This window comes from Leopardus geoffroyi, chromosome B2 (genome assembly GCF_018350155.1).
Source record: "Leopardus geoffroyi isolate Oge1 chromosome B2, O.geoffroyi_Oge1_pat1.0, whole genome shotgun sequence".
In the NCBI taxonomy this organism is placed as follows: domain Eukaryota; kingdom Metazoa; phylum Chordata; class Mammalia; order Carnivora; family Felidae; genus Leopardus; species Leopardus geoffroyi.
The window spans coordinates 17,266,569-17,338,657 of NC_059332.1; the positions used below are offsets into that span (position 1 = coordinate 17,266,569).

General features: G+C 43.1%; 2 long non-coding RNA genes across 2 annotated transcripts in view; one reads left to right on the forward strand and one right to left on the reverse strand.

Moving 5' to 3' along the window:
• Window positions 1-875, forward strand: part of LOC123608036 — a 5,452-nt gene extending 4,577 nt beyond the window's left edge. The window contains exon 2 of the long non-coding RNA XR_006717058.1: window positions 791-875. This is a non-coding gene — a long non-coding RNA (uncharacterized LOC123608036). The remainder of the gene's footprint in view (window positions 1-790) is intronic.
• Window positions 876-24,796: 23,921 nt separating this feature from the next.
• Window positions 24,797-48,835, reverse strand: LOC123608037. The gene is made up of 4 exons (XR_006717059.1): window positions 48,789-48,835; window positions 45,868-45,944; window positions 36,939-37,011; window positions 24,797-26,813 (listed from the first exon to the last, which is right to left on the reverse strand). It is a non-coding gene; the product is annotated as an uncharacterized LOC123608037 (long non-coding RNA).
• Between the last annotated feature and the right edge of the window lie 23,254 nt (window positions 48,836-72,089).

Consider the following 72,089-nt stretch of genomic DNA (forward strand, 5'->3'; position numbering starts at 1 on the left):
CTGTTCACTGGATTTTTTTGTTGTTGCAATTTTGCCCTCATCTTGGGGGACACCTAACTGCGTAAGGTGGGCCCCTGATATTATCACTTGAGATGCCCTTGGACACAGGAGAGAGCGGTCTCCTAGTGTTGCTGGTTCTCCTCCGGGAATCTCTGCTATCAGCTCCCGGGCTAGTCCCTCACCCCTGTTTTCTCTCATGTTTCTCAGAAATCACAGCTGCGCCTTGCGTTTCCAAAGATCTGGCCCTGGGCATCAGTTGCCCTGGAAGCCACGTTTCCATTAAAATGGAAAGAAGTAAGTGGACACAATTAATTAATTGCAGTGGACAGAACTGGTGGGAGTTAACCCTGCAATAAATAGAGAGGGAGACTGAAAGTTCACTTTTGCTCTTTAAATGTTTCACGTGCAGAAATGGGTGACGACAGCAGGAAGGTCAGGGCCGTATGCCAGGTTTGCTTGAGGGCATTACACTGGCTATTAACGGTGTGTTAAAGGGAGTCTCCGTGAGCACTGCTGACCTAGAAGCTCCGAACGCCACGTGGTTTCTTGTTGGTGAGGGTCAGGAGCAAAGTCATCTACGGGTGGGAGGGGGCCTGTGCCGGAGCCGCCCCACTGTGGGCTCAGCGCGGTGCAGGGGGTGGGACTGCCCTCAGCCAGGCACAGGGACGCCCCGTATGCCAGCAATGATCGTGAGTACACGTACGCATGCACACACACACACACACACACACGCTTTCCTCCTAGATTCCCAACTTTTATGCTTCTCCTTTATCTCTCCTGACCAACACAGAAGATGGACCCTGCCCAGTCACTGATGCAATGAAGTCTAGTCCCTCTGACAGATGAGATGTAGCAAAGCATTATCAGGGTCAAAGGTAAGTGCTGCAGCTGTTCACTGAGGATTCCTCTCTGGATACAGCCTCCTTTACCCAGGGAAGCTTCTGAAGCAATCCCAGAGCTCCTTTACGGTTTACCTGAGCAAATTCCCACACTTTTACAATCTTTGGTTCATAAGTACCAATGTGAAAGCCAACAAAAAAACCCTCAAGTATCAGTCTGTTCAGAGATTATCTGGGTTACCCAAACCATCAGATTCCACTAAGAATTCTTCTCTAGTGTCCAGTATCTTTGGGATAATGTGTGGAATTGTTCATTCACTGAACAATTATTTACTGATTGCCTACGTTAGGTGACTAAGGAAGGCACACGTAACTGACCCAGATGGCCTCAGCCCTCGAGGACGTACCTTCCAGTTTGCAGACGTACCTGGTGCTCTGCCACAGCTCTCTGCCTGAGGGATTTTCTTTTCTGGTCAAGTGTGTTTGGCCTGTATGTAGGACAAGCTGGAAATGCCCAGGAATTATTTTCCCTGGAAACAGACCTCAAATAAAACATGGAAAATGCATTGGTGAATAAATACCCCAATGTCTTTGGCCTAGGGTGGGATAACTGTGTTTGACAATGTCCCCCAATGGGACTGAGCTCAGGTTGCCCACAGTAGGATCTGAATGGCTAATGTATCCTTTATTGACTTGCTTCTCCCCCTACTGGAGATTTCTGGGATCTCCTCTCAACTAAACTACTTACATCTGAATCCCTGTCTTAGAATCAGCTTCTGGGGGAAGCCCTACCAACTCAAGAACTAAAACATATGCGCAGATAGTTATAATTCTAGAAGAATTGGTGAAAGATGACAGTAGAGTGCCTCATTTAAAATCCCATGAGAGTTCGCAGGAAGAGATTGCTTTGGGTTGGGGAACTTATAAAAGGACTTCATGGAGGAGAGTCCCTAAATGGGGAGAAGGATTTGAGCATACAGTGATTGGGTGAAGGGAACCTAAGTGGAGCTGGGTAAGCTGGACCATGAAGACAGGAAGTGAGCATATATGTTTGGTAATAGTTCAGTCTAATAAGGGAATTGCATCAAGGAAAACAGCAGCAGATGGGCTTGGAAAGGATAGATATAAGTGCCAAGCCAAGGTCAGAAGTGTTTAAATAGTGATCTAGGCCATTCTGTCCAACAGAAATATCTGCAATAATGGAAATGTTCCAAGTATGAGCTGGGCAGTATGGCGGCCACTAGGTGTGTGTGGCTATGGAGCATGAAATATGGCTAGTACAACTGAGGAACTCCATTTTTCATTTACTTTAAGTTAATTTAAATAGTCATTTATGGAGAATGGCTACCATGTCTAATATTGCATTTCCAGGCAATAGAAAATGACATGAGCAAAAGTGTGCTTTGCTTGAAATAATCTGAAAGCTGACTATAAACTAGATTATAGGAGAAGTACTATAAAGATAGGCCAATTATGAGACAAAATCAATATGTGGGCCAATGGTTTTTTTTTTTTAAGTTAAATAGAAAATATTTCCTTCAGATATAAAAAAGCACATTAAACAGATAAAAGTGGAACTGACTTTCTTAAAATTCAGGAGGCAGGAATGAACATCGTAAAGAGACATACCGTTTTCTTGCTTTCCCACCTACGAAGGCTCTGAGGGTCTCCCTGGGATTTCCGAGAGCTGCTCAGGACTCTGCCTGCCAACCACTAAGTTAGCTCAATGGTACGGGAGGGGGGGTAAGGGCGGTGTTCTACCAGGGTAATAGAGGTAGAGAGGAATAAATGTGGGAGATATTATCGAGGCGGAATCAACAGATCTTGGCATCTGAGTATGAGCAGTAAAGTTTGATTCTCTTCACATCTATTTCCCTGCTCATCTAAATCCAATCCCTGGTGTTATCTGCAATTCTTCCCCATTACAGAGCCATCACAAATATAATAGGTACACAAAAATAAAGTTATTGAACTGAATGGAATTAGCATACACAATGCTACATAGATGTTAAGCAGCGGGGATAATCTGGATTCATATCCAGGTCCGTTGGCTCCAAGATTTGCCCTACAGCTTGCTGTCCATCCCCCAGCATAATAATGATCCCGCCTGAATATATCTCCCCTGAATAATGCAGTCACAGAAGCCAAGGTAAGGGGCTTCATTAGTGGAGGCGCTCAACGAATGGTTTTAAGTGCAGCCGCAGGTTTGAGAAGAAAATGATAAATGGATATTGAAACTGGAAGATAATTTCAGTTACAGTGGAAAGAAGATGAGCTCTGAAGTCAGAAGATTTCATGTATTAGGATAATAGGGAATGAAGGTAAATAAAAAGTGAAGGCAACGAATGTAAACTACTACGTAGCTTCTTGGTAAATGGAAAGAAAGAGGTGAGAGGTACTGGGAATACTTAGTAAGGTGCCTGCTGGATCCATTGTCTACTTTTATGAAATCTTAACGTACCCAGAACACCCAATGTCCTTTTAAAAGAAGTCCCCAGCTATCAGTCACCTTACTTAGAGCCTTGTGGTCTCATCATCAGGTGGAGAAGACCCGAGATAGACAGCGGACAGGAAGCAGCCATCACTAGGCTAACCAATGGCCCATGGGGTGACCTCACAGCAGACCCCCAACAGAGGCAGGGTGTTCGGACTGCTGGCTGGCCATTCTACTCACCCTCTGTGTCAAGGAGGTAGAACCCAAAGACACCAGAGATACTCAAGTAACACTGGAGCAGTAGAGGTAGGGACAGAAGGGGCAGATCACTCTGTCATCTGAAGTCACTTGGAGCAGAGAACGATGGCTATCTCCCCTGAAGAAACGAAATGACCAGAACCTTGGAAATGTTTCATTCTCCACAGAGCCTTGCTAGAGATGGCTGAGATCTTCCTCACTTTCTCTTGTATCCTTATGAAAAAATACAACAATTCGACAAATGATTTAAAAGAAGCCTTGCACAATTCTGTTTCTTGCTCAGAATGGGAGTGTATTTGGAGATAGTACATTTAAAGAGATCATTAGGTAAAATGAGATCATGAGGGTAGGGCCCCAATCCAATATGACAGGTGTCCTCAAAAGAAGAGAGGATTAGGGTGTGCCTGGGTGGCTCAGTCGGTTGAGTGTCCAACTCTTGATTTTGGCTCAGGTCATGATCTCGCAGTTCGTGAGTTCAAGCTCCACATCAGGCTCTGTGCTGATAGTGTAGAGCCTGCTTGGGATTCCCTCTCTCTCTCTCTCTCTCTCTCTCTGTGTCTCTCTCGCTGCCCCTCCCCTGCTCATACTCTCTGTCTCTCTCTCTAAAAAAAAATAAACATTTGAAAACAAAGAAGAAGAAGAAGAGATTGGGACAAAGACACATACAGAGGAAGGATGATGTAAGGACACCAGGAGATAGTTATCTACAAGCCAAGGAGAGAGGCCTCAGGAGAAACCAGACCTGCTGACACCCTGATCTTGGACTTCCAGCCTCCAGAGCTGTCAGAGTATAAGTCAGAGCTGTCTGTTGTTTAAGTCTGTGGTACTTTGCGATGGCCCCTCTTGTGAACCATCCAGTGTAATCTTACCCCTGAAGAATCTGAGATGTGGCATCACCCAGCTTGTATGGGTGTTAGGTCCAGGCTATAGGGGGTACCCATTCTCAGCCCAGAGGTCTTCATACCTACCACACCCTGAATTTGACTTGCATGGGTTTCTAGAAAGGACAGAGAAGGATGATGGGAAGATCAAGGGCACAGAGTTGGAATCCAGTCCATCATCTGAAAGGAAAGGATGACTTAATGGCTGCTTGTAAAATCCAACAATTCTTGGGCCACCTTAGTAGTGACTTTTTTATTATTTTCCATTTCTCCCCCATTCTTCCCTTGGTTTCTAACTGGGGGGAAACGATTGGTTGTAGACACTTCAAAGCGACTTCAGCGTGATTTTTACATACGGGACACCATGTTGGACCAGTAGGCCCAAATTTAACCAGGGAGACCTCTTCATTGGTGTTTACAGCTCTGATTTGTTGACTGTCTCCCAGAAGCTCCTTTGATGAGAGAATCTGGGACAGCTGGGGGATTTGTGGTGGCAGAGTTTAAGTGATTTGTAATTACATTTTATTTTAGTTTTAGTTTCTGTTGTTTTTTTCTGAGCGTGTGTACCTTTTAGGCCTTTTTTCTTTTTTTTTCTCGTAACATTACGGGCCTCTGAATGCCAAACTAATTTTCCCTCTCAATCCCCTGTAGGTTTCAAGTGACAAGCTTTTAAAAGCACAGCCCTTGTTAGTTTTAGAGCCTTAAGACTCATTGTCTTGTAGCCTTCCTGTCCCCCCTCCCCACTCTTATTGTCATCTCCCAGGGTGTTCTAAATCTCTGATTTCCCTCTCCAAGTGGTGTCTCCCATTTATTTTATTTAGAGATAATGCAGAGCTTTTGAATCTGAAGGAGGCTTGGCTAACTGAGCTTAGTGGGTTGGGAGGTTGGGCGATATCTCAGCATAATCCCAATGTCAAAAAAAAAAAAAAAAAAAAAAAGGTTGAAATGCTCAGAGGCTATTTCTCAGAAACCCCATTGTTTTAGGCACAATTCTATCGGTGAAATTCAAGCTTCTGGACTTATTTCCACTGATTGGCATGATTGACACAGTGCCAGGCATTGTGTGGTGAACCAGGTGGCTTTGTGGCCTAGACTGGCCGTCACAAACACCAGCAAATGTAGCAGGATTATGTAGCAGGATATGTAGCAGTCAAGTCTGGACAGACTGTGATTATTCGGCTGTGGATGCTGAAGGTCAGGGCGCGGGTGGCCTTGAAAACCGTGCTTTACGTTGCCTTCCAGCACATAGAGAAGAAATGAAGCCAGGCCTCTTTCATGAGGACCACTAACACAACGGGTAGTGCTTACTTAAAAACAGGATCCATGACAAAGCATTCTAATCAAGGCTTTCACGTTGGCACCGTAAAATAGTTTAACTGCCAAAAAAGATGCATTAGAGAGCAAAATACTGGTTTTAATTGGTGGGTTTTTTTTTTCTTTTCTTAAAAAAAGGGAAACTTTAGAGCACATTTTAATTTAAGTTCTGGCCCTTGAGACTTTTCTTACTTGTGTGGTTACCAGCAAACGATATGTGAATTAATGGATATTAAGCCTCTCAAATTAGCTTTTTAACAATGATAAACATACGCACCTTGTAGCAATTAAAAATAGGAACTCCTCATGCTGAATTTCTTTTATATTAACCATATCCAGATGCACAACCCCCTCCGCTTAATTCCTTATTAATCTACTGTTTTCCCCCCCAATACAGTGAAGTTGTAAATTAAAGGAAGAAACTGCGTCCCCTGGATTTTATTAATCGCAGTCGTTTGGGGGAAGACAGGCAGCGCTCCTGGTGTTTCTATTTGCAATCGCTTAAACCCCTTTGGAGAGGTTTCTTCAGTGCGTGGCGCAACTTTTTGGAACTCTGGAGAACATTCAGGAAAAGAGAGCACAAGTGATAAATAGTTTGGAAATGAAGATCAAAAAAAAAGAACATTAGGAGCACTGGTAATGTTTAGTCTAGAGGAATGAAGAAGAAGCAGAGACAGATTTTTCCCCCAACTGTCATAAACAGGATGAGGGCAATTCTTTTTTACCAAAGTGTAAATAAAGAACAAGTGAATATCGGCAGAAGAAAGGATTGGACTTTAAGTAACATCATTTCTTTTAGGATTTTTTTTTTTTTTTCATAATAATGGAACTCCTAGGAACTTACTAAATTATCCTAGAGTAGTTTCAGAATGCTATCCGCAGGACAATCTGGGGATTAAGAATTTAGCAATACCCATCAAGGGGAGTGACGGATTATTATTGGGGCACTTAGGTGGCTCAGTCCGTTAAGTGGTGGACTTGGGCTTGGGTTCTCACGGTTGCAGCCCTGCATCGGGCTCTCTGCTGTCAGCACAGTCTGCTTCAGATCGTCCGTCTCCCTCTCTCTCTCTGCCCCTCTCCCACTTAAGCACCCGAGCTCTCTTTCTCTCTCAAAAGTCAATAAATGGGGGCGCCTGGGTGGCTCAGTCGGTAAGTGTCCGACTTCGGCTCAGGTCATGATCTCACAGTTCGTGGGTTCCAGACCCACATCAGGCTCTGTGCTGACAGCTCGGAGCCTGGAACCTGCTTCGGATTCTCTGTCTCCCTTGCTCTCTGCCCCTCCCCCACTCGTGTTCGGTCTCCGTCTCTCTCTCAAAAATAAATAAACATTAAAAAAAATTCTTTTAAAGTAAATAAATGAACGTTAAAAAAAGAATTAACGCTATTCACATAACACGGAGCCTGAAATACTTTCCACTGATAATTGAGATAATAATGGCGTTTACTTCTCATGGGGCTCTCACGTTGATCACACGTTGATCAAACAATCTGTTCAGCATCAGGCGCTGAAGAATTCGAGGCAGCGAACACAGAGTGCTTGCTGTACGGGCACTGTCCTCAGTGCTTTACACACAGGAATGGGTAACCTGTTATCCATTTGTGTCCTCTGGGGAGTAAAGGCCAAGGTGACATGAGATGGGCGTGAGGTTCATTGGGAGAAACGCCTATGAAGGATGAAGGGAGCGGACACAGGAGGAGGGGGCAAGGGCAGGCTTCAGACCAAGATGCAGGTGTGATATCTATGCCAGAAGGTAAAGAAGGAAGCACTGGGTAGGAAAAGCCTCCGACCACTGACAAAAGTCTCAGACAGGCTGATGGATGAGGAATCTTGGATCAAGGTTGGAAGAATTCCTCGTGCAGCATGAATGGCTTAGTGTAGTGGTCCCAGCAGACGCTGGTCGGGGAAGGGAGGGGGCTCTACCTCCTATAGTGGGCTCTTGGGAGAGAGATCTGAGTGGGATACTAGAGAACCCAGCCTGTCTGGCACCAAAGTCCATGCTCTTAGCCGTGTGATTCCACCCACCTCATGCTTTCAGGGTGGGCAGTGAAAGATGTAACCCTGTTGTAATGAAAGGGCTGAGTAGGAAAAGAGGATGCCTCGTCACAGAGATCTAGGGGTTGCACTCAGCACTCACATGGAGACTGGTCTCAGTGGTGTCCGAGGCCTTGAAAAGCAATGAGTCTGGGGGAAAAGGGGCTGCACCGTAATCTCCTAATCCTAACATACTTGCAAGTTTTGCCCTGGGACAGACACCTTCATCTGTTCCGATCTCATAAAACTTTTCAGTCAGTATTTAAATATTTACGCAACCCTCACTAACGACGGGGCGCTGTGCTCAGTGCAATGGGAAATGCTAAGATCCAAACCTTAACTCTTCTGTCCGCTGGTTTACCCCATAAGGAAGACGTCATTCACGTAAATAACCATAGGCACACGAGGACAAGTGAAAATGCCACATAAGGCACAGACAGGGCACCTTGGAAGTTTAGGGAAGAGAGGGACCACTGCCTGTTGGAAAGATTGAGAAAGATTTCATGAAGGACAAAGAATTGGTATCGGTGCCTCAAATGCAAAGATGGTGGCCAAGAAGATCTAGACATTCATTCTCCGTTGGGAGAAAGTGACAAAAACCTGTCACAGAAGCTGGAAGCCAAACCTGAAATGACAATACCATGATTCTCCTAAGAGAAATGTCTACAGTCCAGACCCCAACGGAGCTAGAAATATATTAATCTTTTTTTATTAGAGGAAGAAATAAGATTTATTTAGTTGACTAGAGTTGTTGTAACAAAATACACAAACTGGGTGCCTTCGTACAATAGAAATTTATTGTCACACAGCTCTGGAGGCTAGAAATCCAAGATCAAGGTGTCAGTGTCATGCTTCCCCCAAAGCCTCTGAGGAAGGATCCTTTCTTGCCTCTCCCAGGTTCTGGTACTTCTAGGAATTCTCTGGCTTCTAGATGGATCACTTCAATCTCTGCCTCCACTGTGACATTCCCCCGGTGTGTCTGCTCTTCACATGGCCATGTTCCTCTAGTGTCTCTTTTTCTAAGGACACCAGTCATATCGGGCCCACCCTACTCGACTATTGCCTCATTTGAACTAATTATAACGGCAACGCCCCTCTTTCTAAATAAGGTTACATTCTGAGGTCCTAAGGGGAAAGACTTCAACATAGCTTTTGGTGGGGGGACACTATTCAACCCATTAACATTATCCTATTACTTGAATCATGATGGTATTCTTTGCCGCCTTCTGAAATATAATTTTACGTGAGCAAAAATCTCCTCAGATTTCCTAAGAACAATGAAAGAAAACAAGCCATAATTATTTGGAACGTTAAATCAGTAGGTATATATTTATACATCAACATAAAGTATTGAGATCTCTGAATAAAGTCCTAAAAATATTCTTAAACATTTGACAAAAGCATTGATTTTCATCACTCTTTCTTGGTTTTCCTAGCTGGTGTAGCCTCATGTTTAAGCAATCTGTTGAAGGTTTCCATAATTTCAGGGCAGACTTTTCCATAGAAAATTCCAAGGTAAGAGGTGAAGCACTAACTCCAGACTCGGGCTCTTTTGATTGCAAGAATCTGTCCCTTTGTCCCTGAGAAACAGGAACAATAAAACATCTCTCACTACACTAGGCAGAGAGGAGCAAAGCTCTCTAGATGCGGTGAGAACAAGCCCATTAACTAGTTTGAACCCGGATCACCCATCCTCACAGATTGTATCTTTTCAAGATGGCCACAAAAATATATCCCCTCCCATCTGCTCTACTTGTAATGCGACATTGACACTGTTCCACTGGGAAGTGGAGAATATGGACAGGGTTTAGGGACTGGCTGCTAATGAACACAACACCCGGGAAGCAGAGTTGAGTGACTTCCAAGATAAGATCATAAAAGACATACAGCCTCTGCTTGGCTTTCTCTGTCCTTCCCATCTCGTGCTCCCTTCCTGCCTTTCTGCCTCTCTGTCTTTCCCTCCATTTCTCTTTCTGTCCCTGTCTGTCTCTGTCTGTCTCTCTTTCTCTCTTTCTCTTTCTCCCTCTCCCTTCCCACCCCCCTCACTTTCTCCCAGGACCCTCACCTGTGGAACCCAGCTGCCGTGTTGTAGACCATGTTTTGGAGCCCAGGCCAAAAGGAGAGGCCACACGTGGGTGTTTGAGTCGGCAACTCCAGCTACACTCATGGCCATCAGCCAGCATCAACCTCCAGACAAGCTGCAGGAACAAGTCTTCAGATTATGTGAGCTGAGGCCCAGACATCATGGAGCGGAGGCAAGCTGTCCCCACTGTTCTCTGGACACATTCCTGCCCAACGGAATTCATGAGCATAATAAATGGTGGCTTCATGCCTCTACATTTTCTGCATAGCCATGGTTACTGGAATGCCATATATCCAGCAAAATAACAAGTTGTAAAGCTAGATTCTTAAGTGACATATTTGTTGATGTTGCTGGAACTTTACCCTGGCCCTCTGAGAGAGGCAATCTTTTAGAAGCAAAGAGAAAGATATACTAAGGCTGAAAGGTTCTCGGAATCTAAAGAGTTCTAGGCTGCCAATAGGTAAAGCATTGAATACAGACGTCTCTCATTTCAGGGGCACGTAGCTTGGCTACTGCTTGTGCCTCTGTGGTTGACCAAGCAAACGTTTAGTGTCCTTGAAGCTAAGGTGACAATCAATATTAGTTGCATCTCAGGTAAACTCCTGCTGAATATTGACTGATAAATTTTATAAAGAGCAGCTATTTTGTTGGGATAACTACTATATTCTTATATAACTGATAAGAAAAACCTTCCTCCTTCCCTCCGTCCTTCCTTACTTCCTTTATTTCTTTTCCAGGGATGTCTGTGAATGAATGTATGAATGGCAGAAACAAACAAACAAAAGGCTGAGGGTGAAGAAATAAACTCATTTTAAAAATTCAAGGTACTATTAGCACGTTATCTAGGTTAAAAATCAATTATATGTGACTCTTAGAATTTGTCTTCTTTCCTACCTGGGCATTCTCAGTGAACTTCTCAATTGAAACAACACATTCATCTAAAGCTCCTATTTAAAATGTACAAAGGGGCACCTGGGTGGCTCAGTCGGTTAAGTGTCCGACTTTGGCTCAGGTCATGATCTCACAATTCAGGAGTTTGAGCCCTGCTTTGGACTCTGTGCTGACAGCTCTGAGCCTGGAACCTACTTTGAATTCTGTGTCTCCCTCTCTCTCTCTCTGCCTCTCCCCTGCTTGTGTGTGTGCTTTCTCTCTCTCTCAAAAATACATAAACATTAAAAATTTTTTTAAATGTATAAAACCTCCTAATTAAAGACAATGATGCATTAAAATGGGATCCAACTGTTTATTTTATTTTTATTTTTTTAATGTTTATTTATCTTTGAGAGAGAGAGAGAGAGCGCGCGGGGGTGGGTGGAGAGAGAGGGAGACACAGAATCTGAAGCAGACTCCAGGCTCTGAGCCATCAGCACAGAGCTCGAACTCACGGACCGTGAGATCATGACCTCAACCGAAGTCGGATGCTTAACCAACTGACCCACCCAGGCGCCCCTTATTTTCTGTTTTAAAGTTGTTATTTAAATTCCAGTTAGTTAGCATACAGTGTAATATTAGCTTCAGGTGAACAATATAGTGATTCAACCCTTCCAGACATCGCCCAGAGTTCATCACAGTGAGTGCACTCCTTAATCCCCAACACCTACTTCACCTATTCAATTGTTCACGTTCAATCAATGATTGTGACAGCTACAACAAGGTCACTGCTGAACAACCAGAGAGTGATAAATCTTTAAAAATGGGAGAGGTTATTTACTTAACCAGAGTGGAGAAGTTACTTGCCCATGATTAGAAATTTGAAGCTATCTTTAAAATCCACCTCTAACCCACCACTCTCACCCCACTCACTGGTCTTTGGCAACTTGCTGAGGACAAACGCCTTGGGTTAGAAAATGCAGTTCGGATCATAAGATTGAGAACAGGGATATTCTTGTGGTGGTGGCAGGTTGGAGAGAGACCAGAGACGGACGTGGAAACAAGAGGGTCCCTATTGATCCGTTTTTCACCTATTTAAGTCTTTATTTAAATGCCTTAGTTAACATGCAGTGTAATATTAGCTACAGGTGTACAATGTAGGAAACCCATTTTTTTTTCAGGGCAGCATCTTATTTTTAAATCCACTTCAACCTACTTATGTTTAAAGAAAGTGCCAAGTTTCGTATTCCCTATATCTCAAGTGCAGCAAAATGTACAATTCTCTGCGTAGCCATTGGTCCCCATACAACATGTTTCCTTTTATATACGGTTCTAATGGCTCAATGGGACCTTCCTTGATCTAAGCCTTCCTCTTACTTGTGTGGTGGAATCATGATATTTTTTTAAAGTTTATTTATTTATTTTGAGAGAGAGAAAGGGAAAGATAGCATGCGCGAACAGGGGAGGGGCAGAGAGAGACAGAGAGAATCCCAAACAGGCTCCACACTGTCAGTGCAGAGCCTGACCTGGGGCTCGATCCCACAAACCGTGAGATCATGACCTGAGCCTAAATCAAAAGTCAGATGCTTAACCAACTGAGCCACCTGGGTGCCCCGGAATCATGATTTTTAAGGTACATCTTTAATGTGTCAGGAGTTTTCAATAATTGAATAATCGTTCTAAAAACTTATCCCTTCTTCCTTTCATTTTATTGACGTTTTCTTTCTAGGCTGTCTTTCTAGGTGTTTCCTCAGCGATGTAAGTTCATCTTGAATCATTCTCTGCACTTAGACCTGTTTCATTTGTGCAGATAAAGCTGTTTTAGACATTTCCCAAGGCAGAAGAGGGTCTGGGGTCTGGGGAATGTGCTTTCACCTTTAAGCTGGGTTAAGCTTTGAAAATGCTTTAACGAGTTTTAGATTCCTGTCTGATTAAGAGCTGCTCCAAGTAATAAGTAGGAGAGAGGCAGAAACTGAAGCCACACATTCGTGGATATGCGTGTTAAAGACCCTTTATATCCCTGCTCTGTGATTCTAGGAATTCTAAAAATCAAATTGTAGCCCTTTTATTCAGATTATATATATATGTATATATGTATATATTTATTTATTTATATTTATTATATTTTATTTAATATACATATTTATTTATTATATAAATATATGTATTTATTTATTAATAAATATACATATTTATTTATTATATAAATATATATATTTATTTATTAATAAATATATATTTATTTATTATATAAATATATATATTTATTTATTAATAAATATATATTTATTTATTATATAAATATATATATTTATTTATTATATAAATATATATATTTATTTATTATATAAATATATATATTTATTTATTATATAAATATATATATATTTATTTATACATATATACATATATACACCCCAAGCAGGCTCCAGGCTGTCAGTGCAGAGCCCGATGGAGACTCGATCTCACAACCTGAGCCAAAATCAAGAGTCGGACACTTAAACTGACTGAGCCCCCTGGGCACTCCTCACTCAGTATCTTTTAACGAAGCTGTTCCACTTTATTGGAAGCTCTTACTTCTCTGAGTCTCTAGTCACCTGGTTTCCCTCATATGTCTCTGGCGTTCTTTACGTTTTCTCTGGTGCATTCTCCTTTCAGCTTGATCTCGGACCTAAGGGAGGGCCCTCAGAGGATAGTTCTAGGTCCTCTTCTCTACCTACATCACCTCTCTAAGGAAATAACCTTGTCCTATGGCTTGGGATTGCTAGGTATGCCATCCCAGGTTCTCCATCACACCAGATATCGACTTTGTATTCATTATCTCCATTTGGCTCTCCAAAAACGCATCTCAGAGATAACGTTAATTTTCTCCTACCCTCCAGATTGTTTCATCCCCCAGGCCTCTCAGTCTTAGGTAACGACGTCTCTCCCCAGGCAAGGGCTCAAGCCTTGATTTTTCTTTTCTACTCTATCTGTGAGTCTGGGGGCTTTACCTTCCACATTTATCTCAAATCTGTCTACCACGTTCCACCTTCATTGCTAGCATGGTAACCCAAGCCACCATCATCACTTACTTGGGTGATTGCAATTGCCTCTGAATGTCTCCCTACCTCCACTCTCCCCGCTACAATCCGTTACCACCCAGCAACCGGAGAGATGTTTTTAAAATATAAATCAGATCTTGTCATCGCCATGCTTAAAACCATCCAGGTATCTCCTTTCCAAAAGCACTGAGAATAAAATGTACCTCTTTCCCCCAATTTACAAGACTCCAGTTGACTTGGCCCCTACCTAGCTCCTTGTCACCTTACATCATTTCTCCCTCACTTCTATCCGAGTCACGTTGGCTGCCTTTTTGCCAATATGCCACTATGCTTTCCACCTCAGGATCCTCGTATATACTTTCTCTTTTATCCCTTTGCATAGCTCGTTCCTTCTTATTTGTCAGCTCTTAATTGATAGGTTACTGTTTCCCTTAGATCAAACCTCCCTGATGACTTTGTTCAAAGGGAGTCCTACCTCTCATCACCACACCCAGCTCTTGCCCAGCAAAGCCCTGGCTACAAGTTGTAATTACAGGCTTGTGCCTGTTCTCATTTGTCGTTATTCATCTCCCACAAGAACGTGAGTGCCCTGAGAGAAGGGACTTTCTCTGTCTTATTAATAGCTGCATCACTGTTGCCTAGAGCAATGCCTGCCTTCAATTGTGTTCAATATTTGTTGAATGAATGAATGAATGAATGAATGAATGAATGAGTTTTTAGTTTATTCAAACCATTTGTTTTTCCTTGATTGCCTGCCAGTCTACTCCTTGACAAAATATCTGGCTGTTAGACTAAGGAACATGTTTCGTTTTCAAGTTGTGTTCAAAGAGGATGTAGAAATTTAGCAGATTAGAGGGAGCTGATAGCTTTTGTGTTTTAGCTTTTAAGAAGTATATCCTTTAATGAGGGTGAATAACTGAAGCTTGAGTTATGAGAGCGATCAGACTTTCACTAAGCAAAATCTAATCTTTTCTGTTTTCTCTCCCTTTTGTGAATTTTATTTGGCCTGAATTCAGACTGTGGCCATAGCTATGGAAGCTATTGCTTGGATGCAATTTTCAGCTATTGAAATCCTAGAACTCCTAGAATTTGTTTATTTTCAAATACATGGGTCCCAAGACTATGCGTTGCTGACTCTTCCTATTCCAAGAATTACAAAATAAAGATGCTGACTTGGAATTCATTGCAATAATACCTTGAGATATGAGCTTGTATCTATAAAACACTGATGTAATGCTATAAGCTCATAATATAAATGGATACAAAACCATCTGTGTTTTGTGGCACATTACTTGTGTGTGTGTGTGTAATTCCAAAGTAAAGAGTGAAACAAAGTTGCAACTAGCAGGTGTGTTGTTTCAAGCATACAGCTCAGCAGCCCTAAATCCAGACTTGATGAAATGCCCACAAAAACCGAAGGTCCGGTTAAGACATTACACTCAACACGCCAGAAAATAGAAAAGAAGTACCTCTCCAATGTTTCAGGGGGCAAATGATAAACTGAATATAAAACTCTGCGGGTCAAGATAAAAGATCCTGTGTAAAATATTTTTATTAGAAGGAAAGAGAAACAGAAGAAGAGGGAGGGCGAGAGACAGAAAGGCAGGGTCTGATGAAGAGCTGGTGCGTCTGAGCTAGCTTAAGCAGTTGAACTCAGTCTCTTGGGCTGTGTGCAAGCGAGAAAATAATAGTCAATATTTATTTACCATTTACTCCGGTTTTCCACACTTTGCAGTGTGTATTCAGCTCTGAGAAGTGTGACACCACGGTTAGGATTGCAGGTGCAATCCGAGCTCAGAAAGGCTAACGGTGAGTGTGGACTGGAGAAGCTGGGAATCATGTTACGGAAGGGTTTGGACTTCTGCAAGGTATTCTGCTAAATCATAGGATTTCGATGCAGAAAGAAGAGCACAGAGGAGGGAGTATGAAGGGAGACACACCAAGAAGCAAACGTACAAAAAAGGTTGGAAAAAGATGTGAGACTTCCCTACTTCCAGGGAAAAGCCTAAAAGGGTACCTTGATTGAAACCAAGGAACATTTTACGTAGTTGTAAGAAATGAATAGAATGACGGGGCACCTGCGTGCCTCGGTCAGTTGAGAATCTGATTGTCGATTTCGGCTCAGGCCATGACCTCACGGCTGGGTTCGTGAGATCGAGCCCTGGGTCAAGTTCCACGCTGACAGCATAGAGCCCACTTGGGATTCTCTCTCTTTCCCCCCACCCCCTCTGCCCCTCACCTGCCCGTGGCCCCCACCTCTTAAAATAAATAAGTACATTAAAAAAAAAAAAAAAAGAAAGAAACGAAGCTTCAGGGCTTTGAACTCCAGGTGCATAACGAGTGGGCTGGCAGAAGCTCTTGGAAACTTCCAGCAAGGGTGTCATGAAGGAAGTGTGTTTTAAGAAGAGAACACTTGATGTTTATCAGGCAAGATGGGTTAGTTGCAAGGAGGTAAGCTTGGAGTCAAACTACGATTCTGTTTCTGTAGTAAGGATGTAAGATGTAATCAATCAAGGGTTTGTACTCTGACGGGGCTGATGTTAATAGAGTTTATCTCTATTAAATAACTTACTCAAGGTCAGATGGCGGAGCCAGCATGTGTTTGTTTTAGAGAACTGTGTTTCTACTTTTATTTGATTTTTTTCCTCCTCATCTGGAAACCTGACGTTGGTTTGTGTGTGTTCCTTATTTCAAAGACCAGGGCTGAGTAGTAACGGCCAAAGCAGAAAGTGATGGCCTGTTCTGTTGGAGTTCTCTTCCTTCATGCTTAAAAGTTGAGTATTGGTTTCAGATAAGTGAAAGATGAGGTCCTGATGACAAACAACAGCCTCATAAAGACTGATAGGGGCGCCTGGGTGGCTCAGTTGGTTGAGCTTCCGACTTCAGCTCAGGTCATGATCTCACGGTCTGTGAGTTCGAGCCCTGCGTCGCGCCCTGTGCTGACAGCTCGGAGCCTGCAGCCTGCTTCTGAGTTCGTGTCTCCCTCTCTCGCTAACCCTCCCCTGTTCATGCTCTGTCTCTCTCTGTCTCAAAAATAAACAAACATTAAAAAAAAAAAAAAAGACTGATAATGCGTGGTTACCAGCTGGTTAAGGCAAGCTTCAGTAAGTTGGCTCTCGGTGAGTTCCTTTGGGTCGTCGTGACCTTGGCTGGAGAGGAATCACAAACCAGAGGTCTCCAGAGCAAGGGAGGCCAGCCCAGGCATGTTCCAAACAATATCTTGGTGCTGCACAGAACCAGCGTTAAGCGACTCGAGCAATTTAGAGGCAGCCTAAAACAAATTTCCAACGGCAGAGTCAGAGAATAACATGGGCTTCGAGTCGAGGATACAGCTCGAGGTTTAGAGTCAGATTTGAAAGCCCGGAGAACTCTCTTTATAAAGAAAAACAGAAGCTCACAGTCCTGTTTCATTATCCACCCGTGCTTTTGAGCCATGAACTTTCCCCCACTTCGGAAACTTCTCTGGAAAATTCATTTCATGCTTGTCTACTCCAGTAAAACCCTTGACTGAACTGTTACAAAACAGGCGACTTGGCGAAGGGAGTATGAGAAATCACCCGACACGGTGAAGCCAGTTGGCATCCTCGACAGCCATGTGCCTGTGACCTTTGCTTTACCTGTAATCTTGGACTGTGACCTTCTGCCAGCAGAGGGGGCGTTTTGATTGTTCCTGTGCCAGGTGGCCAGGAGGCGGTCACGGGCTCATGCATCTGGGTCTTTGACAGGCTGAGGAGCACCAACCAGGCGGAGGGAGGATTATTTGTGCCCGGGTTTCAGGCTCAGAACTCACCAGCGCCTGAGAGGCGGTCTTAGGAAACTTGCTGGGTACCTCTCACATCTCCTCAAAAGCATCACATCTCAATCTCTTCTTGGATTGTTTTTCTTACAAGGGTGTGCCTGCATCAATTACCTTATTGCTACTAGTGCTGCTTTGAAACTAATGTGATAAAACATCCCCGGCTCCTCTATGCAGATTTTTACCCAGCAACCCTCATATGGATCCTTCGCCAGACACCTTCCTCTTCTCCAGCACAGTTGTTTCAGAACGGCGTCTGTTGTCTCAAGGTCTCACCCATTCTTACCCCCTCGCTCCCTGGAGATGGCCCAATTTCTTCTTCCCCCAAGAAAAGTCTGTATTCTCAGTAAGAATTTATTCAGCACCTGCCGTGATGTAGGACTTGTGCAGAATTTTTGGAAAACAAAGATGGATGAGGCATGATCTTGGCTCTGGATGGGCTTTGAGCTGTCTATAGGAGAATAGATATGAGATGAGTGTAGTCCAACCATGTAGGCAAACGGATGGATGGATGGATGGGTAGGGCAAAGGGAATGTCGAAGAGGGGTCATTATTTCCACTTGGAAAGGCAAGAAAAGCTCCACTACAACCATCTCAGGTGGGCTTCCTAAATTCCTTTGCCTCTGCTTTCAAAATTATCAATAGCTGTAGATAATTCTTACCATCTTGCTCCCTATCTTAGAAGAGGTATCTACTCATTTCTAAGGTTCATCCTTCCCGTGGCTCTTAAACACAAACTTCATCCTCCAGTACGTAAGTGAGGTAAAAGAATTACAAAAATATTGTAAAACAACAACTTGGAAATATGAAGAAAGAAAAAATACCTCCCATGACCCAGCCAACTTAACATTGCCGCCATCATTGGTGTGTGTGTATTTTACTCTCTTTTCTTCTCCTTTGTATGTTTCAAAAGTTATAACCACAACCCTTTGTGTTCACGTCCAACCTCTAGTCCCCCCACCCCCGGGACCTGACTCTTTCCAATTCTACATCTTGATCATCTTTCCCACTGGAAAGTCCCATTCACTTCCTTACTCATTTAAATCTCACCCACCCTACGACACAGGAAGTCAAACCATTTCCTTAACCAAACTAGACTGTTCTTAAAGATTCTTCAATGACGCACTAAGGAGGCCAACTCACTTTCCTTTTTTTTTTTTTTTTAATGTTTACTTACTTTTGAGAGAGAGAGAGAGACAGAGTGTAAGCTGGAAAAGGGGCAAGAGTGTGAGCTGGGGAAGGGGCAGAGAGAGGGAGACACAGAATCAGAAGCAGGCTCCAGGCTCTGAGCTGTCAGCATAGAGCCCGACGCGGGGCCCGAACTCATGAGCTGCGAGACCATGACCCTAGCTAAAGTCAGACGCTTAACCAGCTGAGCCACCCAGCGCCCCTCACTTTCCTTTTTGATCCCTTTCTTCTGTCTCTAACTTTTCTCCCTTGACTGTCTTGGTCATCTATTTCTGAAATTAATTTGTTTTGTTTCCCTGCACTCTGATAACGCTTTTCTCCATCTTTTTCTGACATTAGTCCCTCCCCTCTCTGCCCACCCTTTACAGACTGGTGGTTCACAGGGTCTCTCTAACTGCCAACTTCGCTCACTCAAAACTCTCCTTGGGCCCCTCCTAGAGACTGAGTACTTCCAGATCTGTATCTCTGCCTGGGCTTTTTGCCTGAACCTCAGCCCCGCTTGCTACTGGTCACCTTTATCCTAGACACCACCGACTCAACGTTTGCAAACTGGATTCCTCTCTTTCTTGCCGAGCTTCCTCAAAAGTTTTACCACCCACCTAGTCTCCCATGCTAGAAGAATGGGCATCATCTTCATTTCCTCTTTCTTTCTTAGTCAAGCAAATTCCTTCTGCAAAATGAATCTCAAATCCACGGCTTGTTCTCACTGCCACTTTTAAAACTCAGACTCTAGTTTTTATCTGGTCTACTAGATAGCCTGCTAGTAAAGCTAATGCTTTCTATTTCTTTTTTCAGTGCTTTCCCTCGTCCATGCTTTTGTCACAAATTATATTTCTGGAATCCAGATATCTTTTTTAAAACAAAATCGCTTCTTCAATTACAAAAATGTTCACGATTTTCCACTGCCTGCACCAAAATTCAGATTCCTTACACGGCACTCAAGGCAGTATGTAATTTGCTCCCAATCTATTTTTTCCACGCTCATTTCTTTCCTACCCCTTCCCCCACCCACCCTTCCATGTCGTTGACTGCATGCTGTTCTGTTGTTCCAAGCATGCCTTGAGTTCTTGTACCTCATAGGACCAAGTGTGGTTTTCCCTCTGCCTAGAAATACCTTGTGCATTGTCAAAATTATATTCATGCTTTTAAGCCCAGTTTCAACATCACCTTGTGCGTGAAGTCCTCCCAGACCTGGTTTTCTCTTGTCCCCTGGGAAATCAGTGACTCCCTGTCCTCTGTGTTCTTTTTTTTAATTTTTTTATTATGTTTATTTATTTTGAGAGAGAGAGAGAGAGAGCGAGAGCACAAGTGGGGGAGGGGCAGAGAGAGAGAGAGAGAGAATCCGAAGCAGGCTCCAGGCTCTGAGCTGCCAGCGCAGAGCCCAACACGGGTCTCAAACTCGTGAGTGTGAGATCGTGACCTGAGCCGAAGTCGGATGCTCAACCCACTGAGCCACTCAGGCACCCCCCTCTCCTCTGTGTTCTTACACCAGCGTGGCTCCCAAACCTGGCTGTGCGCTAGAATTAACTGGGAAGTTTTTACAAGATCCTGATGCCTGGGCCTCACCTCATACCATTTGTAACAGGTACCACCCATATATATTACTAAGTTTTATTTGTTTGTTTGTTTTATAAAAGACAGATAGCTCTCCAGGCACTGGCGTTTGTCCAAAGCTCTGGGTGATTCTCATCCACAGCCAGGGGAGAGCAGCTAGCTCTCAGAGCACTTTGTACGTAGCCTCTATTCCAGTCGTCTCCCTGGGTCACCTCTGTGAGCCGCTGACTAGTCTTTCTTTGGCTCTGACTTTGGGAGCCATGCCTCACTCTGGCTTTTCTGGAGGTAGTCCGTCAGTCCCTGGCCTCTGATCCGTTCACTTAGGGTGCCCTGTTCTCATCTTCCTCTACGTCTGAAATCATTCTGCTGGGCTCTTTCTCTGACGGCAATTTGTCAAAGAAGTCTGTCACCCTCCACCCTGTCTCTGTCCCCTTTTCTGTTTGCTCTTTTGTCCCCGCCCCACTCTCACAGCGTTTACTCTCAATATTAGCAAAGGAAAGCAAGTAAATTTGCAAAGACTTGTATATGAAAAATCATATATAGGAGAGGAATAAAACGAAAAATGTTCCCTGTATCTTTAGCTTCTAATGACTGGGAAGGCAGAACTGGGGTTTAATGAAACCACAATCGTACAGAAATGGGAAGTGGGTTGTTCTTGAACACGTGGACTAGTGGGGCATCTCAGTGAAAGAAACTGGCTTTTATCTCTGAGTACGTATCCTTAGCCCCCCTTCCTTTATTGCTTCACTTAATGATCACAAATAAACTGTGTGCGGCCAGGTAGATTACATGCCATTTATCAAAACAGGTCACAAACGGTCCACAGGGAAAGCAAGACTCACCTTATTCTGGGTTAACCTAGTTCTGGGACAAGGAATTCCATTCTGGTCTGTGTCCCCAAAATGTCGAGCTTTTCAAATAACCAACGAAGACAGTGCACGGTGTGACCTGCGGTGTTTGCGTCTGGAGAAAATTCACAAAGATACTTTGGAATAGAGTTGAGACTTCCTTCCTCACCAGATGGCATTGTTGACTGGCAGGACAGATGAACCAACAAGGTCTCTGGAGCGCCTGCACCTGATTCCTGAGATTTTCCTCATGCTACGGAAAAGGGAGTAAAGCAGGGACGAAGATTTTTTTTTTCTCAGCTAAGAGCCATTGATGGAAAAGGTGGAAAATCAGCTGAGTATCACATAAAGTTTTTTAAAAAGCCCACTTAGATTTTCCTTTTGTTCCTTTTAATAAGAAATATATTCAATTTCTCTTTCTGCTTCTTTTCTCTTCTTTCCTTTTCTTTCTGTCTTTCCTTCCTTCTTTCCTTCCTTCCTCCCTCCTTCCCTTCCTTCCTTCTTTCCTTCCTTTCTCCTTCTCTTTCTTCCTTCCTTCCATCCTTCCTTCCTCTCTTTCTTCCTTTCTTTTCTTTCTTTCCTTCTTCCCTCCTGCCCACCTTCCTTTTTTCTTTCTTTCTTTCTTTCTTTCTTTTCTTTCTCTTTCTTTTTCTTTCTTCTGTCAAATAGTTGTCCTTTAGTTGTAACGTTAAAAATCTGTTCTCTCCCAGGCAGGTGTATGTGTCAGGATCTTTTCAGTTCTATAAACTACCAACTTACACAGAGAGACTAAATACATTGAAATGAAGTGTTCTCTGCACTACTAAATTGGGATCTGAAGGTAAGTCTGCTGAGTAAATAAAATAGTATAGTATTCGTAAGTGAAATAGTCCCAGTACTCATACTGATTTTTTTTAATGGTTCAAATGCAAAGTATTGTAATAGCTTCCAGTTTGTCTCAGAAAACCAAAGAGGTTCTTATTTAGAAACCACTGCAATAAGCCTGCTATTACTGGGGTGCATTGGAAATCAACAAGTGAATGAAACTGTTGTCTTGGAGTTTGAGTTTATTAAATAACATTTGAACATAATTGGCAGGAATTCTTAAATCTAAAATTCTTTCCTGTGTCTCTAGCCCATCTGCCAAGCTGATCCTCAGGAATATATTTTTAAAATCTTTTTAAAATGTTTATTGGGGAGAGAGAAAGAGAGAGAGAGAGAGGCAGAGAGGAAGGGAGACACAGAATCCAAAGCAGGCTCCAGGCTCTGGGCTGTCAGAACAGAGCTCAATGCGGGGCTCCAACCCAGGAACGAGAGATTATGGCCTGAGCCCAAGTCGGAGGCTTAACCAACCGAGCCACCCAGGTGCCCTAACCCTCAGGGATCTTGAACAGTAATGTATTGGGATGCTTTGTGAGTTGGGTCGCACCAGAGGTCTCCAGTCCTGCTTGCACATGTGCTTGGCAGACGTGTGCACGCCATCCACGCGTGCACAGGGATGTACGTCCACGCCCCCAGTGGCTGGCCGGTCCTCAGCCTGGGTCTAAAAGAAACTCTGACTTTTAAAAGGGCCGTTCTCTTTTTGTTTTAAACCATGATCTTAACGTTGAATCCAAAGCCCAGACAAACATGACGTCAGGGGACAGCACAGCAGGGCAGTTTGAGAGGATTAGATTTCTTTAAATTACAAAAACAGTAAGAGCCGAAGGTCTTCAAAATCAACATTTTATAATCTGAGTCACGCTTGTGTTTTTGCTCCTTTGCTTAGAAAAACAATATTGTCAGAGTTGACCTCAAATCTGTGTAGCGGCACGTGACCCAGTTGGAGAGAAGTGTGCAAACGCTAAGCAGCATCTAAGCGGGGGTCCTCCTGCCCTTGGGACCCATACCAGGGATGGAAGTTCTGATGGTTGAGAATAATCATATTCTTCACTCATAGCGGAAGAACATTGAAATAAGAACAATGTATTACATAATACATTGATTTAAAGGTTTACTTTAACATCCATTCATGACAAAAACTCTCCACAAAGGAGGTTTAGAGGGAACATACCTCCACGTAATAAAGACCACATAATGAAAAATCCACAGCTAACATCATGCTCCACGGTGAAAATCTGAGAGTTCTTCCTCTAAGATCAGGAACAAGACAAGGCCCTTCTCACCACTGCTAGTCAACACAGTACTAGAATCCTCGCCATAGATATCAGACAAGAAAAAGAAAGCAGAGGCATCCAAATCGGTAAGGAAGGACAAAAGCTTTCACTATGTGCAGATGCCGTGATGCCACATCGAGAAAACCCTGAAGACTCCATCCAAAAACTAGAGGAAACTGATAAATAAACTCGGTGAAGTTGCAGGATAAAAAATTAACCTGCAGAAATCGATTGCATCTCTACACACTAATAACAAAGTCACAGAAAGAGAAATTAAGAAAACAATCCCATGTACAGTTGCCAAATTACCAAAAAGAATAAAGTATCTAGGAATAAGCCTGACCAAGAAAATAATAAGGTTCCCCGCTCAGAACCCGAACACTGAGAATGGGTGAATAGACCCGCCACCAACCCCCTACTGACTCACCTGTCTCGTAACCTTCTAAAATTCAACTCGGTGCAGTGGTCCTCAAGGTGGGGTCCCCAAGCCAGCAGTGGCAACACCACTTGAAACTGTTAGAAAAGCAGATTCTCAGGTTCCACCCCAGATTTGCTGAATCAGACACTCGGAGGGGGGTGAGCCAGGAATGTGTGCTTCAGCAACCCCTCCAGGTGATTCTGAGTAGGCTCAAGTTTGAGGACCTCTGGTTTATACACTTCACGATTGGAAAGACCATCGGGTGTCTGAATATAAGCCGACCGTATGGCATGGCTTAATGAGAGGACTTATAAATCAAGAGGGTCCCTGCAACACCTGGCCTTTATTCTTAAATCTTTCTTGTGCCAAAACAAAGGGAGTTATGCAGAGATGGAGAAACTGTTTCTTTCCAGCTAAGGCTCATTGATGTAAAAGGCAGAAAATCAATTGGGTACCATATAAAGGTAAAAAAAAAGAAAAAGAAAACATTTAAGTTATATTTTCTGTTCCTTATAATAAAAAATATATTCAATTGGCTCTTTTTCAGTTAATGAGGAGGGGAAAAATAACTTGGTTCTCTACTATAGTTATTTAAGGGAGACGTGCCAGATTTTATGAAGGAGCCAATTTTCTTGAAGGGCAAAGGCTTTCATTATATTCTTCAGGTACCTAGCTCGCTCTTCAGTCTGAACTAGTTGCATAACAGATAGTCACTAAAATTAAGGGAAAAGATAAAAATAAAATTAAAAAGAAAAAAAAAGGTGAAAAGAAAAAAATTGAAAAAATACCCCAGGGAGAAATATAAATACAAGATGCTGAGGAAAAAGAAAAATAGAAATGACATAAAGAGCAGGAAGGCAATCAAGTAGAAAATAGAAGAAAATGGCAGAAGGAAAAGGCAAAAGGGTGATATAAATGAAGAACTGAAATGATTTATAAACTATATCAGGGCACCTGGGTGGTTCAGTCGGTTAAGCATCCGTCTTCGGCTCAGCACATGATCTCGCGGTCCGTGAGTTCGAGCCCCGCGTCGGGCTCTGCGCTGACCGCTCAGAGCCTGGAGCCTGCTTCAGATTCTGTGTCTCCCTCTCTCTGCCCCTCTCCCATTCATGCTCTGTCTCTCTCTGTCTCAAAAATAAACGTTAAAAAATTGATAGGAGTAAGGCTCATGAACTTCAAGTTCAATGATCAAGCTACAAAGGTGTACAACATTTCCTCTTTTAAAAATTATTTCTAAAAATCCGTGTTCAAAATGGTGGCCAAATTTCAAGGACTACGAAGTTGGTTCTTAGGGACACAGGAGTGTCACAGAGTACTCAAGTCAAGGAGGAAAGGTAGCTGTGAGGAATGCCGCAGATTCTGTGTCAACAGAAGAGGGGGGAGGGAGAGTTGGATTTTTTTTTTTTTATCTTCAATTTTGCTGAGAAAACTTCTCAGAGTTTCAATTTATAACAGCTGTTTCACAGATATGTAAGCATGGGAAACATGGCTCACTGGACCAAGGCCTGTGAATTCTCACCTTGAACCAAAGCTCATTTCAGCTTCTTAACCAGTCACCACCCTGTTTCATGCCTGGTTTCATCTCAGCAAGGAGCATTTGCTCTAATGCCACTCAGTGTGGTAACCGAATAGTTCAAGGGCAGTTGTAAGCAGAGTCGGACTATGGGGGAAATGTAATCCGCCCTAAGTGTTGGCGGAAGACATTCCATCCACCCCCAAGAAGGAAACTACTTGTTCAAGAAAAGACATCAGAAAGCATAAACTACCACAACACACACAACACACACACACACACACACACACACACTCACACAGCAGAGCTGGCAGCCACATCTTAGAAGTAGGAAGAATTGACCCAACTCTACAAGACGGTAGTTTTCCCAGCTAACTCTTGCATCTCAGAAATCGCTAGCCCTCCATGCAGCTTAACTGGATGCTAGACCTGCGTTTTGTCACCTCAGGCAATAAACAAAAAGAGGGCACCAAGGAGAAACAACCCACACTGCCATCGTCACCACACATTATACATTCACGTGTCATCTGTTCAAACCCGTAGAATGTGCACCACCAAGAGTTAACTATGGACTTTGGGTAATGATGTATCAATACGGGTTCACCAACTGTAATAATGTACCACCGTGGTGCGGGACAGTGATAACGGGGGAGGCTGTGCCTGTCCCCACACACCTCTGTCTCCTCCTCTCGGTTTTGCAGTGAACCTTAAACTGCTCTAAAATAACACTGTTAAAACACACACACACACACGCACACACACACACTTCCATTCTTGCTTTTTGAATCCAATCAAATGTTTGTCTCTATCACTAGGCTGGAACCTCCGATAATGCCAATGACAAGATATTTAGTGGGCCGGTGGGAAAATGGAACCTACCTTACAGACAGTTCCCAAACTTCTTAAGCTTGTTTAAACTTGCTATTGATTTGGCAAATAAATAAATTGACCTGACAGCAGTCAATCTTTAATAATCATAGAATGAAAACAGACTGAGAAGTTAAACTTTTCTTAAGTTTATTTATTTCTTTTGAGAGAGACAGAGAGCTTGAGTGGAGGAGGGGCAGAGAGAGAGGGAGAGAGAGAACCCCAAGCATTGATTGTGTGGCCATTAAGATATGATCGCACAACAATGGCACTGAGTCAAGACGGATGCGAGGCTGGAACGCACAAACCGTGAGATCATGACCTGAGCCGAAATCAAGAGTCAGATGCTTAACTTCAGGTGCCCTTGAAGTTAAATTTTTTGCTCAAAGGAAAGCGTTACAAGGAAAAGACAGTGGGTAGGTGGGAAGCAGTGTGAAACTTATATTTGTTTTACATACACGTGTAAAGATGCAAGTATATCCACCCAGGGATGTACGCTATCTTTTAATCTCTACAAAGACACTCCTCTGCTGTCGGGAAAGTTTTCTTTTGAGAGTTGGTAGACTTGGATTTGCACGCATGTCCCACTGGTCCCCTCGGTGCCTTACTGTGCATATCTTTAAAGCAGAGTACTGGGACAATGTGAAGAAGTCTTTCTTGCACAGCGCAACTCTCCAGTGGGTGATCGTTCTCGAATCAACTGAGCTCAGAAGGCTTGTTCTTGAATTAATCCAACTTTCTAGACAAATAATACATAAGGTTCCATGTGAGTATTTTTTATCAGTAAAATAACGGATTTATGGTACTTTCTATTATTCAAATTGTTACACCATTTAAAACATTAAATCAAGAGAAGAGGCAAAAATGATTATGCAGCTGTCAAGGTACGATTGCACAACAATGGCCTTGAGTCAAGATTGGGAGGCGGTACATCCTGTGCTGGCATGGAAGGCTGATTTATGACAAATGTCCAACATAGTGGTATTTGGAGTTCTTTCCCCAGTTAAAGTGATGGGGTTGATTTTTTTCAGGACCTACCATTAGAGTTCCAACTTAGCACGTCTCTTGTATTTCTGATTTGACTCTAGTAGAGTGCAAAAGAGAGAGGAGGCAATGTAATTCCTAAGTGCCCTTGTACACAGGAAAATAGAGTGTGTTTATGATGAATGTGTTTATGCAGAGCATGTCCTTATGAAAACACATATTTTGAGATCACCTTCTTCTCCTGCTTCATAAGACTTAAGAGAACTAACCTATATTGAGTACCTTCCACGAGCCAAGTATATTATAGACAATCCCTTAAGTGTTCACAACTAAGTCAAGTAGATATGATTATTTCCATTTCCCCATCCCATTTCCAGATGAGAAAACTGAAGCCACGAGGATAAAATCAGTGGTCAATGTTACCAGACAACTGGCGGGAGAGCTGGGGTAACAAGCCTTGCTCAATTACAAAACCAGAGTACCTCCTATCATACATTCTTGCACCCTTTTCTAGCAATATCGGTTGAAGTTCTGTCTTCTCTCATTGCCTTTTGTCAAAAAGTAACAATTAGATACAACCCCCCCCCCCACACACACACATACATCTCTCCATAAATGTCCATATATGAGTTACAGGGTAGTATAGCGGTGAAGTGCATGAACTCTGGGACAAAAACTACCTGGGTTCACATAACAACGCTGACCACCTGTATGCCACTCAGCAAGATGCTTAGCCACCTTTGGAGTCATTTCCCCATTAGTAAAACAGCTATGCTGATTGCGCAATCACTAAGAATGGTGTCTGAAATATTTTAAGTGCTGCGCCAGTATTAGCCACGACTGATATCAGTAAGGGCAGAACTCTTGGATAATATTTCTCATTCGGTATATTTTGGCTAGAGTAGTCTGGACGATTAAAATTTAGTGCTACGGAGGCAGAGATTAAAATTGAGACAGACGCATAAACCCGTTAGCTTCCTTTCTGCTCTATGCCCATAGGTTCCCTAACCCCACTCAGCTATGTCAGTGAGTATCATGGGTCAAAAGGGCTCCCTGAATCAGAACAATTTGACACTCCCAACAAAATACATGAGTTGAGGATCAGAGAGTAGGTTAGTCATGAAATGGAAGATGAGCCCTCTACTGTGGTAATTTAAACTACTGACTTCAGGCACCTGTGTTTACAGCAGCATCGTTCACAATAGCCAAAAGACGGAAACAATTCAAGTGTTCATCGATAGATGAGTGAGGAGTCCCTGGGTGGCTCAGTCTGTTAAGCCTCCGACTCTTGATTTCAGCTCAGATCATGATGTCATGGTCTGTGCATGGAGCCCGATGCGGGCTCTGAGTCTAACAGCACTGAGCCTGCTTGGGATTCTCTCTCTCTCTCTCTCTCTCTCTCCCTCTCTCCCTGTCCCTTCTCCACTCTCTCTCTCTCAAAATAAATAAATAAACTTAAAAAAAACAGATGAATGAAGAAAATGTGGTCTAGCCATATGATGGGATATTATTCAGCCTTAAAAAGGAAGGAATTCTGGGGTGCCTGGGTGGCTCCGTCGGTTGAGCGTCCGGCTTTGGCTCAGGACATGATCTCACGGTTGACGAGATCGAGCCCCTCGTCGGGTTCTGTGCTGACAGCTCGGAGCCTGGAGCCTGCTTCGGATTCTGTGTCTCCCTCTCTCTCTCCGCCCCTCCCCCACTCATGCTCTGTCTCTCTCTGTCTCAGAAATAAATAAACATTAAAAAAATTAAAAAAAAAAAAAAGGAAAGAATTCTGACACAGGCAATAACATGGATGAGCTTTAAGGATGTTATGCTAAGTGAAATGAGCCGGTCACAAAAGGACAAATACCGTGTGATTCCAGTTATATGAGATAGCTAAATTAATCAAATGGACAGAGACAGAAAGTGCAATGGTAGTTTCCAGGGGCTGGGGGAGATTGGAAATGAGGAGTTATTGCTTAATGGGTACAGATCTTTGTTTTTACCAGAGAGAGGGATCTCTGGGGATGGGTTGCATAACCATATGAATGTCCTTAACACTACTGAACTGTAACTTAAAGATGGTTAAGATCATAAATTTCATGTCACGTGTATCTTACCACAATGAAAAAAAAAAAAAAAAAAAAAACCAATACTGATTTCAGTGAAACCAACTCTAGCTGCCGCGGTGGCCCCTGATTTAGTGGGACGGTGTTCTGTTACTGATCTATGAGGTTATCTGAAATCGTCAATGCGTTTTCTCATCAGCAGCCAATCTCACTGACACACTGCAGCTGTTGTCTACGCTCCACACTCCAAACAAGAGCCTGGGCCACCCACCCCTTGACCTTTGATTCTTTCCTAGGGGAGCTACAAATATGACTCTTGTATTCAAGGGTACCTGTGGAGAAAACGCAAGTGTGTGTTCCTAGGTGGCCACCCTGTTGAATCCCCTTACCTGTGGGAGGAAAGGCAGGAGTAGGAAAATCTACCTTATAGAGCAGTGGTGTTAGATCACATAATTGTCAGACGCGATGTTTCTATTTCTGATGGCATCGTTGGAAGTCTAGGCACCACCCCAGGGTCTCTGCATCTGCACCCATGTTTTTGCATGGTGTATGAATGTGAGGTTTGAGGTTTGGAACTTGGGTAATTAGCCCAAGAAAAGAATGGCGGAGTCTCTTAATTAATTAGGACCTATTTAGATTTCTATGGTCAGTGGCTTCAATAGGAATCCTTTAGCTTAGACTTACGGCCTATGGAGTTTTTTAAAATGTGTTTGAATTTCACAAGTACGTGTGAATGACGTATCTTTTAGTCTTCCCAGTTGGGAGGAAGGAGAAGGGAGGATAAACATTTTGTGTTTCAATACAAATGAGAGCGACCTTCAGGGCCAGCATATTAATTAACAAATGATTATTCTTCATAATAGTGGAATAGTGTAAACAGGAATCTATTTTAGTAACAACAATTCCTTCATTCAGACATTACCATAAATTCTTTACGCTTCCTGACTGCCTACATACTCCCGTGTGTGTGTGTGTGTGTGTGTGTGTGTGAGAGAGAGAGAGAGAGAGAGAGAGACAGTGTGTGTGTGTGTGTGTGCGCACGGCGGGGGGGGGGCACCTATCATGTGGCATACTGAAGTGTAATTTGAAACAGCAGCAATTCAGAAAGAATTCAGAAAGAATCTTCAGAAAGAAACTTCATTGTTTTTTTTTAAATATAATTTATTGTCAAATTGGCTAACATACAGTGTGTAAAGTGTGCTCTGGGTTTTCGGGGTAGATTCCCGTGGTTCATCGTTTACATACAACACCCAGTGCTCCTCCCAACAAGTGCCCTCCTGATGCCCATCACCCTCTCAATGCCATTTTTCCCTCTCTGTTTGTAACCATTTTCCCCTCCCCTTCCCCCATGGTCTTCTGTTAAGTTTCTCAAGATCCACATATGAGTGAAAGCATATGGTATCTGTCTTTCTCTGTATGACTTATTTCACTCAGCTTAATACCTTCCAGTTCCATCCACGTTGCTGCAAATGGCCAGATTTCATTCTTTCTCATTGCAAAGTAGTATTCCATTGTATATATAAGCCACATCTTCTTTATCCATTTGTCAGCTGATGGACATTTAGGCTCTCTCCATAATTTGGCTACTGTTGAAAGCGCTGCTATAAACCTATGTATCAGCACTCCTGTATCCTTTGGATAGATTCCTAGTAGTGCTATTGCTGGGTGGTAGGGTAGTTCTATTTTTAATTTTTTGAGGAACCTCCACTCTGTTTTCCAGAGCAGCATCCAGATGGCTAACAGACACATGAAAAGAAACTTTGTTTCTGATACCTATCACCCCCACCACTACAAGCTTACTTCAAAAGGGCAGCTGTCAAGAAGTCTCTAGTTGGCTTTACAGAAAATGAAATGCAAAGTGACTGGTGTTTGACTCTGAATGTCTCTTGATTCAAACCATCTTGAAAAGTAGAAGCCTCTCTGAAAACTGAGTGCCACCTGTTAACTGGAAAAGGGCCAAATGACCTCTGACCGGACTGCTGCCAGGGAGGTTTGGCCACGTCTGTGATTTCCATCAGCATCCGCCTTCTCTGGCCCTTCAAGAGGCTGGGGCAGGCCTTAGTTAAGGAGGGGAAGTAGCTTTCAAAACACTGAGATTAAAGAAGTACCAGAATCAAACAGCTTAGTACAATGACCGATTCTCTTTCGCACGATCCTCAGAGCTGACCTGTCCTTGGCCTTCCGAAAGGTTGCTTCCAGAATATTAAGCCGTCAGGGTACTGGGGAGAAGCCACAGCAAATGATGAGGCCACTGGGTGGGAAGACTGGATCTTAACAGCAAAATCAAAGTGATTCTGCCTGTCTTTAAGCCTCCAGAATCGCAGATAGGGCAGCACCGGTCAAGACCGAGCCATTGCCCTAAGAGATCTCGGATCACTGGTTCTCTTCTGAACTTGAGAAACTGGAAGTGGCCTTGCCAGGAACTATTTTAGCAGGGGTCGCAACGTTTTACGAGAAGAGGAAGCAAGAGCTTTAAACCAAGTTTCCCTTTTGCATTTCACCGAGAACAGGTGTTTGCTTTGCTCAAGGGAAGACTTCCCCAGGGCGGGGGATGTCATGCACAGCTAAGAGCCGCGGTGGGAATGCTCAGCTGTCATACCTGGGATTGGTTCACATCACCAGTGTGATATCACTCCAGTGGCTGTCCCTGAATGTGATAATAAACACACGTGTGTTTTATTTATTTAAACACACGTTTAATTAATGTTTATTAAACATCTCATTTAATTTTCATCGCAATGCTATGAAATAGGCATTATGGTCCTCACTACAGAGATGGGGAAATTGATGCTTAAAGGGCTTGAATAAAATGTTAAGGTGGCAAAACTAAGTGGAGGAGTTGGGATTTGAGCCCAGAAAGTCCAGAGCTTTGCTTTCAGTCACATTTCTACAAGATGCGTGGCACACATTGTATCAGTGGCACAAAGTCACTAAAGAATCCTGGGTGAACATCTGCCAAGCCCATCTGCTAATTTTCCTCTTCTTTCCGGAGCTGACCCATGAGCCTGGAGGTGTGGCACTGCCTTCCTGCCACCTGACCCGGAGTCTCTCTGCTTCGCTGCTTTCGTGTCCTTTCCAAGATTAACATTTTACCTACCTTCTTTCCACGACCTCCCCCCCCCCCCCCGCCATGACCAACGCCCTCGACACTGTGTCCTGAATAATAGAATAGGGCAAAAAGTCTTTACCCATGTTTCTGAGTAGAACGGCTATCACTCCGTGGGCTTTTAGAGGGGCACTGTCTATGCAGCCTTAGCTAACTGCATGGTGTCTTCTTTAACCAGAGCTCCACAATATCAAATCTTTTTCACAATGACATAAGGAGGAAGAAAAGAGTCACTTTAGCTGGTGACGATCTGCTTTCTCTTTCCAGTTTGTCCTGAATGCCTTTCTTTTTTCTCTTCTAATGTTTCCATTGCTGGATATAAGAGGCTACACTGTGTTGCTGTGTTCAAAATAGATGATAGATAGATAGATAGATAGATAGATAGAATAAATCTAGAGAGATTTAGATATTAAGATAGAAGTAGGTGTTACGATATCAAGACATGTATGTATGTGTATCATTAGTTTGGGTTCCCCCAGAGGCAGCCCTTAAAATAAGGATCCAATGCAAATAGCAAACACTGGTAAAGGAAGGGATAAGAAACAGAGAAGGGAAGTAAACTAAAGAATAATCAAGCAACTTCCCACTGAGGGCAAATGGAGCTTAATTCCGTGGGGGAATGCTGGGGGATTGTGTAAAACTTCCTACCCTATGGCTCAGTCGGTTAAGGGTCTGACTTCAGTTCAGGTCATGATCTTGTGGTTTGTGAGTTCGAGTCCCACATCAGGCTCTGTGCTGACAGCTCAGAGCCTGGAACCTCCTTCGGATTCTGTGTCTCCCTCTCTCTGCCCCTCCCCTGCTCGTGCTCTGTCTCTCAAAAATAAATAAACATTAAAAAAAATTTAAAAAAACCCCCAAAACTTCCTACCCTAAGTGGATCACTACCATCAGCTCAAGCTCCAGCCCCAAATCCACTGAATCAGAACGTGAATTTTTAACAATATCCCCAAGTGATAATCTATGGAGTGCTAGGGCAGAATATGCCTCAACATTAAAGTAACTAAGGGGCAAGAAAGCTGTGAGATGTATCCTCACCTGACATGGGTTGTGAGCGACTTCTTGGGGTTTGAATTCTCGGGCACTTACGGCTCAGCCTTTGCACAAGGCAGAACATCAGTGCTCCAGTGGCCAGAAAGAAAGTCCTCAGACAATGAAAGGTTTCTTAGATATAAAGTTTAGATTGAATTTCATAATGATCACCACCACAGCTGTAGTGCTGGTTCAACATTAAAGACCCATTTAGTAGAGTCAGGTAAGCAGCATTTCATGTAGGCTACATAAAGCTGTTCATTCACCTAGCTGGGAAACACCAGCGTCACCATTTACTTTAGAGGCATTAAAATAAATGTAACATTGTATTTTATCAGGAGTTATTTCAGGCATAGGCCATGAGTGGGGTCAGGAAATAGGTCTCCAAACTTAAAAAAAAAAAAATCCTAAATAAATTTTTAAAATTTTGAGAGAAAGAGAGAGAGTGTGAGTGCACGCGGGGGAGAGGGGCAAAGGGAGAGAGAGAGAGACAGAGAGAGAGAGAAAATCTCCATGCTCAACATGGAACCCAATGCAGGGCTCAATCTCATGACCCTGGGATTATGACCTAAACTGAAACCAAGAGTTGAACGCTCAACCAACTGAGTCACCCAGGCACCCCTAAATAAGTTTGTATGTTTAAATAATGGGATCATAGAAAAGTATGCATCCAAAATTTGGGGACACAACAATATATATTTATTCTAAGCTCAAAGTATATGCTCAATACTTCAGCGTCATTACATAAACTACAAAATACAAACGAGTTAGCTACGTTTCCTTTGCTACATCTTTTGCTCAACACAACACCGAATGAATTTTAAAATGTTCAAAATATTGTAAAATTACATTCATTCCTCGTTTATCAGCCAACTCTCAAAAAATGAAACATTAACGCGTACGGTATATTCTTAGCATACATTAAGTAATGAAACCCTACAAAATATGTTCTTCTTATGACCCTTTCTCTTTGTTTCTCTCTCCTCTGTCTGCCCTTTAATTCCAGCCATTGACGTGATGAAGTAAGTCTCTGAAATAAGTCTTCCCTGGGTACCCTGAGCATAGCATTTTCCATGCACTTCCTCACATTAAAAGTTAGCTGCCTGCTAGAGAATAAAACCTAGTGAAATCCTGCTTTTGCACAAGTGCTGTCTCTGGTTTCATGAGTTGTTTCTTCTCTGGCAAGGACAGTGAGGAAGACATCAGAGGCTTTCGATCATGCATATCTTTTTTTTTTATTTCTAAAAAATGTTTTATTATTTTTGAGGGAGCGAGAGAAAGAGAGAATGCAAGTGGGGGAGGGGCAGAGAGAGGGAGACACAGAATCTGAGCTGTCAACAGAGAGCCCTACACGGGGCTCAAACTCATGAGCCATGAGATCATGACCTGGGCTGAAGTCAGACACTCAACCGACTGAGCTCCCCAGGCACCCCAGTCATGTCTGTCTTTATATAGCACGGTTGACAGACTCACTGATATTGAAAAGAAAAGTTCTGCCAAATTTCACAATTCATTCCTCATTCTATTCTGAATTTCAGTTAAACAAAAAAAGCCACCTTAGAATATCAATTTGGGTATTTTCCTCAAAGAAATAGATTCTCCCTGTCCCCGAAGCGTGTGCAGAAGATGATTTGTAGAGACGTAGAGGTGGGCGGGGGTCACGTACCAACAAATGATGCATCTGAGACCAAAGCTGCCAGTGCAGAATGGGATGAAATCTTCAGGATGAGAGTAAATCCGAGAAAACCAAAGATCTGAAACTAAGTGGGTTTGTATCAGAAACTAGATGGGTTCTAGACCAGTGCTCTCCAACAGAGATGTAATGTAAGCCACGTACACTATTCTAAACGATTCTAAACGTTCTAGTAGCCCCATTGAAAAAGCGAAAAGAAGCAGATATAAAGTGTATCTAACTACTATCTTATTTAACCCAATATGTATAAAATGCTATCATTGTTAATATTCATGAAATACATAGTGTTCTCCTTTTTTCATACCAAGTCTTCAAACTCAAGTGTGAAATGTCCACTTTGTAGCACATTTCAAGGGCTCAGCGCCACCTGTGACCACTCGCCATCATGCTGGTCAGCTCAGTTCTAGACAACCTATTAATAAATTCAATTGCTTTTCAACTATTTGCGGGATCCTTAACAGCCAGATCAAAAACACTAGCTGTAATCGTGTAGCCAAAGCTTCATTTTTATTATAGTGAGGTCTGACCTCTTTCATTTATACTTAGAATTCCAGCTACCTCACAGACTTTTCTCTAAGGATTGTTTTGTCATCCCATTCAATTTCACATGCTTTCATTCATTCTAAACACATGTTATGAGCAGTACCTCCGTCCCCCGCCCCCCAACACACACACATAACCTGAATTATCCTACCCTCTTACCCAGGGAATTGCTTTAAATTAGAAAAATACTTTAATTCTGATTCGCTTTTTAGCACGGAATGCTCTGCTTACGAATGCCATCGGTGTAAGGTACCAAAAAACCCTCATGTCAAAGCTTCCACTAAGTCTTTGTGTGGCCCGAGGAGAGGCACCAAAAAGCAAATGGCAGATGTTAGAAAAAGTTACATGTACTAGGGCTCATTTTTTTTTTTTTTTTTTTTTTTTTATGTGCTCTGGGTCTCTGGTCAAGTTCTGGAATTAGGAAGGAGACAAAGGGCGGCCTGTCACTTCAGTGCATAATCATATATATCGCCATCCCCTCAAGGGAGCAGTGAGAGCACACTATACTATGTTGTAATTAGCGAAATGTTTCTCATCCCTAGCATGGATCTTGGTCGTGATGTTTGGAAAACTTCATGTCTCTCCCGAGAGAATAGTTACTTATGAGATGACCCAGAAAGAATAAGAATAAAGCAAGTTTGTGCATTACACTACCAGGGAAATCTCAAAGAGCACTGAACCTGGAATGCCAACATTTGTCCCGAACTGTCCCTAAACAAAAACCCTGTCTCCCAGTGATACTCTGGCTTAATTGGGGAAACGTCTTGCTGCAAGCGGTTGCCCTGAGGATCGCATTGGTTCAGGTGTGCATATGGGTGCAAGGGGATTCTAGGACATTCCTGATGCCAGTGAGTATGGGGGTGCATTTCTCCAAAGGGAAATGAAGGTTCACATTCTTGTGGTTTGCAAAAGAAAGCCCCCCCTTCAGGGGGACATCGACCTGAGAATTGGGGGACAGGGCAGGGCACACTGGGCCTATCTGTGAAGGGCTTAACCCTCTGAGTGATTTTCTCTTGGACCAGTAAAACCATCTTGTAAAGCATAGGCTATGAATGCCTCCGATGTTGTATTCTTTTACAGCTTTTCCAATAAAACTCTCATGTGATAGAATAAAGGCAGGACCAGCTACATTATTTGCAGGGCCAGGGCAAAATGAAAATGCAGGAATCCTTGTTTAAAAAAAAAAAATTGGGGCGCCTGGGTGGCTCAGTCGGTTAAACGTCCGACTTCAGCCAGGTCACGATCTCGCGGTCCGCGAGTTCGGGCCCCGCGTCGGGCTCTGGGCTGATGGCTCAGAGCCTGGAGCCTGTTTCCGATTCTGTGTCTCCCTCTCTCTCTGCCCCTCCCCCGTTCATGCTCTGTCTCTCTCTGTCCCAAAAATAAATAAAAAAATGTTGAAAAAAATAAAAATAAAAATAAAAATAAAAATTAAGAATTTCAATACAATGTGGCACATACCTACAATGAAATATCGTTCAGTCTTAGAAAGGAAGGAAATTCTGACGAATGGTCAGGAACGAGCAGCATGATACTAAAAACAAAAGAAAAATTTTAAAGCAGTCAGAATAGGGGTGTCTAAGTGGCTCAGTTGGTTAAGCATCTGACTTTGGCTCAGGGCCTGATCTCGTGGGTCACGAGTTCGAGCCCCAGGTCGGGCTCTGTGCTTACAGCTCAGAGCCTGGAACCTGCTTCAGATTCTGTGTCTCCCTCTCTGCTCCTCCCCCATTCATGTTCTGTCACTTCCTCTCTCTCAAAAATAAATAAAAACATCAAAAATTAAAAAAAAATAAAAGCAATCAGAATAAAAGGTAGATTACCTTTTATTAGACTAAAGGCAGAATTCTCATTAGCATTACAAGAGACCAGAAAGCAACAGAATAATGCCTTCCAGTAATGGGAGAAAGTGGTTGTCAACCGGGAAAGTTCCATCTAGCTCAATTATTATTCAAGAACAAGGCGAAATAAAGACAATTTCAAACAGATCGAGCCTGACAGTTTACAAATCACGGACTTTCCATCACTGAGGGAATGAAAAAAGGATGTACATTAGTAGGAAGGAAACTAATCCCAGGAAGAAAAAGGGGCATGCAAGAAATATTTTACAGTTTTTCATTCTACCTCCATTGTCTCTTATAATTTTTGTTAATTTTCCATTTCTTGTTTCCTCTGTGCTACATTCTGAATACTTTCTTCACATTTTTCTAGTTTGCTAATTCTGTATTTAATTGCTAACCCTGATCTGTGATGGTTAGGATTAAGTTCAGGTAAAGTAGTAGAAAAACCCGTTTTTGCCATGGCTTTAAAAAAAAAGAAATTCAGCTTTCAGTCAAGATGGAGTAACAGGGGACTGGATTTGTTCTCCTGTCTGGGGAGGAAAGAAACACAGACAACACCTATAAGGAACAACAGTTTTCGGGGCCCCTGGGAGGCTCAGTCGGTTAAGCGCCTGACTCTTGGTTTTAGCTCAGGTTATGATCTCACGGTTCATGAGTTTGAGCCCCACATGGGGCTCTGCACTGACAGTGTGGAGCTTGCTTGGGATTCTCTGTCTCCCTCTCTGTCTGCCCCTCCCCCAACCTCTCTCTCTCAAAATAAATAAATAAACATTAAAAAAAAGAAGCAATAGTTTTCAAGACTCTGGACATCAGGTAATAGAAGATAGTGATCCTGAATGAAAAGGAACAAGAAAGGTAAGTCCTATGATCACTCCAGCTTGTTGCCGTGAGCGAAGTCTCATCTCGGGCTGTGTCACCAAGAGAGAGAGCTCAAGTACAGCCTACTGGAGTCTGATTTGAGACTGAGGATCTCAGGAGACCAAGACAGAGAGAGGTCGCAGGACAGAACACTGAGGGGAGGAGAACTGTGCACAGACGGAAACGCAGAACTCCACAGAAGGTTCTCCCGCAGTAGTCAGCTGAGAAATAATCGCATGTGTGTGAGGAAACCATCTGAAACTAGAAAGCGAACAACTCGAAATGGTCAGAGGAAATAGCTCCTGAGCTCACACAGGCCGAGGAATAGTGCCCATTCCCAGAAGTTGTATTAAAAAAAAAAAAAAAAAAACGTATGATTCATGGGGCACCTGGGTGGCTCAGTCGGTTGGGCGTCCAACTTCAGCTCAGGTCATGATCTCGTAGTTTGCAAGTTCAAGCCCCGCATGGGGCTCTGTGCTGACGGCTCGGGTGCCTGGAGCCTGCTTGGGATTCTGTGTCTCCCTCTCTCTCTGCCCTTTCCCTGCTTGTACTCTGTCTCTCTCTCTCAAAAATAAATAAAACATCAAAAAAAAATTTTTTAAACCCTCTGATTTGTGAGGCGTGGGGTAGAGTACATGGAGAGGTGGCTGAAGGAGTTCAAGAGATACAAACTTAGAGTTATAAGATAAATAATTCTTGGGATGTAATGTGCGGCATGGTGACTGTAGTTAATGCTATTGTATGTTCGAAAATGGCTGAGAGCAAATCTTAAAAGTTCTCATCCCAAGAAAAAATTATAACTGTCTAGTGGTGGATGTTAACTGAATTTATTGTGGTAATCATTCAGCAATATAGAACTCAGGTATAATATATATGATATTGTATATATGACATACTATACAATTATTATTACATATTATATATATAATCCTTATGCTTACACCCAAAGCTAATACAATATTGTATGTCATTTATATCTCAATAAAAAGAGAATAGACCTGAATACCTCTACATCTATAAAAAGAACTTCAATTTGTAGTTAATAAAGAATATTCTAGGGGCGCCTGGGTGGCGCAGTCGGTTAAGCGTCCGACTTCAGCCAGGTCACGATCTCGCGGTCCGTGAGTTCGAGCCCCGCGTCAGGCTCTGGGCTGATGGCTCAGAGCCTGGAGCCTGTTTCTGATTCTGTGTCTCCCTCTCTCTCTGCCCCTCCCCCGTTCATGCTCTGTCTCCCTCTGTCCCAAAAATAAATAAACGTTGAAAAAAAAAAATTAAAAAAAAAAAAAAAAAAAGAATATTCTAGGCCCAGATGGAGTATGGGGGCAAAATATAGATCTGATATACGGTTTTCACTGTCTAGACTTCTTGCTTATTTTAGATTCATCTAACGCATGAAAGACAATGGGACATTTTCCAAGACTAGTAAGAGCAACATATAAGTAGGACTCATGAATTCTACCAAACATTTGCAAATAATACCTTTTTTACACAAACTTTTCTAGAAATTAAAGAGAATACTTCCTAACTCATTCTATAAAGCTAAAATTACTTTGATAAAAATATTACAAGACAGGAAAACTTTGGATCAATACTTCTCCTTAACTTAGGTGTAAGAATTCTTTTTAAAAATACAACAAATCGAATGTAAAAAATAAAAAGCATATTATGAGCAAGTGAGATATATATCAGGAATGCAAGGTTGGTTTAACATTTTAAATACTATCAATGTAATTCACCAAACCAAAAAATAAAACCCACATAATCATCCCTGCAGATGTAGGAAGGTCTGACAAACCCAACATCTGTTTCTATTAAAACCTCCTTAGAAACTAGGAATAGAAGGGAACTTCCTCAACTCAACAGAAGACATCTACTGATCTACAACTACCATAAAACTCAATGGCAAAAGACTGAATGCTCTTCTCGATATGAAGATAAAGATGAGAATGCTTGCTCTCACCCCTTGTATTCAACACCATATTGGAGGCTCTAACCAGTGTAATAAGGCAAGAGGAAGAAAGACAAGGCATCATTTTAAAAAGGAATAAAAGCTTTTTGGGTTTTTTTAAGGCAACATGAATATCTACGTAGAAAACTCAGTGTAGTCTACAGGAAAGATACTAGAATCAATCAGTTAGTTGAACAAAGTTTCGGTATACAAGATCAATATACAAAAGTGAATTATATTTCTGTAAACTAGCAATGAATAATTGAAAGATCGAAAAGCAATGACATTTACAATAGCATGATACTATGTGATATTTAAGGATAAATCTGGGGGCTCCTGGGTGGCTCGGTTGGTTAAGCATCTGACTTCAGCCTAGGTTATGATCTTGCAGTTCATGGGTTCGAGTCCCTTATAGTATTGGGCTCTGCACTGACAGCTCAGAGCCTGGAGCCTGCTTTGGATTCTATGTCTCCCTCTCTCTCTATGCCCCTCCCCTGCTTGTGCTCTCTCTCTCTCTCTCTCAAAAATAAATAAATAAACATTAAAAAAAGGGATACATCTGACAAAAGAAGTGTCCTGGAAACTATGAAACCATGCTGAGAGAAATTAAAGAGGGATGAAATGAATGGAGATATGTATTTTGTAAGTCAGAGGACTCAACATTATGAAGATAATCAATTTTCTCCAAATTGCTACATACAATCAGTGCAATCCCAATAAAAATCCCAGAAGCCTTTTTTTTTTTTTTTTTTTTTTTTTTGGTAAAAAACGAAAGCTGATTCAAAAATTCATTTGGAAATCCAAATGACCCAGAATATCCAAAGCAAATGTGGGAAAGAACAAAATTGAAGGCCACTAATTAATTTTGAGTTATAAGGGCATTCGAATGGCAAAAGGAAAATGAACACTCAATAGTAAGCGTGCCCAAAGTTTGTCCAAATAAAAAGATGTGAAACATCTGTTGTGTTGAGATGTAGTAATTAACAAAATAGATTGGTGTGGCATCACATAGATTGGCAAAGGACCACATAAACTGGGCCCAATAAACACTTGCTGGATATAATCAAAATTGGTCAGATAGTAGTCTTGAAGGTTGAGGACACATTAGAAATTAGCTGCTTTCAAACTTGATTAACACAATTTTATTCATTTATGTATTATTTTTTACCCCACTCACTTCTTCAAAAGACTTGAAGTAGCTGGTAATTAACTAGGAAAGTAGCCAAAGACTTGTTACCCAACATATATATTTTTTACCCTTGTGTATTTTCCTAATTTGTCTTTCATCAGACTAGAGGTTCCTGAGTGCCTTCCACTTTACAATACTAAGTAAAACATAGATCTGATATATGGTTTCCACTGTCTAGACTTCTTGCTTATTTTAGATTCATCTAATGCATGAAGGACAATGGGACATTTTCCAAGACTAGTAAGAGCAACACATAAGTAGGGCTGTCGTCATAGTCCTTCTTGTGTTAGGAATTTTCCCGTCATTGTTCCAAGAAGGCAAACACTTGGGAACCACACTGCAGGAAATGAATGGTTTCATGTAAATAGCCATTTGCCACACAGTCCAAAGCATCATAAAGTGTCTTACGATGATGCATTTCCTACTCAGCATCTTCCCTTCCTGAAGAAAGTTTGATCCTTTCTAGAGGAGAAAATGGTGACTGGGGATTTACATTGCCTCTCGAAGAGATTTTCTCCATGTTTATGAAAAATTATACTGGCAATTAATGATGCTTAACATTAGGCATTACGGTGATCTTTTAGGTGCACTGCTGCTTTTAATAGGAATCAAGAAAGTCTTTCATGTGTCGTGAAAATGCTGTAGGTTGATGAGGGGGAGTGTCTGATCCATGGGTCGGATGTATGCTTGTTTGGGATAGGGAACAGCACTTTCCATTTGAATTTTAAAAATAATAATAAATGTGACCAACTAAAAGCACTATTTACTTTCTTCCAAATGGGCAAGGTAAGCATCCTTATCTTTTGGAGAACTTGGATACCGGACAATTAAAGGCTTCCTACCTTTGAATTCTGTTCTCATTTTTATGTTGCCTATAGTGGCCTTTCTATATACAGATAACATTTCTTTCTGCCTCTCATCGACTGTTGTTCAAACTCCCTAGGATGTTTCACCAGGACCTTCACGAGGACCTTCTGGTCCTTGCTTACCTCTCCAACTTCATTTTTTTTAATCCTGCAGGAACACACACATATGTGCATGCTAGCCTCCCTCTCTCTGCTATCTCCATCCCACACTTCCTGATGAGGCACCACATTCACACCTAATAAGGTGGTCATATGGAAAGCATTTCAGTTCCATAATGGCCTAGGTTTCCACCAGATGTTGGGCCTTTGCCCATGTTGGTCTATAGGCTTAAAATATTGTTCCTCATATACTCTTTGTTATGGACTGCATGTTTGTGTCCTTCCCCCTGCCCCCAAAATTCCTATACTGAAACTCTAACCCCCCAAAGGGCAGTATTCGGAGATAAGGCCTTTGGGAGATGATTTGGTTATGAGGGTGGAACCTCCAAGATGGAATTAGTGTCCTTGTAAGATAAGGAGGAGAGCTAGACCTTTTTCTGCCATGTGAGAATATAAGAAGGTAGACCAAGAAGTGGGTTCTCACCATAACCTGACCATGGTGGTACCCTGATCTTAGACTTCCAGTCCTCAGTGCTGTGAGAAACAAATGTTTGTGAGTTAAGGCTCCCAAACATTGAGTAGTTTGTTTTAGCAGCCTCAACTAACACTGTCTTTGTTTGGCTAACTTCCACTGAACCTCAATTTCAGGTTACTGGGCACTTCCTTTGAAATGCTTTTGGTTGATCCTGCTTGTCAAGATTAGGACTCCTTGTATGTTAACCTATCCTTGCCTACCATAACACTTATTTCACAGTGTTTTGGAGCCACTGTATTTTCAAAAGATGGCCACACCTGTATCCCTGATCCCACATGCTTTTACCCTGCTGTCCTTCATCAAGAGGTGGAGGGCAGAAGTTGGAGGAGCCTAATTCTCCTTCCCCAGAATCCAGGCTGGCCTTAGAAGCCAATAGAATATGGTAGAAATGATGGTCTATGTTTTCCAAAGCTGGATCAGAAAAGGCCCTGAAGCGTTTTTGTGTTACTGTCTCGACACTTGCTCTGGGGGAAGCCAGTTACCGTGTGAGAAGCCCATCGCCCTAAGACCGTTACACTGGAGAGGACACTTACATGTGTTCTCAGCTAACAGTTAAGCAACAACTGCCAGCCAAGTTAGTGACGACATCTCCGGCTAATTTCAGCCCCTGGCCATTAAGTCATGCTCAACACTGCGTCTTCTCAGCTAAGGTCCAGACGTCGTGGGCTCCCGTACCTTGTTTAAATTCCTAAGCTGCAGGGCCATGAGCATAAGAAAGTAGTTTAAGCTTCTAGACCTGGAGATAATTTGCTACACTGCCCTAGTAACGAAATGACAATTATGAAATGGAGGCTCACTTACGTAGGCTGCAAGATCCCACACCAGACTCTACAAGCATGAGGACGAGGACTATATCTGATTTGTTTACCATTGTAGCCTCAGCTTTTAGCTCAATGCCTGGCACATAATAAAGGGCTGGATAAGTAATCTTAATGAAATACGTAAATGAATGGAAGGATGCACGCCATCTTCCTCTAGCTTTGGGCTTACCCACGTCTTGCTCACACCCGAAGTTTGGTGATCTAGTTATAGTCGTTTGCCCAAGATCCTGCATTTTTCTTATCTGTGACGTTCTATATCATTAATTCCCACAGTGTTCCTCTTGACCGTTCCTTGATTAGCGTTTGGAATGATGAAGTGGCCCAGAGAAAGGCCTTGGACCAGGTGGGTCTCAGGAGGCCCGTCTGGTACAGCCCCCAAGTGGTCCTCCTTTCCCCAGAGGGCGTGAAGTGAGGAATTACAAGAAGCCAGTAACCCTCCGAGGCCTGTGAACTTGACAGTGGTCTCCATGAGGGTGCAGAGACGTTCATTTGCCACATACTGCTCCTCTCTTTCTTCTGACCCTCCCAGGGCGTGGGGATGGAAGAGATTATAGAGAGAGAGCAATCCCACCAAGAACATCATCAACTCTGTGCTCCAGGAGTGTTAGCTGGTGGGGGGCAGGAGGCCGAAGGTGAGGGGTAAGGAATTCAGGCACTCTGCTGTATGAGATAATATCCACGCCTTAAAAAGTCTGTCATCTTCCCTCTCCACCCAAATCTCTTCCCTTACACATGCTCTCAATCTCTCTCTCTCTCTTTCTCTCTCTCTCTCTCTCTCTCTCTCTCTCTCTCTCACACACACACACACACACACACACACACAGCCAGGAGGAAGCCTAGCATCCTGAATCACCTCTGGTTGTATGTAGAATGGGCATAGCCTTCCACACTTAGCCCAGTCATAGAGATAAAATAAAAATAAATAGAATAAGGAGAATAGAAAGAGAAGGGGGAAGAGAAGGGAAATAAGGGCTTTTATTTCATGTTTGCTATATGCCATGAAATAAAATACAAGCCTCTTTGCGTAATGCCATTTCATTTGAAGCAGCAATTCACAAAATAGGTCTAATTTCTAATTTGCAGGCAAGAAAACTGCTGTTCAAATTGTTTAAGTAACTTACTCAGGATTGCATAGTAAATGTAGAAACCAGAATTTGCAGCCAGATCTGGCTGTCTCTAAATTCCATGCTCTTTCCATTCAACTGGTCTACAAGGGGGTTCTATAAAAGTATCCCAAGTATCTAAATAGCCCACAGGGAGAATGTTCAAGAAGGATCACGACATGGGGTCACGTCGGTTCTGACTTTGTGCGGATTTGGACCCCATGTTACACCACCTGCTTGAATTCTACTCCTGCTTACACAACTACCTGGGTGTCTAAACACAGCTTGGAACTCCTGGATGATCTAGAGTACAGAGTCTTGGCTGCACCTGCAAAGAATTCAGGCTATGAGATTCCAACACAGAGCATTGCACCATAGAGGAGATGGTTGAGAAATCTAGCTGATGGCTTCCAGCCACACATTGCTTCATACCCAAGAATGCATTTCTGTTTCTGGCAAAAGACAAGTGACCTTCCACGATCCATTCTGGTCAACCACATTAGCTATTCTGATCATAGCAGCCACTGTGAACTGAGTTGGTTTTCTAGACTCCCCATTATACAGTGTATACACCAGCTCCATTTGCTAGGGTGACACAGTCAGTGATTTCTTCAACGTTTACAATAAGTGATAAGAAAACAAAGGACCACAACAAAGTGCCTTGGTGCTGGATCAAGTCACTCAAAGATCACAAGGAATTCTCGAAAGCGTCCTGTTGCTACCTTGAAACATGGGCTTGGGCTGCTGAGAACGTGGCCAGTGGTCTCTGACTGTCAGCCACATTCCAGAACCGTAAAACGAGGAGTGACCTTCCAGCAATTTCTTTTAATTGTTTGCTTTATTTTTCCTATTCAGCAAACATTTCCTGAGCATCTGCTTGGCCACTGACCCCTATCGAGGACACCAAGATGTAGGGAATGTGATCTGTACCTTCAGAATGTTACAAAATGTTGGACAAAGGATAAGTAATCAGCTAACACATGCCCCAGGGTTTTGTTGTTGCTGTTGTTTTCACTTGAGACATTGATTGCATTGGTAGGGGATTAGGGAAACGGTGGAATGAAAGATACAAAGCTTGAAAGGGAGACTGGACATTGCAGGTGCCAGGACCCCTTAGAACTCCCCACTCTCACCCTCACAGTCCATAGACTCTGTGTCGACTTTTTCATAATCCTTCTCTGGGGTGGCCCAGTCTTGCCTAAGAACATTCCTGAAATTCAAGGGAAGCATGTGGAAGGGAGCAGTCTATTCCAACAGGTAGTTACATATTTTATTTTGATCAAGGGTTTACTCCGGTTTGATTCAGTTCAACCTTTGAAGTTCCATTGTGACCTAGACATTAAACTACAGAGCAGAAATAAATGGTCCTATATCCTGAGTTTAGCTAGCTCCTCATACCTAGTGATTATAGAAAAGAAGTTACATATTTCAGCAGATTGCTTTGTCATTTACGACCCTTTTTTGGGTCAAAATATAATTGCTCATAACATATGCATTGTGATTTTTAGTTCTCAGAGTCAGAATATATGGTCGAGTATGTAATTAAAATTGACGACAACTTACACATCAGTTACTGTGTTAATAAGTGGTATTCAGGCCCTTCCGTTTTAATACATCTCATATGGTCACTTTCTCTGAATGTTGTGGAAAAAAATTAAAAACCTTTCTCTATAAATCCTACTTTTTTTAATGTTTATTTATTTATTTATTTTGAAAGAGGGAGAAAGAGAGTGCACACACTCATGAGCAGAGAGAGAAAGACAGAGAGAGAGAGAGAGAGAGAGAGAGAGAGAGAGAATCTCAAGCATGCTCCGAGCTGTCAGCACAGAGCCTGACTCGGGGCTTGATCTGAGCCAAAATCAAGAGTTGGGCACTCAACCGACTGAGCCACCCAGGCCTTTCAGCAAATCCTACTTTTTAGAATATAATGTAAGAAGTTGAATTTTACCCTCAGAGCTGCTTGACTAAGCCATGTTACTCTATCTTTGGGATGGAAAATTCTGGAATTCCCAGTGGTGATGGTTTACATTAACTTTAGGGAGAAGGAGGGAATATAGGAGCAAGTGAGAAAGAAATAAAAGAAAACAAAACTTTAGCTCCAGAAGAAAAGACAGAGGTGGGTAAGGGAATTTAGAAATAGGAAAGAAAAGACAGAACGCTATTAGAAAAAAAAAATCTGAATGGCAGCCTGATTTATTATAATTCATCATATCTTCACTCATATCCCCAAAATAGGATTCGACGTAGCTCTAGGCAAATGGCATCAAACACCAAAAGCAACAAATGACTCATAATTTAGAAAACCAGTTGAATGAGCTGTAAAAAAAATGGGTCCAAGTTTATTTTTAGAATTTCATAGAGCGGTTTTCATTTTCTTTTAACAATACGTCAGAATATATAATGGCGTTCTCTAGGGTCTGAAAAATATATTTAAAGACACTGTGAATTCTATTTTAACACGGTACACTTCACTTTTGATTTTTTTTTAGTTAAGTGCAGAGAACATTACAAAAGCACTCCGTAGTACCCTAATATCTTTCCAGTCGTCGAGAGTTCATTGTCAACACCCCCAGCTGTGGTCTGCTGTATGTGGTGGTCACATTTAACGGGCTTGACTTTACTGAGTCTGTGTTTTTATTTCTCCACCAGTGCCTTCCTCACTTGACTTTCAGCTTATAGTCATTCACCACATAAAAATACCAGAGCTAATAAGATGATTGGACGAAAATGCAGAATAATAACCATGTAATATGTAATGTGCCATAAATGCAGTGGACACATATTATATATTATAGCAAAACCTTGGTAATTGCCTGTCTGGTTTAATTTTCAGCTGAGTAAAGGGAAAACATTCCAAGGTTGCACTATCTTTTTCTCTGGTATTATTATTATTACAAATATCTGTATTGGTCAGGGAACCACATGAATCCATCACTGAGTTTGATAGTTTTCAAAGATTCTGGAATTAGAAACTAACCTAAGGTAAAACACTTAGCTGTGCACAGCTTTCCAGAGTTTTCTTACTTTTCTCATCCAAAATGAATTTCAAGTTAACCTTTAAATAATAAGAAACAAGAGTTCCCTAGGAAATTGTGGGGTAGCTAAACCCCAGGGTAGGGAGGGGGTAGGACACAGGGTGAAGACATTATGTTCTTACTTATCCCTGTTAGCAGATGGTTTTAAAGACGAACGGCCTTGGATCTTGGAGTCTTTCCTCTATGCGTGTGGAGAAGGAGACATCATGATTTAGGAGTCGGGGTGGGGGGGGATAGTAAAAACTTGGGCAAAATTCTGGTATGTACCAATTCCAACCTCTCATTTTTCCCTTTTTTTTAACCCCTATCCCCCAACTTAAAGTCCGAGGAGAACTTGGCTTGAGAAGGCAGCTCAAGGTTTCTATAACCATCTAGTGGGTACGCCAGCTGCTAGAGATTTGGGGATAAAGGACCCCGCGTCCCTGTCTGCAGATAATTTAGAGTTTAAGTGGAGCTGTACTAACTCCCCAGGACTGTCATTAACAAAGCACCACAAAGCTGGGTAGCTTAAACAATAGAAATTTATTCTCACACAGTCCTCGAGGTTAGAAGGCTGAGACCACGTGTTGGCCGTGTTAGCTCCTTCCCGGGGCTGGGAGGGAGAATCTGTTCCACTCTGTTCTCCTAGTTTCCACCCTAGTGGGATTGAAAAAGGATATTGGAACAGTTAAAAGAATACAGCTGACCTCTGAACAATGTAAGGGTTAGGGGCGCTGACCAGTTGAAAAGTATAACTTTTGATTCCCCCAAAGTTTAACTCCTAAGAGCCTACTGCTGACCGGAAGCCTTAACAATAACATAAACAGTCAATTCAAACATAGTTTATATGTTATATAAATATATTACATATATTTAAAATATTAAATATACGTATTAAATATACATATTGTTATATGTATTATGTTCTGTATTCTTACAATAAAGCAAGGTAGAGAAAAGAAAATGTTATTAAGAAAATCATAAGGAAAATACATTTACAATACTGTACTGTATTTATAAAAACAAACAAACAAACAAACCTTAACACTAGGGGCACCTGGGTGGCTCAATCGGTTAAGCGTCTGACTTCGGCTCAGGTCATGATCTCACTGTTTGTGTTTGAGCCATGTCAGGCTCTGTGCTGATGGCTCGAAGCCTGGAGCCTGCTTTGGACTCTGTGTCTCCTTCTCTCTCTGCCCCTCCCCTGCTTGTGCTCTGTCTCTCTGTGTCTATCAAAAATAAATAAACGTTAAAAAAAAATTTTTTTTTTAAAAACCCACATGTGAGTGGACCCACAAGTGCCATTCAAGCCCATGTTGGCCAAGGGTCAAGTGTACAGTAAAAGATTGTAATTACATACTGGAAATATTCAGTGAATATGGAGAAGAAGGGTGGTATATTTAGAGATAAGAGCAGTTTTCTATTCAGCAAGTACAGTTTGTCTTGGGCAGTTCAGGCTGCTATAACAAAGTGCCCTGCACTAGACAGGCACTTACACAATACACATTTGTTTCTCACAGTTCTGGAGGCTGGGAAGTCCAAGATCACCCTTCTAGAAGATCCAGGATCTGGTTGAGACCTCTCTTTTTAGCTTGTAGGTGGCTGCCTTCTCACTGTGTCCTCACACAGTAGACAGAGAGCAAAGCTCTGGGCTCTTCCTCTTACGAGGGCACTAATATCATCTTGCGAGCCCCACCCTTATGACCCCATCTAAATCAAATTACCTCCTAAAGGCTCCACCTCTGAATACCATCACATTGGTATTCTATATGTGAATTTGGGATGGGGCACAAACATTCAGTCTATGATACACCTTCTGCTAATGTTAACAGGAGAAATGAATGCACAACGCAAAAGAACCGACCGATAAGGTCTTTTGCGCCTCCCCGACCCCCACCCCCGCCACCCCAAAGCCCATGGACTTGATCAAAATAAACCACAAGACTGTGCTTTAGACAATCCAGTGTGTGATCGGTTAGCAGGGCCCAGATAATGGTCCGTCACACAGTGTAAGAGCAGACCTAGCTAAGACTGCCTCTTATTACACAGCCATGCAAACAGAAGGTACTCCAGAAACCCATTGGCCTGCCCAGCTCAATGCTACAGAAAGGGGATGCAGCTCTTCCCCAGTCTGGGCATTAACAGTCTCAGCTGGATTGAGGAGAAGTGTGCCATGTCCTCCCCAGCTGTCCTGTGATTCCTGGGCTGCTATTGCCCCATCACTGCGGGCACCCGACGTCATGGTCCTCCCAGAAGCCTATGATCTGTGCTAATTTAAGACGGAAAACCTATGCCATGTTGCCTCCTTCACCTCAGGACAAAACTCATCATTCCCCGACACCTTAAAATGCACGTCCAGCCTCAGGATGTGATAAAAGTTCACCAGATTGTCAAGTAAGCCACCAAGAGTAGAGAAGGTTATATGAGGGCTGAGAAGTTTAACCGAGTCTGCGCTAAACAAAATAAGGTAGAAATGGAGATCTCACTGGTTGCATAATCATCAATGTATTTTTTTGCAAACAAAACCTCAGCATTCCTTTAAAGCAGTGTAGTAATCAGGAAGGAAATAAGCTGATTTCATTTGTTGTTCTCTTACATCATCAAGAGTCTGGACCGTGTTTTAAGCCAAAAAAAAAAAAAAAAAAAAAAAAAAAGCCAGTATACGTGCCATTCGCCATGTTTTGGAATAAACTGTGTTGGTGGGATGGAGGAGACTGGTTACAAAAAGCAAAAGATAGAGTCTACACATAAGACCCTGTGTGCCAGAGAACAAGGTCAATAATTAAACAATGCGGCTGACCATAATTTGGCTTCCAAGATCCAGATTCTGGGCCATTGAGCAACTGTGTTCCCAACCCCTGGGTCCTGTCTTTTTTCAGCCCCTTTGCTGGTGGTTTGTGGGTTGAGCTAACTCCCGGTCCGGCACCAGGCATCACGCAGCGGGTCTAAACACACAAAGACCCTCGGGGCTTAGCTTCCATTCCACGAACTGGCATTTCACAGGTCAGGATCTGGAATTCAGCCGGAAGAGGAGATGTTTACAACTGCTGTCTGCTTTGGGGGCTGGGGTGTTTCTCCGAGACGTGTTTGATAAAACAAGAATTCCACATCGATACAGAAAACAACCGCTCGATGTTTTTAATAAGAATGGAATGTATGCCTCTTCTTTCCACATTCGGCCTCAGATATTTAGGGGGGTTATTTACAGTGTCGATTCCAACTCTGTATGGCACTGTCCAAAAGAATGAATGAATTCATTAATCAGTTCAGTACATTCAATTGAATTCTGACTGGATTCTGGAAGATAGAAGGAACCGTTAGACCCAGTCCTGCCTGGAAAGAACCCACGAGGATAGAAGGAACCATTAAACCCAGTTTTGCCCTAGAAAGAACCCACAACCGGGCACCTTGGAGGCTCAGTCTGTTAAGCATCGGACTTCAGCTCGGGGCATGATGTCACGGCTTGTGAGTTCGAGCCCTGAGTTGGGCTCTGTGCTGATAGCTCAGTGCCTGGAGCCTGCTTTGGATTCTGTGTCTCCCTCTCTGCCCCTCCCCTGTTCATGCTCTGTCTGTCTCAAGAATAAATAAACATTTAAAAAAATAAATTAAAAACGAAAGAAAGAAAGACCCCACAACTAGTCTGGGAACCAACCAACCACAGGACCGAAAGCTTGTTCTCTGGGTTCGGTCATCGCTGTCTCTCTCATACCGAGCAGTGTTTGTGTGGGGGCATGCTGGGTGTTCAACAGTTATTTGTCAAATACATGAATTGAGAGCAATACCACAGGAGGACAGTGAGTCCTTTCCTGGCTGAGAAGCGAGCATTCCTGGCTTAGGTGCTTAGGGCGGGCTACAGGAGATGGAATTTTAGCAATGCTTTCGAGAAGGGGTGGGACCCGTGCAGCTGGTGGAGGGTTGACGGGAAAGGCTCCCCCTTGCAGGTAAGGGGACAAAGGTGAGTGACACCAGGAGATGGGGAGAACACAGAGCATTTTCAGAAGAGGGAATGGCTGGAGTACCAGAAGCTGGTGGGGGGAGAGAAGCCTGCCGAGTGAGGGGGGCACCTGGCATCACTTCCGGGTTGACTTGACCATGTGGTTGAGAAAGGCAGGCACGGATACACCGGATAAATCGTGGAGCGCTGTGGCGAGGGAACCACATACAGACAACCTGACCGGGCCTGGAACACCCAGGCCCCATCCCTCCTGGGCCCGGGAGAGTAATGCTCTGTTCTTCCCTGCTTTCATTTTAACCTTTAGAAAAAGGAAATTTAAAAAAATCTTGACTTCCCATGTACTTTTTCAAGTGAGTCCTAAGGATTATTACGTTCAGAGGTGATTTTGATGGAAAGGCGGGAATGGGAATGAGAACAGATCCCAGAACCCCCCAGGAGGCTGCTCTTGGCCATAAAATGTCTTAGGACAGAGAAACCGCCCCTCGGTGTCCATTCTCCCCACAGTCATGTAACGTGATGGAAGGTGCCTGGTCAGCAGGTCATGGCATTTTGGGGACCTCCTACCACAAAGGGTGTGGGTGTAGGAGCCTGTGTGTGTGTGTGCGTGTGTTGTGGGTAGGAGGGCTGTGCAGGGGCGTCTGGGCACTAAAAGGGTTTGAGAAAGAGCAAAAGTGACATGGGACTCGGTGACATGGGACTCGGTGACATGGGACTCGGGGGATACCAAGTTTCTCCTGAGCAGGCTCTGTGTATGATAATCCCAATGACAGTTGAACACACACACACACACACACACACACACACATCCCACAAAAACAAGTCAGGAAAGGGACGCACAAAAAAATCCTCATGAGATTAGATTTCTCAACAAAATAGTTATAGGAAATTGTTTATAACCCAGGAGAGATGAATTTTTCTATAATTAGCTTCCACAGCAATGTTGCAATCATCTTATTCATCTAAGCTGGAGGTATCAGCCCTACCCCCGGGCCCACACCCCGTGCTCCCTAGCCTCATCTTCTCTCACTTCCTGGAAGGCTGTCACCTCCCGGATGGCGGGAACTGATTGACTTACGTAGAACACTCCTTGGCACAGAGTAGGTGCTCAATGAGTGTTTTGACTGAATGGGATCCAGGAGGGGCTTTGAAGCAGCGTAAGCCGCAGAAGGAGGGCTTTGCTGATTATCCCACAGATAACTCTGGAATCCATTGCAAATGTGCACGCGCAGACACACACCCACACACACACACACACATTCTTCCAAAAATAACCATTACTTTTTAAAATCGTGTGATCTATTTCAATACCCAGGAGTCCGTATGTTTTCTGAATACGGCACAATCCATTCCATGCTAACACGGTATAATTTTATGTTAAGCAGTTGGAGCCTTACATCAATGTACTGAATGGTGTCCAGTGTTATCCACCCCTCCCACCCCAGTGCCCCACTCTCTCCCCTCTGCCCTCCGGACCCCTGGTCCCTGCTTAAGACACCCAGGCTCAGTCAGGACCATCTAATCATGGAGGGGCTATAGGAAGCACTGCAGAAGCTTTGAAATGCTGCTGCAGTGTGTTAGGTCCCATCCCTGTCCTGGGGAGGCATCTCAGAGACTTTCCATTAGGAGAAGAGGGGGTATGAGGATTTATGACCCTTCTGTGCAAGAACCACGCGATTGTTTATTCCACTCGTTCAGCTACAAGAACAAACTTCCGAGTATAAGAACGGGCTAGCACAACATGTCACAGATGTTTAGAGAAAGCAGAATGTGGACCGCAGTGAAATCTGTAGGGGAGTATTCTCCAGGCGCTGGGGCTGGAGCCCAGATGACTGAACACGATTTGGGGAGGTGGGCTAGCCGGGCGAGTGGGGGGCAGGGAAGGTGAGGGAGGACATTCCTAGCATACCTGGGTGGGGGTCAGCTGTGGCAGGAGCTGTAGGGTCCTGGCGAAGTCTGTAGGGTCAGTGCTCCCACATGACCACTCTGTGCAGGAGTCCCAAGAGAAGTCAGTGTGTGTGCACGTGTGTGTGCACATGTGTGCAAGCAGACCCACGCACGCACATACATACTTTAATAGAAATCTTTATTTGCAAGCTCTGTCTCTGAAATCCTTTCCCCTCCCTTTTCTTAACGTGAAAAATGTTGTCTGAGTGACGATAACAATGCGTAAAAGTGCAAACAACTTGAAAATGGCTTTTCCTATCTTTTGTTACATTATATTATTAACTCTTTGGAAGGGCTCTCCTCCCCCACTCCTGGAGGTGCCGGGAATGCTTATCCGAGTAATGTTGCATTTTTGCAGGGCCACTTATTTTAAATGGCTGGTAAAATATTCTTTCTGTGCTAGGAGAAGCAGATAAGATTGTGCACTTAACACTCACTTGCTTTCAGAGGTATGTGTCCTTCAGGAGGGCCTCCAGAGAAGAATGCCGGTATCTCTTTTTCCCCAGAAGGTGACGGGTTGTGCTGGGTGAGTCAGCTGTTGTCACTCTAACTGCTCTTGCCACACTAGGGCTGGGAAGGAACTGGTAATCAGGGTGTAGGAATGAACGCCCCCCCACTAGCCGCCCCCCACTTCCCTCCTTGCCCAAATAAGGGCAAGACACTATTCAGCAAAGACAACTTGATAACCCCCAGCCAGAGGGGCCTAAACTAAATTTCCCCTTCTGTTAGTTGAAAGCCACCTGCTGTGGGGCATCATGAGCCCCCTCCCCTTCTCAGAAACGGTCCCTGCTGGGCTGGAATATGAAGCTGGCTTGCAGCCCCTGTGTGTAGAGCAGGGTATCCTTGAAGACTGTATTTAGATTTGCTGAAAAACCCTGCAAAGCATGTTCCTACTGCCCTAGAGCCCCCCGGGACCCGTAACTATGCCCAAGTCTTTGTCCTGGACCCTTGAAGGAATAGAACCTAGCCCTGAGGCTTAACCTCCATGGTTAAAGTTAGGGTTCTGAGATCTAACAACCCTCCGGGTAAAAAACCACTGGAACAATAACGCCTTTTTTTCAAAATTCAGATAGCCACTCTTGGCTGAATTCTCACCGCAAGCCAGGCCCTATGCTCAGCTGAGCATTTTACACCTAGTCTTCAACCAACCTGCAAGGTCCTTACTACTCTATTTCAGCCCCAAGAAACCAGAGGGCTCAAGCAGCTCTCTCAAGATCTCACAGCCAATAGACTGCAACGCCGCGATGTTATTCTAGGCATCTCTGACTCCATTTAACCATTTGAAAGGAAGTGCACGTGCCATTTTGAAGTTCTTGCACGTACATTTGTTCTTTTATTCACTGACCGTCGACTGAGCTCCTACTAAGTGCCTGGGCAGTAAACACACTTGTGAACGAAAGTGACAAAGCTGGGGATTTCATGGAGGTTACATGCTGGTAGGTAAAGGCAATGGTTGACAAATACGTAACACGTTATGTGGTGGGAAGCGCCATAGGGGAAAATAACCCGTGGTAACCGGATAGAAAGGGCTGGGAATAGGGCAGCTCCACCTACGTAGGAAATGACGCATTCCTGATGCGAGGACATGAACATACTTCCCACCATGTCAAGAACAATTTCTAAACTCCTGGAATCTGTCATATCCAGCTGTGATGACAGCATGATGGTTCCCCGGCCAGCATAAGAGGGGTCCCTGCCAAATAGGTGCACTTCAGCTTATTGGAACATTGGGTCCGAAAGGAAATGATACAGCACAGATGGACTGAATGACACGGGTAATGATTCAATCTCGTTGGGAGTCTTACTCCCCCCTCCACCTTGATAGAGAACTAATCCCCTCCCCCTCTTTTTTTTTTACAAGGGGCTTTTGAAAACTGACCCCCACCAATCTGGAAACCATTTGGAGATTCCCAAGAGGAAAGGGCTACGTACCAATGTGATTACTGGTATTGTTTTCATTAAATATGACATGATTGTGAATTCCTGGGGAAAACTATTACCCATGAAGGAAGGGGTTTCAAAAGATGTGACAGATTAGCATGTCTGAAGATTGGCCATAAAATCAGGAGGTTGATGAACTATCAGTGTTTCTAAGCTGTGTAAATAAGCAGTTTGATAAAGTAATGTGATTTATTTAGAGATCTTGAGAGAAGGTGGTCTCATGCTTTAGGAGACAAGTGATTTAATAATGTAACAATATACTTTGAGAGGATTATTTTCCCCGGAAGTAGCAAGGGTTGCTAAGACCCACATGAAGGACAAGGAGATCTTGCATTTAAACAGATCTACCTATCTGCCTTAGATGCTTGGGGTGTCGGGCTGTAAATAGCCTATCAAAACCATTACTACAACATTCAGTAAAACCAAATACCCTTTGTCACGGGGGAATTGAAAATTAATCTCAACCAAAAAAAATTCGTATAACCCATAAAACTCCATCATATTTGACACTTCTGATGTCTTCCTAATCTTTCCAGCACCTTCGAATGTCTTTTGGCAGTAAACGGAGTTTAACTCCTTAACTAATTTATAGGTAATTAGTGCAACAAGTATTTCAAGCCTTATATATTCTCATTTCATGTGACTCGAAAACACCAAAACTTTGATTTTTCAGAAAACACTTTCCCAAGATTGATAGCATAAAGAGTCTTGTTTCTACTGGAAATCTGTACCCATAAAGGCTTTTTGCTCTCTTCCCTCAATTCCAAAAGAGAAAATAAGGAAAGTCCTCCAAATATGCTAGCACAAAGGACAGGTATAATAGAGGAACATACAGCCTTTGAGGCCATCTACATTTGGCTTCGTGCGTTTTAATTGCTCAATGAAATTCTTAGAACAAAAAGGTCCCAAAAAGTCCAAAGCAGTAGTGGTACTGATTCAATTTACTATCATTTCATAGGTGCTGAGCGTCTTTACCATCCAATATGGAGCCACCATCCGCATATGGCTATCGAGCACTTGACAAGTGGCTACTCTGAATTGGGATGTGCTGTAAGTATAAAATACACACTAGGTATCAAAGGCTTAGTATGAAAGAAGACTAAAAATATCTTATTAATGGTTTTTATATTGATCTTACGTGGAAATGATAGCGTGCTGGCCATACAGATGGTCCCCAATGGTTCCCAATGGTTCAATTTACGGTTTTTGACTTATCATGGTGCAAACGTGATACACATCTGATAGAAACTCTACTTTGCATTTTCAATTGTGACCTTTTCCCGGGCTAGTGATACTCGGTATGATAATGTGTCATGGGCAGCTGCCACCCCTCCCGGGTGAGTAAACAACCGATACCCTGATCACCCCATCAGGAGAGTAAAAGACTAATACACTGACAACCATTCTGCACCCGTTCAACCATTCGGTTTTTCACTTTCAGGACAGTATTCAATAAATTACATGAGATAGCCACTTTATTATAAACGAGACTTTGTGTTAGATGGCTTTGTCCAACTGTAGGCTATGTAAGTGTTCTGAGCACGTTTGACGTAGGCTAAGCTGAGTTACCATGTTCCATAGGTTAGTTGTATCGAATGAATTTTCAACTTGTGACATTTTCAACTTACATGCGTTTATCAGGATATAACCCCATCATAAGTTGAGAAAGATCTGTATTGGGTTAAATAAAATATATTATGAGAATTAACTTGACCTATTTCTTTTTAAATTTTTAAGTTTATTTATTTATTTTGAGAGAGAGACAGTGAACAGGAGTGCAAACAGGGAGGAGCAAAGAAAGAGGGGCAGAGAGAGAGAGAGTCTCAAGCAGACTTCACACTGTCAGCACAGAGCTGGACGTGAGGCTCAATTTCACAAACCACGAGATCATGACCTGAGCCGAGATCATAACCTGAGCCAAGATCAAGAGTCGGTCACCTAACCCACAGAGCCACCGAGGCACCCAGCCTGTTTCTTTTTATATTTTTAGTGTAACTACTAGAAAATTTAAAAGTGTATATGTGGCTTGTGTTTTATTTCTATTGGACAACGCTGCTCTGAAGTTTAAGAAAACACAAAGAAAGGGTTTACTTCAGTTGGCCTTCAGTTATTTTTAAAGCAATTCGGAGATTGTATTTAAGCAAGAATCACCCTAAGGAGGCGTCAAGATTAGTTCAGTAAGTACATGCTTTGTATGGCCATCCCCCTCTTCAAACAAGAACAGTGATAGGCACAGCATAAATAAATAAGTAAAACAATATATCAAAACGCGATAAGCATCTACATGGACAGGCACATGGGCCAGAAAAGCAAGACAATTTCGTGCACACAGCACAAAGATTTGGGCTTGCTTCTGGGGCAGCAAGTTGGTGCCAGTATCTGGCAGTTTAGCTCATCTGAGGTTGTGGTAACTAAAATTATTCTATACAATGTGGCAATAGGAATCGAGCTGGAGAGTGGGTGGAAAACCCCCTGATAAAAGAAAAAAAGCTGAGGAAAAAAAAAATCTCTGCTTATTGTCTCCTGGGAATTTTGCCTCCTTGAATGGTAGCACGTAGAAACAGCCTCATCTCCAAGATCCGAAAGACGCTACCTGCTGGTTGTAGGACCAGACTGCCCAACAACCTTAATCCTCGAGGCCATGATCTTTAAGGCATGTGAGCTCCAAACCTGCAGCATAAGACTCGTTTGGTCAGCCAGCCCCAAGGGGCCAGAGGGAGGCAACTTAATACGCTAGTAAAAGAAGAGCTGACCCAAAGAAATTAAAAGTAAGGACAGAAAGCAGAAATCAGTAGTATACAGAAAAGACAAACTGTTGGGAGATGAACAGAATCATATGTTTTAAACAACGTCACCGAAATTTACATACCGAATAGCTCACTCACAGTGGACAACTCAGTGTCGTTAGTATATTCACACATTTGTGCAACCGTCACCACAATCTAATTTTAGAATATTTTCATCGTCCTGCAAAGAAGACTTTTGTTCCCTCGCAGCCTCTAGGCAATCAGACAACCCACAAACTACTTTCAGACAACGGTCCCAATCAGACAATGGTCATCAGACAACCCACAAACTACTTTCTTCTCTACACACATAGTCAAAGAAACTTCCCAAGGAAAAGCCCAAGTCCGATGGCTTCAGTGGTGCATCCTAAATGTTCAAAGAAGAAATACCCATCCTTCATAAACTTTGCCAAAAAATAAGACGAGAGCCCACTTTCCAACTCCTTGTATAAAGCCGTTATTAACCTGAGAGCAAGACCAGACAAGGACATCAGAAGGAAAGAAAACTCTGGCTGCAAGCGTTTGTATCACTCGCCTCAAGAGTCCAATCTGTAAGCAGCAGCAGGAAAGTCAGCCACGAAGGATGTGTGAGAGACAAAGAGGAATGGAAGTCATGTTGATTTGCCCACAGTGACATCCATGGGCGCGTGCCCTCAAGAAGGGGCCTCCAGAAATGGGAGCTGCTCTTGGATTCTGTGACACCATGGATTCCATTCCTATTTACAGAAAAAAATACTCAAAGGTTCTCCCTCTCTGTCCCTCCCCCACTTGCTCTCTCTCTCTCTCTCTCTCTCTGTGTGTGTGTGTGTGTGTGTCTCTCTCTTTCTCAAAATACATATATAGACATTAAAAATTTAAAAAAAATACTCAAAGTTTGAAAACTCATCCTCTTTGAAGAAGCTACCGTAGTGTCATCCTGAGAGCAAGGCCATCCCATGCACGACTACGGAATTAAGCAAAAATCAGGATTTATTCATTTTTTCCTTCAGAGAATCTTTCTTCATTATCACCCAGAGCATCCCGGTAACCTGAGCTCTCTTCTCCACTCTGCATCACAATCTTTCAGAATCTTCATTGCCATTAAGGTCTAAACAAATGATAACAGTATAAAGAAAGTTTCAATCAGAGTTTGTGCATGTTACCAGAGATTCAAGCTTATACCCGAAGCCCAGAAATTGATCATTTCTGTCATCAGAGAGTTTTATAGGAAATAATTTATGGGACAAGATCTCATCTCGCGAGTACAGACGGGCTCTGGATTATCTCAGCCCCTAACAGCAGTACATACACCAAGAATCTACTTTAACTCTTACGCCAAATCCTAGGCTACTAGAAACAAAGAAGTGAGCATTGTAAGTCTGCCTGTTTGCATAGAGTTCCGAAAATGTGTCCAGGATATATATATGTGGTAGAGATTCTGTGAGCAAAGTAAACAGCATACACTAAGGAAATATACCTGTATCCAGGCTGTGCTTTCTAGAAATAAATTTGCTTTTCCTTCCAATGATATATATGGCCAGCATTATTGAAAACTCTGTAGATGCAGCCTCAAAAATGTGTGTAAATGACTTTAAAACTCATTCATTTCAATAACATGGGGCCCTCAAGCACGCTTTTAAATCCTTTAGCGAAATAGAAGATGTTTCTAGTATCTGATAACCAGTCACTTTGAATCATGAGTATTTGGTACTATAATCACTGAGGAATGTATGGCTAGGCCTCAGAAAGCCTTACTTCCCTCATTTGCCTCTGAGATTAAGAGCATCCAAACGACAGGTATTGTGTTTGCTCTGGGACCATGCCGTGCCTTAATTCCCGTTGTCACCATCTGGGCTAATTCCATTTTAAGGCCAACTAGGTGAGGTCTTCTAATCATTGGCAGGTCTCTTATCACAAAGTCAGATCTCTGTGGCTTTAGCTTTCCTTTGCGATGCCATATAAAGTGCTTGTCTTCAACTTGGTCTTTGGAGAATGAGCAAAGTTTTGCAGTATATAGGAAATCTGATGAATCCTAAGGGTGAGCTCATGGGCTAAAACCGAGATCAAGAGATCAACTAAAATACTACATGAATGGTGGACAGAACTTAAATTTCCATTCACACATTCAGGCTACGCAAGTGGAGCATATGCATAAAAGGGCCCATAGGAAGGATGGCATGCATGAAGACAGAAGCAGAAAACAAAGAACTTTCGATTGAGCACGTAATAAAAAGGAAAAACAAAGATATTTTGTAAAGGATCAGGCCAAAGGGGTCTGTAGCATGTGTGATGAACTCATTCACAGAGGCACCAACATATTTTAGGGCAAAGTTATCTAAATATAACTTGTGTCATCAGTTCTGGGACATTTTTGCACTCATTTGCCAAGAATCCAATTAATGTGTGTGTGTGTGTGTGCGTGTGTGTGTGTGTGTGAGAGAGAGAGAGAGAGAGAGAGAGTGTTTCCTTTCAGGCAATTTCATGTGGCTTTTATATTTTGTACTCTTTTGTAAAGAAAATTCTTATGGCCAAGCGGATGTGAATAATATGATATGTGAGTACCTAAGAGGCTAAGGCTCATAAAGCAATCACTTGAGTCCCCCTGGCCCAGGGCATTTATAAAGATCAATTAATTCAGCTAAACTACTCTTAAAGAGCCCTTCTTCTCTGTCTCAGTTTCCACCATATTTCACTTGTGTAGAGAGCTGGTGCTCAGCTCCCCTCGCCCCCACCGCCCCCTCTCACCGCCCCACCCCCATCTCTGTGAAGGTGCCAGTGAATGGGCAAGGGAAAAAGGAGCAGGAAATAGGAGGCAGCTAGGGACTTTCATCTTTGCTCAGAGTTTATAGAAGTAACTATCTGCAAATATTTAAACCTAAAGGGTGAAGCTGGCCCATCTTCTTTGAGCATTAATGAATAATAATAAAACACTTTAACAATAAAACCATGTCAACCATATTAAGGAATAGGATGCGCATAAACTTTTAAGGTAAAACATAGTGGACTTCAAAGATATTTCAGGAGGGGCGCCTGGGTGGCTCAGTCGGTTAAGCATCTGACTGCGGCTCAGGTCATGATCTCACAGTATGTGGGTTTGAGCCCCGCCTCGGGCTCTGTGCTGACAGCTCGGAACCTGGAGCCTGCTTTGGATTCTGTGTCTCCCTCTCTCTCTCTGCCCACCCCCCCCCACTTTCACTCTGTCTCTCTCTTTATCTCTCAAACAATGAATAAATGTTAAAAAATAAATTCAAAGATATTTTAGGATTATTTTTTTTCTAAGTGGGCCACTTTAGTTGAGCCTCCTTCTGGAAGCCCCTCACCACACAATGTAAAACATAAGGACAGGAAAGATCTCTGGTGCAATATTCATTCGGGGGGACATTATTATCAATCTAACAAAACACTGAAGACAGATCCCCATTCACTATGGATTTTAATATGGGAACAGACTTTAAAGATAATATGGCTTAACCTATTATTTTAAAAATGAAATTGAGAACAAAGACAAAAGGTAGAGAAAGGTCTTGGGTGGGTTTTCCTTTCTTCCTAACAGAATCCAGGGTCAACATTTTCCATGCACTGAGCTACTGACCATTCTCCAAACACACCATTGCTTGTTTGCTTACAATCTTCTTTTTGCATGCAATGCCTTCTTCCTTTGGAAAAGTTTTACTCAAGATCCAGCTCAAAGCCATCTCCTTGGGGAAGACCTTTCTCCACTCATCCAGGTAGAGTTATCTGTGCTCTAATAGATCTTTAAATATAATTTTGCTTTAGTCTCTCTCATCTTAAAAAATAATAATAAACCATGTCCCTTTCTGATCTCCCTCTCCAGGGCCATCCTCTCTATCTCCTCCCCTTTACGACTACTGTTTTCCATGAATGGTTTCCATAGTCTGGTTTAACTTCCTCATCTCCATTTAGTCTTTGGTCACTCCAACTGGCTCCTGACCTCTGTGTCTGCTTCACTGAGGTTATTTCTGGTTAATGCACCAATGACTTCTATGCTGCCCCTGGCTGATTTTCAGTTTTTATCATACTTTTCTATCTTGAGCATTCTACATAGTTGACCACCATGTCCTTGGAACACCCTTGGCTTCTGGAACACCTCACTACTGATTTTCCTTTAATGACTTAAGGCATTTCTCTCAATCTCCTTGCGAGTTTACCCTTCTCTCCTGGATCTTTTGTGTTAGAGTTCCTCAGAGCTTAGATATCAGTATTCTTCTCTTCCTTTCCTATCTGTTTTGGTGATCTTGTCCACTTCCTGTCCTCAAATGCTGTATCTATATCAACAACTCTCAACAATATATCTACAAGTGATTTCTTTCACTGGGTTATAGATTGTGAATCCAGCTGCCTACTTAGATAGCTAGCATTGTCATGATTTATAAGCAATAAAATCCCACCAAAAACTAACTAAGATAAAACAAAAAGAGACATGGGGCACCTGGGTGGCTCAGTCGGTTAAGCGGTTAAGTGTCCGACTTCGGCTCAGGTCATGATCTCGCGGTTTGTGAGTTCGAGCCCCGCATTGGGCTCTGTGCTGACAGCTCAGAGCCCGGAGCCTGCTCCGGATTCTATGTCTCTCCATCTCTCAGGCTCTCCCCTGCTCATGCTCTGTGTCTCTCTGTCTCTCAATAATAAATAAATGTTAAAAAAATTAAAACAAACAAAAAAAAAACAGACAGACAAAGGAAAACATAGAGAAAGAGAGGCAGAGGAAGAGAGAGATTGGTTAAAAAATAGATATGACAGATATGAGACTTTTAACTCATGTAACCAAACCACGGGCAGAAGCAAGAAGATTCCGGTATCCTCAGGATCCTTTCTCTTCTACTCTTCTCTGTTTGCATATTATCTTTATTTTTTTAAGCTGACATAATTCCCACAGAGGGGCCATATTCATCAATAGCCCTGAACTTAGCCTCACAGCTCTAAAACCAGAATGTAAAAGTCTCTCTTCTGCCCACTCAGATTAAGAGAAGGAATTTGACTGGTGTAGTGAAGTTTGCGTGGCTTTTCCACAAATCAGTTATGTGGCCTTGGAGTCAAGGCATTATGATTGGGTCACATGGACACCTCATAATTACTAGAGGAATAATGTTGGGCCAGGAAGTCATACAATGTGTATCAGTTAAATTATTCAACATTTCCACTTGGATCTCTCACAGGTATCTCAAAGTGATAGCATCCAAAACTTAACTAATAATGTTCCTCTAACGTGCATGGCTCTCCTCCCATATTTTCAATCTCAGAAAATAATACGAGCATTTATGGGTTAGCTCAGGCAAGGAACGTAAAAGGTATGTTTGACCATCGTCCTTACTGTCATAACCACCCCATCTGCAATCCAATAATCATGACCTACTGGTTCTGCAGCCAAGATATATTTTGGATCCATCCACTTTCGTTTTTAAGTTTATTTATTTTCGAGAGAGAGAGAGAGAGAGAGCACGTGCAATTGTACAAGCAGGGGAGGGGCAGAGAATTCCAAGCAGGCTCCATTGCGTGGAGCCTGACATAGGGCTCCGACTCACAAACTGTGAGATCATGACCTGAGCTGAAATCAAAAGTTGGATGCTTAACTGACTGGGTCACCCAGGCACCCTCCACCTCCATCCATTCTTTTCTATATCCTAAATCACCTTCCTAGTTCAAGTGGATATCCTCTCGTACCTATATTACTGCAATAGCATTCTAATTAGTCTATTTACTCTCCACTCTTCATGTCCCCCCCCTCATTCTTTATCCTCAAAGCACAGTAATTTTCTAAAAATTAAAATTCACCATACCTTTCTCCCACTTAAAATCATGGAAAATCTTCTCAATGTTCTTGAGATAAACCCTGAATTCTTAACTTGCCCTCCAGGCTCTGAGAATCCAATATCTGCTTTCTTTCCTAGTCTCATTTCTTCCCACTCCCCCCCCCCTTTCCCCCATCTCAGAGTGTTTCAACCACGTCAATCTTTTGGTTTTTCTTTTTCTTTTTTTAATTTTTTTTTAACATTTATTTATTTTTGAGACAGATAGAGACAGAGCACGAACGGGGGAGGGGCAGAGAGAGAGGGAGACACAGAATCCGAAACAGGCTCCAGGCTCCGAGCCATCAGCCCAGAGCCTGACGCGGGGCTCGAACTCACGGACCGCGAGATCGTGACCTGGCCGAAGTCGGACGCCTAACCGACTGCGCCACCCAGGCGCCCCAATCTTTTGGTTTTTCAGAAGCAATTTGAGCTTTATTGGGCTGCAGGGCTTTCGCGTGAGCCAGGCAAACCTACCTGGTTTCTGCTCTCTAAACCCTGAACTTCTTCACATCAGTTAAAACAACTCTAATACTTATTTGGGTGGATTTTTAACCGTAAGGTCCCTAAGGGAAGGACTGCATCTGTCTTGCTTGACATAGTACTTAGCAGTTGGAAAATGTTCAATCAATATTTATTGAATGGGTGGTCATCCATTTTATTATAGTTTGTATTTCCATCATTTCCATAAAAATGTGAATTTATTCTTTTATTTCACAAATATTTGAGTCTCTAGCTCAAGTCTAGAGACTTATTGAGTCTCTAGCTGATGTGAAGGAGTTAAATACCAGAGACGGAGGCATGCGGAAGATAGATGGGGCCCCCTACCTTTGGAAATTTATAGTCTTTTTACTGTGCAGAAGCCTTGTGTTTTCCCTTCCTGCATCTCAATCCCTGGAAGATACAAGCTCTGTAATGTTTACTGAATGAATACATGAATTAATTGATGGGTAATATGAACCTGACCATCAACTAGTTCCTGTTCTTATAGCTGTTCTTAATTCTATATGTCTGGAAAAGACAAAAAGCCCATGGCAGACAAAAATGGGCCAGGAGCCATGGATTTCCTGGTTGGCAGTGAGCTGGGCCAAATATGATCATCACCTACTAGGCAGAAGTGAGAGAGGGAGGTCCAAGACAGGATATTGGCACAAGAGAAGAAGGAAAGTTCTAGATGCACAGCATCTGGGAACCTTGGGGCAAGGGGACGGGAGAGAAATTACAATGTCAGTGGAATAAGGAAAGAAGAGAAAGGAAAAGGACCAATAGGAGATGAAATTTGCGCATTTTTCTTGAAGCCTCTTACCAATGTCTGTCTCCTACTCTGCACTGTGAATGCTGTGGACACAGGAACGATGTCAGCCTTGATTATCAGGGTGTCTCCAGCGCCAATTCAAGTGACCATGCTTACCTGATCAGTGAAGAAGTGAGTGCTCAGTCGCAGTAGGCTCAAGGTCTCAGAATTACAGCTCCATGCAGCTAACGAGGCCAGGACACCTGTTCCTAAAACCTCACATCGCTCAGAGAACTCACTTCTGGTATCTGGTGAGCCAGAGCTCACCCTCTCCAGGTAAGCAGAAAGGCCTTGAGAATAAGTCCTCACACCCAGATTTTTCAGTCGCCAGCCCGAGACTGAAACCACAGTTTGGATCTCCAAACCACAGTTAAGAGACAAGCAGAGGGGCGCCTGGGGGGCTCAGTCGGTGAAGCATCTGACTCTTGCTTTCGGCTCAGGTCATGATCTCACCGTTTCATGAGCTCAAGCCCTGCTTCGGGCTCTGTGCTGACAGCACAGAGCCTGCCTGAGATTCTATCTCTCCCACCCTCTCTGCCCCTCTTGTACTCCGACCGTCTCTCCCTTTCTCTCTGCCCCTCCTGTACTCTCCCAAATAAATAAATAAGCTTAAAAAAGAATACTTAATAAAAAGAGACAATAGATTCTTTTTCTCTGAGATGATAGCTGAAAATCCTCAGGAAAAAAAAAAAAAACAACTCTTTATAGTTAAAGAAAGTTTCCAAATGTATTCATGTCTAGAAGGCACAGCTAGTATTTGTATGAATGAGTGAACGATATTGGGTAATCTTTTCAGGAAAGAGTTGGTAGCCATAGTGAGGTGTGAACAGTATATGTAGGCTGTGGAAACCTAAAATGAAGAGGGGAAGCTGTTAGGGAGCAAAAGGGGGCAAAAAGTAAGGAGGCTGAAGACCTCAAACCTAAACTTAGAAGGAAATTACACCCAGAGCAGGTGTAATTTTGCGCCTTTCCTCTCTAAGTAAAAGGCAGTAGCACATAATGGCTACACATGCAGCCATGTTTGAATGACCAAACATGGGTTTGGATTGTGCACTGTTGATTCCGGACAAATCCCTTAGCATCTCCAGGGTTCAGTCACTTTATCTGAAAAGGAGGCGGCAAGGGAGACCCATCTCTTGAGAGTATTCAAGGGGGGGATTCCTGTAAAATGCTTGGCATGTGTTAGGTGCTTGATAGATATTAGTTATTACTAATCGTCACGCAAATGACTCAGCAGCAGGTGTGGTCACCATTGGGGCTGATCTCCAATACTGGAGATGCGAGGAGAGCCAAAGGAAAATGAAGAGCCCCCGAGATGACGTTCACGAGAAGCATCCACACAGCCCTGGGCACACAGTTGGCACTCAGTAAGTGATGGCTTTCCTTCCTTTCCTGTTTCTGTCATCTCCCTTCTCTGAAATTGAATGTCAGTGAGCTATCCCTGTTTTACCTTGTAGCTCCGCTGTGCACACAAAATCTTTTCTGGTCTCATGGGCACGCCAGAGCCCAGCAGCTAGGAGGGAAAGCAGTTAAAATGCAGATCAGAGTTTCCCCCCTTTTTTTAAATGCATATTTTAAATCAACCAACCAGATGCACAGATCACGTTAGAATCTAATCAAGCACAGATAATGCAAAGTTATAAAACCATATCCTACTTCTTCTTCATTCAGCATTTTAGGAGCCCTCTGCTCAGGAAGGGGGTGGGCTCTCAGCCGTCGGGGTCGGGGGGAAAGGAAGTCAAGTTCAGTGCCCCGATTCTGCCTCCTTCCCCTTTCCCCTTCCTTGTTCTATTCCCTCAAGCCTTTTACCCTGCAACTCTGGGCCCAGAACCACCGTCCATCCTTTCCCAGCCCCAATTTTCTCTCAAGAAGGATCTGAAACTCATTTACATTAAAATACAAATGTGGATTGCAGCTTAAACACTACCCCAAGATTTGCCTTTACTTTAAAATCCCCGGCAACATTTCACACCAACCCCAGAAGGGAGCAGAGAGGCTCCCTTAGCAGGCTCCCTAACCTGGCTGGTGGGCATTTTCCAGAAGGATTCATCCTGGAATTCCTGAAATGTCACTCCTTGGGCTGTCAATTAATGAGCAGAGTTTAAAGAAAGCTACAAAGGCTTAGGGAGAGCTGTTTCCATTCCTTTGAGTGGAAAGATGCAGCCCCACATGGTGATTCCAACTGCCGTTGAATTTAAAATCACCCGAAGCATTTGTGTATTGACAACCGGATGCCCTTGGATCTCTCTTTCAGGAGGTCTGGGTTGAAACCCTGGAAACTGATTTTGGCAGCCAGCATTGTGGGGTTGTGGAGAGGATTAAATGAGGGTATTCAAAATTTTCAAAAGTGGGGGATCCTGGGGAGCTTAGTTGGTTAAGCATCCAACTCTTGATTTTGGCTCAGGTCATGGTCCCAGAGTCCTAGGATGAAGCCTCTCATGGGGCTCCTCACTGAGCACGGAGTCTGCTTAAAATTCTTTGTCTGTTGATTACTTGAAAAAAATAAAATCTTAAAACAAAATTCCCTAGCTAAGCTGAAATCCGCAGTGGTAATTGTAGTGCGATTGGCCAGTGTTCCTGAATCATGGGTTCATCGCCGCGGTTTTCAGAAACACAACAGGAGCTTTCCTCAGTTCTCACTTTGTGAATAAATACTAAATAAAGTAATTTTTAATTAAAAACAAATTCTCTCTCTGTCTTCCTCTGTCCTGTCCCCCGCTCATGCACTTTGTCTCTCTCTCTAATAAATGAAATGAAATCATTAAAAAAATGAGGATATTATTAGTGAGAAAGTTGTAGCCTCTGAACCTGGCTTATGAGAGTTGGGTATTATTTGAATTTCTCATCTCACTTCTTGTAGCCTCATTTGGAAGCGTGAGTCTGACTTCCCCTGTTCACACTCTCCTTATGTCAATTGCAGACATCTCGGAAGAGCTGCTCTTTCCTCTCTGAGCTACTTTACATGTTGCTAAGTAAGTCCTCTTTCTAAAGCACCGTTCTGAGCATGCCCCAGGGATCCACGCTGCCCCTGACCCATGGGCATACTCAACAACCCCATCTTCACACGGTAGCAAGAGTTATCTTGTACTCCCACATTTAAAATGAAATGCGAACTCTTCGGCGCATCTTTTATAGCCCCCACATGCCCCTGTTCATCTTTCTGACCCCATCTCCTACGATTTCCCCGTGCTTACTAGGCTCTAGTCACACTGATCTGGTAGATTCTCCTGCCTCACTGTTCACCCCTGCCTCAAGGCCACCATCGTGCTGTTCGTTCTGCCCAGAATGCTCTTCCCCCAGATGCCTGCGGAACGGGTTCCACTGCATGGTTAGTTCTGTGCTTTGCAGCTACTTCCCACGAGAGCAGTCCCCTGAGGCTCCATCACATTAACCCTTATAATTATTATTATTATTTACAACACTTCTACAATCTAAAATTCCCTTATTTATTTGTTTTCTTACTACTACCTGTCTAACCTCTCCGGGATGTAAGCTCCCTGAAGACAAGAAAGACCCTGGCTGCCCCGTTCGCCGTTCATTCCTTAGGTCTGTTGCCTGGATGGTAGTTGACACATGGTTGACTTCCAATAAGCATCTTACACCCCCGATACTCAAATGACAAATGCTCAAGCGTTGTCACCCTGATGTTCAAATCCTTCCATGGTCTACATCCTTCTTAGGATGAAGAACACTCTCCTCGGTTCGCAAGTGAACAATCTCCATGGTTTTGCCTTAATCTATTTGCTAACCTATGTTCATAGAGCTCCCTTATTATTATAGCATTTAACACATTAGATTGACATGATCTGCACGGGTTTCTCTCTCTTAACCTTTAAATTGTTTTTAACGTTTCTTTATTTTTTTTTTTTAATTTTTTTTTCAACGTTTATTTATTTTTGGGACAGAGAGAGACAGAGCATGAACGGGGGAGGGACAGAGAGAGAGGGAGACACAGAATCGGAAACAGGCTCCAGGCTCTGAGCCATCAGCCCAGAGCCGGACGCGGGGCTCGAACTCACGGACCGCGAGATCGTGACCTGGCTGAAGTCGGGTGCTCAACCGACTGCGCCACCCAGGCGCCCCAACGTTTCTTTATTTTTGAGAGAGAGGAGAGAGAGAGAGACAGAGTGCGAGTGGGGGAGGGGCAGAGAGAGAGGGAGACACAATCTGAAGCAGGCTTCAGGATCTGAGCTGTCAGCACAGAGCCCAACATTGGGCCTGAACCCACAACCGTGAGATCGTGACCTGAGCCAAAGTTGGACGCTTAACTGACTGAGCCACCCGGGCACCCCTCTGTCTCCTCACCTTTAAACCTCAAAGCGAGGTTTGTGGACTGGTATCATTGGTATCATCTGGGAGGTTTTTTTAGAACTACAGAATCTGAAGCCTAGCATTAGACCAACTAAGTCACTATCTGCATTTTAATAAGATCCTCAGGTGAATCAGGTGCCCACTGGGCTATCCACATACCTCAATAATATCAATCCAGGTAGTCAGTAAACTGATGTGCATCAGCTAAACTACTCACCACTCCCACTGGGATCTCTCACAGATATCTTGACTCTAAACTCAACAAATAAGATTCCTCCAAAAGCCACGATTCTCCTCCAGTGTTTTCAGTCTTGGGAAATAAGAAATATATATTGTCCTACACCAGTTTATGAGCTAGTCAAAGGTTTTATTATTCTGTTTTGGAAGTGGGGGGTGTAAGAGCACCGGGTGGAGGTGGGCAGAGAGAGAATAGGTTTAATTTTCCCGTGAGAAGACAGGGGATACATGCCAAAAGGTGGGTGGATATAGGAGTTTGGAACTCAGGAGGGATATCAGGAGCCAACACACAATAGCCGAAAATGTTGATTCATAAGGGTTTACTGACCAGTGATCCTACCACATCCCCCACGTCATTCATTTTTCAAGATGACTATCCCACACCCTACCCTTTCTCTTTAAACATCCAACTCCCCTCTAGACTTCAGTCTTAGTTGATGACCTTATTTCCTATTTCACAGAGCAAATAGAAGCAGTCAGAGGGGTCCCGCATCCACTCACACCCCATACCAGTAGTCTTCCAGTCTTCATGAGAAGCTGTTCTGTATGACTTTGTCAAATTAACATTAGTTACTGTGGAACACAGGGTGCAGGATGGTGAGCCAAGGTTCGATAAAAGACCACGGGAGACAATGAAGTGGAGAGATTTATGACTCATTGGTCTTGGGGGAAGCACATGGCAGGGAGGTCAAGGCAGAGAGAGTGACAGAACCTGGGGTCTGGGATGGAGTGCTTTGGGGTTGTCAAGCAGAGGAGAGATTGGCCAGTTCAGACCAAACTGAATAGGGTTTTGTAAGTTCCGGGGGGTCTTATCTAAGGAGCTCACAAGAGGAAGGCCCTGGGAGGTGGGAGAGACTCGATCACAAGGGCTACTGGGGAAGTCATAGCAGGAACTTGCATTCACTTGTGACTCTGCAGGCTGCTATCTAGGGTATATGCTTGCATGAGGGGCTAGTGTCAGTTCAAGGCCCATACTGGCTGCCTGGCCAATCAAAATGAATGCCAAGGGGCACCTGGCTGGCTTAGTCAGTAAGGCACGTGACTCGATCTCAGGGTCATGAGTTCAAGCTCTGCATTCAACTTACTTAACAACAACAACAACAACAATGATTGGCGAGGCAGTAATACTGTGGAGCAGCTGAGCTAACCCCCTGATGGAAGCCAGCTTCTTCTCCTGTACCCTAGTTCCTATCCCTTTATCCTTCTCAAAGACCTCGTTCCAATAGTTCACTCCCTTCTTTCCTGTCTCATAAAATTTTCCCTATTAGAGTTTTGATGATCATTCAAGTGTATCAAAGCTCCTATCTTAAAAACAAAAGGAGCCTCCCTTGACTCTGGTCCCTCCTTCCAATCTCACCCCATTCTTTTGCTTTACAGCAGAGCCCCTTGAAGGAATCGTCTACATAACTGCCTCCAACTTCTCTTGTTCTCTTTTGCACTCACAACCCAACCAAAACTGCTTTGTCAAGGTCACTGATGACTTCCACATCACCAAATCCATCAGGTAGTTCTCAGTCCCCATTACACTTCTGCTAACAGCAGCTGACACACTTGTCCCCTCCCCCTGGACACTCTTCATTCACCTTCCAGGACACCACACATTGGTGGTGGTCCTCGCTTCTTGGGCCACCCCTTCTCAGTCTCCTTTGTTGGCTTCCCTCCTCCCCCCGACCTCCTCTCTCCATACTTCACGTTGGTGTGTCCAATGCTCAGGCCTCAGTTTGCTTCCTTTTTCCATGGTGATCTCATCCAGCACCAGTGCTTAAATATCATCCACATGCTGATGACTCCCCAGGTTCTGTCACCAGCCCAGAGCTCTCCCTGGACGTCCACATTTGTATATCTGACTTTTGTCAACAGCTGCACTACGAGCTTCCAGTCTAACTCTTCATCTCCATCCCCCAGTCTTCCTCATTTCTGAAAATAATAACTCCTTCTTCTTGCCAGACCCAAAATCTTTGGGTCTAACCTTGATTTCTTTCCTTCTCTCCCCACATCCAACAGGAAATCCTATTAGCCTCACCTCAGAGTGGAACCAAAATTCATCCATTTCTCGCCACTGCATTGCTGTCATCTACGGCCAACCCCTC